General features: G+C 38.7%; 3 protein-coding genes across 3 annotated transcripts; 1 reads left to right on the top strand and 2 right to left on the bottom strand.

The window, feature by feature from the left end:
* Positions 1–41,103: 41,103 nt before the first annotated feature.
* On the bottom strand, positions 41,104–43,811 carry LOC110883540. Its single transcript, XM_022131264.1, has 3 exons — positions 42,561–43,811; positions 41,576–42,446; positions 41,104–41,132 (listed from the first exon to the last, which is right to left on the bottom strand). The coding sequence occupies exons 1-3, from the start codon at positions 43,809–43,811 to the stop codon at positions 41,104–41,106; spliced, it is 2,151 nt and encodes a 716-aa protein (XP_021986956.1).
* A 10,530-nt stretch (positions 43,812–54,341) lies between these two features.
* Positions 54,342–57,866, top strand: LOC110883539 (protein FAR1-RELATED SEQUENCE 5-like). The gene is made up of 6 exons (XM_022131263.1): positions 54,342–54,426; positions 55,005–55,106; positions 55,196–55,967; positions 56,075–56,336; positions 56,512–57,084; positions 57,177–57,866. Exons 1-6 carry the CDS (start codon positions 54,342–54,344, stop codon positions 57,864–57,866), a joined length of 2,484 nt encoding a protein of 827 aa, XP_021986955.1.
* Positions 57,867–58,971: 1,105 nt separating this feature from the next.
* LOC118482772 lies at positions 58,972–60,068 on the bottom strand. Its single transcript, XM_035978433.1, has 4 exons — positions 60,046–60,068; positions 59,771–59,951; positions 59,378–59,659; positions 58,972–59,307 (listed from the first exon to the last, which is right to left on the bottom strand). Exons 1-4 carry the CDS (start codon positions 60,048–60,050, stop codon positions 58,972–58,974), a joined length of 804 nt encoding a protein of 267 aa, XP_035834326.1. The 5' UTR covers positions 60,051–60,068.
* Between the last annotated feature and the right edge of the window lie 12,021 nt (positions 60,069–72,089).

The following is a 72,089-nucleotide window of genomic DNA, read 5'->3' as shown; positions in this document are numbered from 1 at the left end:
AGAAACATGAGTGAGAGAGGTTCGCGGAAGTGCAATGACAGAAGAGAGTAAGCACACATGTGTTTTCAAACAATAGTTGTTACGTTATCTAAGCATACCATGAGCAAAGTTCTATGTAACTATCAAGTAGGCAACAAAACATAAACCATATCACCTATAGTGTTGAGTCTTGCACGTGGAGCGAAGCGTCGTTGTGGATCGCTGAGCACTATACAAGTTATAGTCTGGTTTTAACAAAAACTTTTTTCCCTTATTAAAACCAAGTTCACTATAACCAATGGCTCTGATACCAATCTGTCACACCCCCAAAATCCACTCGCGGAGTAACACCGCTTGGAGGCGTTACTGACCAGGATCAAGCCACCAATCATATTAAACATTGCAAGTAATAGATAAAGTTCAACCCATCAATACAAAAGGTGTTCAAATTAAAACATAGTTAAGTGTTTAGCGGAAGCATAAATGTAAAACCCAACATAAGTATTAAGTTCGAAATGTCATAAGGTTTTTAACATGACATCCACTGTCCATATCCCACAACGACCGCGCCTCCCTATGCAAGCTCCATGAGTACCTAACGACCTGCAAGGCATGTAACAGAGAGTCAACAACAAAGTTGAGTGAGTTCACAGTTGATTGTTCAGTTAATGAGTTCGTTTCAGAAATCGTAAGTTCGTTTCATGACCATGCGTTACCCAGTATCCTTGTCTTTTTAAAATTTTACAATAATAAGTGGGGGCTTCCCATGTTGTATGTTACTAGACTAGTTGTATCTATAGGTGTCCTTCCCAATCTGAGGATAGTGATAAGTATGAGTTTACGTAGGTTTTACGTAAGTGCCCTTCCCTAACCGAGGACAGTAGTACGTAGCGAGTACGTAGGTTTAGCGCTGGTGTCCTTCCCAACCGAGGACAATAGTACGTAGGTTTTACGTAGGTTCTAACACTGGTGTCCTTCCCTCCCAACCTGAGGACAATGGTACGTAGGTTTTACGTAGGTTTAGAACTGGCGTCCTTCCCAATCCGAGGACGGTGGTAAGTAGTCTAGTAGTGATGAAAGTACGGGTAGTCATACAAATCTCATTCCCAACCCACCGGGAGTCCCATGCCTTGGTAAGAGTGTGAACTCACCTTGGTTTGCTCGGTATGCTAAACTATATGCTCACAAGAAATCAGTCAAGTCCTAAAGTTAAGCACGTATACACAATCAGTATATGTTTGCAAGGTTTCACATACGATCTATGTCACGAAATGTGCCTAAGAAATCATCATGCATCACATAAACAGTCAATCAAAATTCATGCAATACATGCTTCATATAATGTCTTTCACAGTTTGTTCTACCCTAGTTATTCATTAATATGCTTGACATGGTTAACAGTTTAATAAGGTTAGCATACTTAACAACGTTAGCCAACTTAACAGGATTATCTTGCTTAACAGGAAATAATAATTAACAATGTTAATCCACTAACAGAGTTAACAAGCAATAAGAGTTACATACTTAACGGAGCTACATAACTTAACTGAGTTAATAGAGTTAACAGAGTTAATTGACTAACGGAATTAATCAACTTAACTTAATAGAGTTAACAAACTAGTAACGTTATATACTTAACAGAAATAAGGTTAACAAAGTTAATAACTTAACCAAGTTAATAAACTAACGGAGTAAATAAACTAACAATGTTACTGAGTAACACTCATGAAATCACGTGACAAAATCACAGACTTTGGCGAAATCCCCCAACTGGCGAAATCCCTTTTTGGACGAAATCACTAGTTGGGCGAAATCCCTTTTGGACGAAATCACTAGTGACGAAATCCCTAGGGTTTTCGTTGAACATGAGGTGGTACGAAAACACAAAGGGTTTTTGTGACAACTCGTATTTCAGAACCTATCTCTGTGTTAACGAAATGTATGTGGATCCTATGTGATTATGTGAACTTGGTTGATTGATTGAATGTTTAATGAAATGATATTTGTTCTTACATGTGAATGTGTATGTACTTGTATTATGATCCGATCGCACAACAACAATAACCCGATCGCACAAGTCTAATCGGTTTACATAACTTGTACTTGAAGCCCAAAAGGGCAGCCCATGTATGGCCGGCCCACTCCTCTTATGCGCAAAAACACCCAATGGGTGGGGTTTGTTTCTCATAACTTGCAAACACAAGAAATCACATAAAACCCTATTCTCTCCTTCTCTCCTCTCGAAGCCGACGGCACATCTCCTCTCCACCGAACCTTTCTTGTTCGGACCCTTCTTCATTCTACCTTCTAACCGGTTAGTGTTTTGTTGTTGATTCCATGTGGAATGATGTTATGACCTATATGATCCTATGCAATGATTTGTGAATGCTACATGATTAGTTATGAAAGATGAGGCTTGATGTTCATGTAATCGGCTCATAGGTGTACCATAAGTTGATTAAATTAGAGTTGATGATTGTGTAGGAGTGATAACCGGTTGTGATATGTTAATCATCGAATGAATGGTAGGGATTGCTATGTTGGTATGCATGCTATTAATCAAGAACACGAATCTTGTTAATATGTTTAAGTGTTGTGATTATTGTTCGTGTGTTATTCATAATTAGGGTTCATGAGAATCGGTTGGAATATGCTTAGTTTGATCGATTGTATGCTAAAACGGAAACTGTTGGAATTGATTGGCATAAATCAAGGCTGTAAGTGATTAATTGTTGGCTAAATTGAATAATGGAAACAATATAACTGATTAGCATAACTTTCGGATAATAAAATGAACCGCACAAGCCCTCTCGGTTGCACAAAATCAGGTCACACAAGATCAGACCTGATCGCACAAGACCCATCGCACAACACGATCGCACAATATAGTCGCACAAGCTAGGTACAACCATTAAAGTGTGGAGTACTGTTTAGTTATGCATGATCGCACAACATATTGTGGATCGCACAAGCTGGTGCCGATCGCACAAGATGTTGGGCCACACACAAACTACTTGATCTGTTTCGCTGTTGGGCCTCAAAACCCAAATGCAATCGCACAAGTCTTGTTCGGTCGCACAAGCTGAACTGGATCGCAGAACTATTAACTGTTTGGGCCATATACATGTTGGACTACTATATTATTTGGGCCGGGTATCTTTGGGCTTCAACGGGTGAATCACACAAGACTGTTAGACTTGTGCGAGCCCATTCTTTTGAATCGCACAAGTCGGATATGTTATGTACTTGACTGTTATATGTTTGCCATGATCCATACGTGCTCGAAACCTGTTAGTTTATGTGTAAACATACGTGTATTTCTTGAACCTAGTCCTGACTTGTATGGTAACCATGTTAGGACGTGGTTGACCACTTATAACTCAAGTAACCTTTTCGTGTATCTGCCGAGCAAACCAAGGTGAGTTCACACTCTTACCAAGGCATAGGATTCCCGGGGTTGGGAATGGGATTGAATGATTACTTGTACTTTTATCGTTACTGAAATACGTACCACTGACCTCGTTAGGGAAAGGTCACTTATAGATACAGCTAGATTAGTAACACATGGGAAGCCCCCACTAATCTTCGCACACATGCTTGGAATGGCCGCGATACGAATACTAATCTTCGCAAACATGCCTGGAATGGCCGCAATACGGATACTAATCTTCGCAAACATGCCTGGAGGGTCGCGATACAAATACAACTAGTCTAGAATACATGGGAAACCCCCACTAATATTCGCAAACATGCCTGGAGGGCCGCGATACAAATAAATATGATACATGGTTTACAAAACAAACATGAGAATTACGAAACGAATACTATAACTAAAGCAACCAACTGTGAACTCGCTCAACTTTGTTGTTGACTCGTTGTTACATGCCTTGCAGGTCAATAGGTATTCTTGGAGCTTGCACTGGGAGGCGCAGTCGTTGTGGACATGGATCATGGATGCCATGTTAAACATTTATTACATTTCAAACTTATTACTTAAGTTGGGTTTTACATTTATCCTTCCGCTACACACTTGATTATGTTTTAGTTTTTGAACACCTTTCGTATTGATGAATGACTTTTACTTATTACTTATAATGTTCAATATGATTGGTGGCTTGATCCTGGTCATGTCACGCCTCCATGCGGTGATACTCCGCGTGTGGATTTTGGGGGTGTGACAGATTGGTATCAGAGCCATTGGTTATAGAGAACTTGGTTTTATAAGGGGAAAAAGTTTTTGTTAAAACCAGACTATAACCAGAACAGTGCTCAATGATCCACAACGACGCTTCGCTCCACGTGCAAGACTCAACACTATAGGTAATACTATTTATGTTTACATTGCCTACTTGCAAGATTACATAGAACTTTGCTCATGGTATGCTTAGATACACATAACGACTATTGCTTGAAAACACTTGTGTGCTTACTATCTTCTGTCATCGCACTTTTCGCGAACCTCTCTCACTTATGTTCCCTTTGATATGAAGATCATGAGTGGACGCGTTAACATGACTCAAGCCCAGTTGACGGCTCTGATTAACGAACATATTGCTGCGGCACTTGCAGCCTCACAAGCAGGAGGTATACCCTGCAGTCGCAAACTCACTCTAGGATCTTTAGATCCTACACTCCTAAACCAATTCTTGTGTTAAACCTTGTCTTGTTCTTATACGCAACAGGTCAACACGCTCAGCTACCTGCATGCACGTTCAAAACTTTCATGGACTGTCGTCCTAGCACTTTCAGCGGCACAGAAGGAGTAGTTGGACTCCTCCACTGGTTCGAGAAGCTCGAGTCAGTCTTCGAAATGTGTGAATGCCACTGGTACTCTCGAAGGCATCGCGCTGACTTGGTGGAATGCGCAAGTTCAGATGCTGGGGTTGGCGGCTGCTAATGCCACCCCATGGAACGATTTCAAGGAACTGATCAAGCGGGAATATTGTACTCGTGATGACATCCACAAGTTGGAAGTGGAGTTCTTTAACCTGAAGATGACAGGCTCAGAGATTGAGGCTTAAACGAAAAGGTCAAACGAGCTGGCCATCTTGTGTCCAACTATGGTGGACCCTCCTATCAAGCGTATTGATTTGTATCTCAAAGGGCTAGCACCAGAAATTCAAAGTCATGTGACATCGGCCAACCATGCTAATATCTAGGATATTACACGTCTTGCTCATCGCCTCACAGATCAGGCAGTGGAACAGAATAAGCTGCCTAAACGTATCGGTGCTGCTAATGCTACTACTTCCGCTAATCCCAGTGACAATAAGCGGAAATGGGAAGGGGATTCCAGCAAGGGTTCAGCTACCGCTCAGTCTCAAGTACAGCAGCGAAAGACTGATAACTACTAGAGCCCTGGTCAGCAATCTTCTGGTTGTCAAAGGCAGGGTGGATATCGAGGAAACCTTCCGAGGTGCAACACTTGCAACAAGCACCACAACGGCCAGTGCAACAAGGGACGTTGCCAAAGGTGTCTCAAGATGGGTCATGAAGCTAATGATTGCAGGAGCTCACGACCTGCGAATCAGAACCAACAACAACAACCACCAGCTCCACGAAACCAGCAGCAACAACAGCAGCGAGGCAACAGGGGATGCTATCAGTGTGGTGCTGAAGGCCACTTTAAGCGAGACTGCCCCCAGTTAAACCAGAACCAGAACAACAACAACAACAATAATCAGGGCAATGGGAACAACAACGGGGGAAATAACAATGATAACAACGGCGCTAGGGGTCGAGCATTTGTGTTGGGTCAGGGCGATGCAAGGAATGATCCTAACGTAGTGATGGGTAAGTTCCTTCTCGACGACTTTTATGTTACTGTATTATTTGATTCGGGTGCGGATACCAGTTATGTGTCTTTAAAGGTTAGTCAAATGCTTAAACGTACGCCAACTCCTTTAAACACCAAGCACGTTGTAGAGTTAGCTAATGGTAAGAGTTTAGAAGCCACGCATAAAGTCAAGGGTTGTAACATCGTTTTAGCTGGTCACACCTTTTCTATCGATCTTATCCCTATAGTTCTGGGTAGTTTCGACCTCGTTATTGGGATGGATTGGTTATCCCAACAGCAAGCAGAGATCTTATACAAGGAGAAGATTGTTCGTATCCCTCGTTCCGGTCAGGAACCTCTCGTGATTCAAGGCGACAAAAGTGGTGTTGTGGTAGGCATCATTTCCTTTCTTAAGGCCCAGAAGTGTTTGCAAAAGGGCCACACCGCTATTTTAGTGCTTGTTACTGACGTATCAACGAAAGAAAAGAGATTGGAGGACTTTCCAGTAGTACGCGACTTTCCTCAGGTGTTTCCTGAAGATTTACCTGGACTACCGCCTCATCGCCAAGTCGAATTCCAGATCGAGCTAGCTCCAGGAGCAGCACCAATAGCTCGTGCACCGTATCGCTTAGCTCCATCAGAATTGGAAGAACTATCCGAACAACTACAAGAGCTCTTGGATAAGGGCTTTATTCGTCCTAGCTCTTCGCCTTGGGGAGCTCCAGTGTTATTTGTGAAAAAGTAAGACGGAACCTTCAGGATGTGCATAGACTATCGCGAACTCAACAAGGTGACAGTGAAGAATGGCTATCCTCTTCCGCGTATTGATGACTTATTCGACCAGTTGCAAGGGTCGAGCTACTATTCAAAGATTGATCTAAGGTCAGGCTACCATCAACTGAGAGTCCGGGACGAGGACGTCTCCAAAGCAGCATTCAGAACTCGCTACGGCCACTACAAGTTTCTGGTCATGCCATTCGAATTAACAAACGCGCCTGCAGTTTTCATGGATCTTATGAATAGGGTGTGCAAGCCCTACTTAGACAAGTTTGTGATTGTATTTATCGACGATATTCTGATCTACTCCATGAGTCAGGAAGAACACGAGCAGCATTTGCGACTTATTTTGGAACTCCTTCGATCAGAACAGCTGTACGCCAAGTTTTCAAAATGCGACTTCTGGCTTCGTGAAGTCCACTTCCTAGGCCACGTGGTAAACAAGGATGGGATTCATGTGGATCCATCCAAGGTAGACTCGATTAAGAACTGGCCTGCACCGCGTACACCAACGGAAATTCGCCAATTCTTGGGTTTGGTAGGTTACTACAGAAGGTTCATCAAGGACTTCTCAAAGATTGCGCAACCTCTCACCTCGCTAACGTAGAAGGGCGTTACTTATCGATGGGGAAGTGCGCAGGAACTAGCATTTCAACACCTAAAAGATAGGCTCTGTAGCGCACCTATCCTTTCATTGCCAGAGGGCACAGACGATTTTGTGGTTTATTGCGACGCATCCATTCAGGGTCTTGGATGTGTGTTAATGCAGCGCGACAAGGTCATTGCTTATGCTTCGCGCCAACTCAAGGTTCATGAACGGAACTATACTACGCACGATTTAGAGCTGGGAGCTGTTGTTTTTGCGCTTAAGATATGGCGACACTACCTGTACGGTACCAAGTGCACCATCTACACCGATCGCAGGAGTCTCGAGCATATCTTCAAGCAAAAGGAATTAAACATGCGACAACGACGATGCGTCGAGTTACTGAATGATTACGAATGTGCTATCAAGTACCATCCGGGAAAGCCAACGTGGTGGCCGATGCCCTCAGTCGAAAAGATACTACACCTAGGCGTGTACGAGCGTTGCAACTCACTATTCAGTCTAGTCTTCCTCCCCAGATACGAGATGCTCAGGTAGAAGCATTGAAACCAGAAAACGTTAGGGCTGAAGCCCTACGCGGCTCCAGGCAACGGTTAGAACAAAGGGAAGACGGCGCCTACTATGTAACAGGACGCATTTGGGTCCCACTTTATGGCAACTTACGCAAGCTAGTAATGGATGAAGCACATAAGTCTCGCTACTCAGTACATCCGGGTTCGGATAAGATGTACCACGATATCAGAACTACGTATTGGTGGCTTTGCATGAAGGCTCACATCGCAACCTACGTCGGCAAGTGTTTGACTTGTGCGAGAGTCAAGGTTGAATACCAGAAACCATCAGGCCTACTTCAGCAACCAAGGATACCACAATGGAAATGGGAGGAAATTTCCATGGATTTTGTTACTGGCCTGCCTAGATCCCAGCGTGGAAACGATACTATTTGGGTGATCGTGGATCGACTCACAAAGTCTGCTCACTTCTTGGCTATCAAAGAAACAGACAAGTTCTCTACTTTAGCAGACATTTACTTGAAAGAAGTGGTTTCGAGGCACGGAGTGCCAACCTCCATTATTTCCGATCGTGATGCACGATTCACTTCAGAACTATGGTATGCGATGCACAAATCTTTTGGCTCACGATTAGACATGAGCACAGCTTATCACCCTCAGACAGATGGGTAGTCTGAGCGCACTATTCAAACTCTAGAAGACATGCTTCGGGCATGTGTTATCGATTTCGGCAACAGCTGGGAAAAACATCTCCCTTTAGTGGAGTTTTCGTATAATAACAGTTACCACACCAGCATTCAAGTCGCTCCATTTGAGGCATTGTACGGGCGTAAATGCCGATCACCTCTTTGTTGGGCAGAGGTGGGTGATAGTCAGATCACGGGTCCAGAAATGGTAGTAGACGCAACGGAAAGAATTACTCAGATACGGCAACGCATGGCGGCAGCTCGTGACCGTCAGAAAAGCTACGCTGATAAGCGCAGGAAACCGCTCGAGTTCCAGGTTGGGGATCGAGTGCTACTTAAAGTCTGACCATGGAAAGGTGTAGTTCGTTTTGGCAAACGAGGCAAGCTCAATCTGCGGTATGTCGGACCGTTCGAAATCATAGAAAGAATAGGCAAAGTGGCCTACAAACTGAACCTACCAGCAGAACTCGGCGGGGTTCACAACGTCTTTCACATGTCGAATCTGAAGAAGTGTCTGTCAGATGAGACCCTCATAGTTCCTTTGAAGGAGCTCACTATCGACGAACAATTGCGATTCGTCGAGGAACCTGTTGAAATCACGGACCGGGATGTTAAGGTCCTCAAGCACACCAGAATACCTCTTGTTCCAGTTCGTTGGAACTCCTGTCGTGGCCCAGAGTTCACCTGGGAACGAGAAGACCAAATAGAACTCAAGTATCCCCAGCTGTTCGAAAACAATGCAACCACTACTGAGGCTGAAGCTACTACAGAATTTTGGGACGAAATTCCAAATCAACGGGGGGATGATGTGACACCCCAGGAAAACCAGTAAACTGAACAACACAACTAGCTTCCTCAATAACCGCATGCTAAATTTCGGGATGGAATTTCTTTCAACTTGGGGATAATGTGACAACTCGTATTTCAGAACCTATCTCTGTGTTAACGAAACGTATGTGGATCCTATGTGATTATCTGAACTTGGTTGATTGATTGAATGTTTAACGAAATGATATGTGTTCTTACATGTGAATGTGTATGTACTTGTATTATGATCTGATCGCACAACAACAATAACCCGATCGCACAAGTCTAATCGGCTTACACAACTTGTACTCGAAGCCCAAAAGGGCAGCCCATGTATGGTCGGCCCACTCCTCTTATGCGCACAAACACCCAATGGGTGGGGTTTGTTTCTCATAACTTGCAAACACAAGAAATCACACAAAACCCTATTCTCTCCTTCTCTCCTCTTGAAGCCGACGGCACATCTCCTCTCCACCGAAGCTTTCTTGTTCGGACCCCTCTTCATTCTACCTTCTAACCGGTTAGTGTTTTGTTGTTGATTCCATGTGGAATGATGTTATGACTTATATGATTCTATGCAATGATTTGTGAATGCTACATGATTAGTTATGAAAGATGAGGCTTGATGTTCATGTAATCGGCTCATAAGTGTAGCATAAGTTGATTAAATTAGAGTTGATGATTGTGTAGGAGTGATAACCGGTTGTGATATGTTAATCATCGAATGAATGGTAGGGATTGCTATGTTGGTATGCATGCTATTAATCAAGAACACGAATCTTGTTAATATGTTTAAGTGTTGTGATTATTGTTCGTGTGTTATTCATAATTAGGGTTCATGAGAATCGGTTGGAATATGCTTAGTTTGATCGATTGTATGCTAAAACGGAAACTGTTGGAATTGATTGGCATAAATCAAGGGTGTAACTGATTAATTGTTGGCTAAATTGAATAATGGAAACAATATAACTGATTAGCATAACTTTCGGATAATAAAATGAACCGCACAAGCCCTCTCGGTCGCACAAGATCAGGTCACACAAGATCAGACCTGATCGCACAAGACCCATCGCACAACACGATCGCACAATATAGTCGCAAAAGCTAGGTACAACCATTAAAGCGTGGAGTACTGTTTAGTTATGCATGATCGCACAACATATTGTGGACCTCACAAGCTGGTGCCGATCGCACAAGATGTTGGGCCACACACTAACTACTTGATCTGTTTCGTTGTTGGGCCTCAAAACCCAAATGCAATCGCACAAGTCTTGTTCGGTCGCACAAGCTGAACTGGATCGCACAAGGTTATTAAACTATTAACTGTTTGGGCCATATACATGTTGGACTACTATATTATTTGGGCCGGGTATCTTTGGGCTTCAACGGGTGAATCACACAAGACTGTTAGACTTGTGTAAGCCCATTCTTTTGAATCGCACAAGTCGGATATGTTATGTACTTGATTGTCATGTGTTTGCCATGATCCATACGTTCTCGAAACCTGTTAGTTTATGTGTAAACATACGTGTATTTCTTGAACCTAGTCCTGACTTGTATGGTAACCATGTTAGGACATGGTTGACCACTTATAACTCAAGTAACCTTTTCGTGTATCTGCCGAGCAAACCAAGGTGAGTTCACACTCTTGCCAAGGCATGGGATTCCCGGGGTTGGGAATGGGATTGAATGATTACTTGTACTTTTATCGTTACTGAAATACGTACCACTGACCTCGTTAGGCAAAGGTCACTTATAGATACAGCTAGACTAGTAACACATGGGAAGCCCCCACTAATCCTCGCACACATGCCTGGAATGGCCGTGATATGAATACTAATCTTTGCAAACATGCCTGGAATGGCCGCGATACAGATACTAATCTTCGTAAACATGCCTGGAGGGCCGCGATACAAATACAACTAGTCTAGAATACATGGGAAACCCCCACTAATCTTCGCAAACATGCCTGGAGGGCCGCGATACAAATAAATATGATACATGGTTTACAAAACGAACATGAGAATTACGAAACGAATACTATAACTAAAGCAACCAACTGTGAACTTGCTCAACTTTGTTGTTGACTCGTTGTTACATGCCTTGCAGGTCAATAGGTATTCTTGGAGCTTGCACTGGGAGGCACAGTCATTATGGACATGGATCGTGGATGCCATGTTAAACATTTATGACATTTCAAACTTATTACTTAAGTTGGGTTTTACATTTATGCTTCCGCTACACACTTGATTATGTTTTAGTTTTTGAACACCTTTCGTATTGATGAATGACTTTTACTTATTACTTATAATGTTCAATATGATTGGTGGCTTGATCCTGGTCATGTCACGCCTCCCTGCGGTGATACTCCGCGTGTGGATTTTGGGGGTGTGACAGTTTTCATCTGACCCTTGTGTTTTCGTGGTGTCTGTGTTTTCGCTGGTCACAACATCATCATCAACAACAGCAGTTACAAATAACACAGTATAACAACTGTCAATAAAACCGGTAATTAGGATAATAATTATCCAATAAGAAAACCCTAATTAAGACACCCAAGTAATTTGGCATAAACCCTGAAATTTCCAGAATAATCGGAATCAGGATCAGGGCCCCTAAAACTCGAGGGGGGCAAACCCTAATTGATAATTATCTAGTTTAAGCCATTGCTAAAAGCTGATTGGTTGAAATTATTGAATCACCTAAGCTACAACCGAACTCAGCTAGGCTAGGAAAAATAGGTTGCACCTTTACGGACCGTAAGGGTTGGTCCTTACGGACCGTAAGCAAACCGGTCCCTTTACGGACCGTAAGGGTTGGGTCATACGGTCCGTAAGTGTGTCGAAATTCCAGCTATAAATAGCCGACCTTGGCACTTGAACTGTGGTGTTAAAACGACGTTCATAGCTTCTGTATACGTCGAGATCTCACTGTTATATCACAATCAAACACACACGATCACGAAACGCTGCCGCAATCAGGGTAATAACTCGATCGCTATTACGATTCAACGTCCGATCAATTATAAATATCCAACGATAATCCGGGTGCTGCTCAATTGAGCTTGTACTTTGATTATTCGTCGTGATTTCGACTTGAATATTAGAGTGCTGTTCGAATTCGGACTATGCTCTGTTATTCGTTGTGAATCCGATTGAATTATCGAGTATTGCACTGATTAATTGTTGTGAGGGTTTAATCTCGTGAATTGACGTAACTGTTGTATTAGTTACTAACCTGCCTGTGTGTGCATTGTGTTAAACTAGGTGTAATCAAGGCTAATCAGTAGGCATTATCTATTTGCTCGTTAATCTGCAATGTGAGTCATTCTACTTTTTAAATTGTTTTCTCACCGTTTGTGAGTAAGTATTACAATACCTCAAATTATTTTCAAGGTTATAATTACAGGGATTAAGTCTTTGTAATCACCAAATTACAGTTGGTATGTGGGGTATTGTGCGCATTACTAATTTTATCACTCTAGGTGAGTGAGTATCACTCTATGTGAGTGATTATTACTCTGTGTGAGTAAACCGTCACTATTAGGGCGACGGGACCCAATAGTGGTATGACCACAGTCACAGATCCGGTCGAGTGACAAATACCCATTCTTGATAATTGGTTGATAGAAACATTGTAATCGCTCTTAATACCGTAAAATTATAACTAACGGGTCGTTTTAGAAAATGGAATGATTCACTCAGTATTTCCCCGCTGACAAAACCTTTTTCAAACATGTTTCAGGTGATCTGTGAGATCCAGGAAAAGTGCAGTAAAGCACTATCAAGCTCAGGGAAGTGGCTCATTGTAAATAAATAAAACATGTTTTGGAAAAATAAAGATTTCTGTGTGAAATCAACTTATTGTAAATTTTGGGATTTATCCCTAAAACTTTGTGTAATATATTAAACAAGTATTTTCCGGTGAAAAGATCCTGTTAATCAAAGACTTCCGCTGTCGCATAAAATAAATACCACGAGTACCACGGGAACTGCCTCGCGGCCCCCGACTCCGTCCAGGGTGGGTCGGGGAGCCGTGACACACAGCAACCCTAATCTCATCTAACTGTTACGTGATCAATCATCTACGAAATCATTTAATCAAATCATTGATATGTAAACGTATAAATTGCCAATTCATGCAAGACCAAGATCATAGTCAATCAGCAGATCATTCATTTACAAACACACACGGTCAATCATATCATCCAATATACATGACAGTTTGTAGACAATACCTCCATATATAACGATCATCCAGTCTTGCGTTCGTAAAACAATCACAGTTATGATAATAAACAAATCGTTCATACAATAGATTTAAATCAAACAATCAGTTAAAGGTTAACACTAACCGCAACGAACGAGAGAATAACTTGATTGATCTTGAGGATCCGGGGGACGCAAGTTTGCCGTCAGGTTCAAAGGGTAGCGAGAGAGAATGTGAGAGGTGGTTAGGGTTTTGCCAATTATTGATTTCGTGCACGAGTTAAAACAATTCTTTATTCAGCCGCTACTGGGCCGAGGCCCATTCTTGTTTTCGTTGGCTAGCTCCTGGACGAAAACACTAAAGTGTTTTTGTCAGGTAGTGTTTTCGTGGGGGGTGTTTTCGGCAAGGACTCCAACATTTGTTTAATTATAAAACATAAATTAACACCACCACATTATAAACATACACAAATAATGCATACCAAGTATATATATAACACACTTTGCAATTAGGTACAAGATTAAATCAAATAGAGACCTTGAGAACTCGAGTTGTCACACTCTTCACTAGTTTGATGTTACAAATGCCTTTCTCCATGGAGACCTAACTGAAGAAGTCTACATGGAAGCACCTTCAGGTTTTTCAGGGGGTTTTAAAGAAGGGGAAGTTTGTCGGTTGAAAAAGTCCCTATATGGGCTAAAGCAGTCTCATCGGGCATGGTTTGGAAAGTTCACTTTGGCCATGAAAGAGTATGCGTATCACCAAAGTAACGTTGCTCATACTCTGTTCCTCAAGAGAAGAAACGGCCTTGTAACTTGCTTGATCATATACGTAGATGACATGATTATTACCGGAGATGATATAGAAGAAACAACACAGCTGAAAAAGAATCTGTTTTCAAAGTTTAAAATGAAAGACTTTGGAAATGTCAAGTATTTCCTCGGGATAGAAGTTCTAAGGTCTAAACGGTGGATTTTCATCTGCCAAAAGAAGTATGTCCTTGATCACCTGGCAGAAACTGGATTGATTGATTGTAAACTAGCAGATACCCCAATGGTGGTGAACCATAACCTTCACACGGAACTCAATGGAGAACTTGCAGACAAAGAAAGGTATTAATGGCTCATGGCCAAGTTAATTTATCTCTCTCACACTCGCCCTGATATAGCTTATGCTGTTGGAGTGGTGAGTCAGTTCGTGCATCAACCACAAGTTTCCTACACGGAAGCTGCTCAGAGAATTTTAAGATATCTCAAGGGAACCGCAGGCCATGAAGTGTTCTTCAAAACAAATGGACATTTAAATGTTGAGCTCTACACTGACGCAGACTGGTCAAGAGATATGGGAAACCGAAGGTCAATATCAGGGTACTTATCCTTGGTAGGTGGAAATCTCGTTACCTAGAGGAGTAAGAAATAGAAGGTGGTCGCTCTGTCGAGTGGAGAAGCGGAATTTAGAGGTATAGCTCGAGGGTTAAGAGAAGTTCTTTGGATCAGGAAGCTGCTAAAAGACATTGGTTTTTCCCAAAAGGCTCCCAGTAAAGTTATGTGTGACAATACAACTGCAATACAAATCCCAGAAAACCCAGTTCAACATGATCGAACAAAACACGTGGAGGTAGATCGACATTTCATCAAAGAGAAGTTGGAAGAAAGAATCATAGAACTCCCTTTCGTCAAAAGATCAACTCGCAGATATTCTCACAAAAATTGTCAACGAAAACGCCTTTAGTAGCTGTTTGAGCAAGTTAAGAATTGGTGATCTCACTACTCAACTTGAAGGGGAGTGTCAGAAAGTAAACAATATGTCATAGTGTAGGGGCTAAATGTATAAATGGTGTTCTATAGAAGCATCTTCTTCTGTAACCCTAATTTGAGTTCAATACATTTTTCAATACAATTCAAACCCCAATCACAGTGTTTATTCTCTATACCAGACAACAGGAACAATGCAATTACTATGGTGTATCTAGCAAACCAGTTACAATGATATCAATACAAGAAAACGGGGTAATAGCAAGGACAAATGTCGCTGCTAAGACCCTGATATGCGCTGCTATTGTTAATAGCGGCGACATGTCACCGCTAAAGGGTGGCCGGTAAAGCTTTGACAGTAAAGGTCCTGATGCCGCCGCTATTGATGTAAACCAATAGCGGCAACAATTGTTGCGCGGAATAAAGTTGTCGCTAATGGTGTTGATCAATAGCGGCGACACATGTCGCCGCTAAAACTCTTTTTTTTTAATATTTTTGCTGCATTTTCTATATTTCCATTATATACAAACCTGTCGATTTTCCAGTTTTACGCAACACAAACAAACTAAATAAACATAATACTTTACATACTAAAATCGCAAAACGTATCCGTACAATAACATCCTAAAATATCCGAAAAATAACATCCGAAAACTACAAGTTGATAATACTTAATAGTCATCATCATGATAAGGAATGAGTGGCTCCGGTTTAATGTGGGACACCGGGTTACAGATCGACCAATAGCGGCGACATATGACCTGTCGCCGCTATTGGTGTTGCCGTTATTGCTCAACTTTCTTGTATGTATAGAAACAAAATCATTCCATTTGGTTGGAGCTTTCTTGACTTGAACAGTCGTTTTAGTTTATGTGTAGTCCGTTGTAGAGTCCTGATCCACAATCTGCTTTGTAAGCCCAATGCATCCGGTCCATTCACAACATAATGTTTCATTGTTGTACTTAAAAGGTTATTATCTATATCTCTGATAAAAGAAACCATGGGGGACACATGCCACCCATTGGTTTAAGCCAAATCAGTAGACACCTAAGCAAGTATGTGGCATAGATCATAGGGAACATGTGGCATAGCTCTAAGGGCTCGATTGGTTTTGGCTTCTAACATACGCTTCTTGTATACTCTCTCTCATTCTCTCAAAAATCAAAATCATTCAAACCATTATCCGAAATCGTAATCGGCGATTCCGCTCCTGACCTTTTCAATCGATCCTGTGCGAAGAGGTATAATCAATCTTAAATAGTCAATAGTGATCATCGACGGTATTGATTCCCATATCTTCTTCTTTTATGATTGATTCTGTTTTAATCATTTGTTGTATTATGATTTCTTATACATTGACTGTTATTTGATGATCTATATAGTTATTTTTCATGATTTGAAGATCGATTAACTTATTCCTTTTTTTTCTTAGGGTTTTAAAAGCTGATATCATGTTGTTCGTTTATATGATTTTGATTTTCACCTTTGGATGATGAATAGAAAAGGGTATGGCCTGCAACTGAGATCGTACAAACACGATTACTGTGGTTTGATTACCCTTGTGTCCTTCCTTCTTTGTTTCTTATGTTCCCCCTTTTGCTATATTAGAGTTTTCGATAAGGCAATGATGAGTTCGAAGTTCTGATTAAATATTGTTGAATATGGCACCTTGGCTTAGCAGGGTTGAAGGATGGTAGATCTTCATCTGCAACCTCCCTTGCAGCCATGGTGCTTTCGTTTTTGTGTAAACTCTGAGCCTGACTGTAGCATCTTTCCGACGAGCGAAGGCAATTCCGATAGCCTTAGGTAACTCTACACACTTATAAATCTTCTCTTGCCCAATTAGTTAGTTATGAGGTATCCATTGTCTTGAAGAGTCTTGTGGATCTTGCTGGCAGTGAGCGTGCATCTCAAACGTATGCTGCAGGTGCCCGATTGACGGAAGGCAGCTATATAAATAGAAGCCTACTCACATTGGTTGGTCGGATGTTGGTGACCTTTTCATGTTTTCTAGGGTTTGTATGTCTTAATATGTTAAAATTGGTGTTTCAACTTTTGATTTGGTTAAGTCTTTTGTTAAAGGTAGTGTTTGTTGCTAAATTCAGTTGATATGTTAATGTAATTAGTGAACTTTTAGTGTTTTCTAGGGTTACTAAGGTTTAATATAACGAGTTCGTTCCTGTTCTTGGGTCCCACTGGTGTTGGGAAAACGGAGCTTGCTAAGGCTCTTGCAAGATGATGAAAAACTCATGATTTGGATTGAGATGTTTGAATACATGGAGGAACACTCTGTTGCCCGATTAATCGGTGCTCCACCTGGGTAAGTATATTTATTCCTTTGTAGTTAGTCGTTGTCTGCATTCATATGTTAGATGATAGCATTGATTAAAATGTGTGCATCTACTGATTCTTTTTCAGTTATGTTAGTCATGAAGAAGGTGGTCAACTTACTGAAGCCGCTGGGGAGAGAGGCACGATGGTCATTCGCAGCATCGTAGCAACAGTCGGAGACATGGCAGCCGCCGATTCACCACCTAGCTCTAGCACCAATGAATACACCTGCAACCATGGCCCTCGGTCTTTCAAAAAAGTGTATAGTTCAGCTCCTCGGGTATTAACCACATACTCACTCACACATGCATACATAGTTCAAACAACACTTAAATACCATGCTATCATGAATAAAGTAGCAAATACCCCAAAGGGAAATCAACTTGAAAGGTCAACGCAAAAATCCTTTTGGTTCTAGGAATATCGGTGAACATTTAATCCTTTTGGCACCCGCATCTAAAAAGGTTGCCCTACTTAATGATTAATAAGTCAGTTCAGCAGAAACGATGCATCGAACTAAGGTTGCCCCACTTAATGATGAACAACTCAGGTAAACAGAAACGATGCATCAAATCAAAAGAATTTGGTCGATTGGTTAATGGCCACCAACATAGTCGATTGGTTAACCGCCCAAACGCCCAAAACCGTCTAAAGGCTTCTTCTTGTTCTCATTGTTGCTCGCCTTGTGCATTGAGTTTGTATAACCACTCGGTACCTTACTACCATAGCTTCTCATAAAAACTTTTGTTCCGGTTGTATTCTTTGTATACTTATGAAAGTTTTGGTGCATGGATGTTCAGGGAATACTTAGAAAATGCGCATGTAATCATATTTGGGTATTACTGGAAATAACAGTAAAAAAAAAAATTTCTCTTTTTCTGACTTTTAGCAACGACATATGTCGCCTCTAAAAGTTAAATAATCATCGCTAAAAGTTGTTCATATTTAGCGACGACTTTTGGCATCTTTAGCGACAACAAATGTCGCCCATATTGCTCACCTTTCTTGTAGTGAAAGAGATGTAACATATCAACTTTCTCTCTTCTGACAATGCTGCTACATGTCAGAATCTGAAAAGGTGACGTAACACGTGTCAACTTGTGATCATTCATTGAGTTTCTTGAGTTTTCTCAACTCAAAGAGGTTTTTCCTCTATACTCCTCTATATATTTATAAAAAAATGTATAAAAAAATATAAAAAACAGATGTTCGTTACTATGGTGTAACTTTTTTTAAAAACAAATTACGTATAAAAAAGTTATTAATGTTTTAAAAAGACGAGGGAAAGTTGCATTTGGGCTTGTGAGTTCCTAAATTTAAGGCACACTAAATTTACTTTTATATCCTTAATCTAAGAAAACAATTAATTTAATTAAAACAAATATTACAATTTACCACTCATCTATCAATTACCCTGATCTAGTTGTCATGATCACTTCTTATACATTTTAAAAAAAAAACACATTTTGTGGAGGAACTCCACGTTCATCCAAGCTTCCCTTCAAATCACTCTTGTTCATTTGGGAATCCACTATATCAACATTATTAAAATTAGGGTTTTTTTCCATATTTCCCCTTAAAAAACTTTGAAATTGCATATATACCCGAGCCAAAAATTAAATTGCATATTTCCCATCTATTAACTAGTAAAATTGCAAATTTACCCATTTTGATTTAATTTATTAAAATTAAATTACAAAAAGACTATTTTACCCTTCATTTTACTAAACTTTAGAAAATTGCATATTTACCCTTTTTTACTAGTTTTTGTCTTTTTTCACTACTTGTTGGTGCACTTGTGTCTGTACTTTGTCTGTATTCGGTCTGTATGTAAACGATGTCCTTGTCAGTCCTGTAAGTTGACAAAGTCAACCGTCCTCCTGGTTTGACTTAGTCAACAGTTGAAAGATGTACTGTGTCGAAGGATAAGAGGTCGAAGGATAATGTGGATCCTTCGACCTCATCGAAAGATATGGTTCGAATCATAGACCTCGAAAGATTATCTTTCGAGGTCCTTGATGATCTTTCGAATACTTGGTCTTCGATAGATGATCCTTCGGACCATCTATCAGATCCTTCGATCAGGCATGCTAGGCTGGGTATATATATACCCATGCAGTGTTGAGTTTTAGACAGAGATGCACACAGACAGAACACACACATCCGAGAGATATTGTTGAGAGCATTCTGTCCAGAAAACACACACACACTCTGAGAGTTTACAAGTTAGGTTTGTAAACATTGTGCTTGTAACCGAAACCTTCATTTGCATTAATACAAGTTGTGTTAATCGGTGAACCCGTGTGTGCTTGTGTTCATACTTGTTTAATCCCGGTTTGCTTGCTAGCTTGGATTCCGCACTCGCTAGTGAGTTAGTATAACAAGGTTTGAGGTTCGTCATCCACCGGATAGGGACCTACAAGTGGTATCAGAGCTTGGCTCTTTACCTTGTTTAAAACCGGGTTTTTCAAGTTCTTTGGTGTGTTTGGACACTTGGTTTAGCACCCGTTTTTGGTAGTTTTCTGCATAAAAACGGCTTCTAAACCTTTCGGGAGTGTTCAGGGTCGGTTTGGGTAAACATAAAATTTGTTTTGTGAAACTTTGTATTTTCCGGCCATTTTTCCGATCATATCTCCGGTGACTGGTTGAGGATAAGGTTTGCTTATTTGGGTAAACTTTTTGAAAGTCAAAAAGTTGGTGAAGATCTGTGTACAGAACATACCTTTCTGCCGAAAGTACTTCACCAACCCATCACCTTTTTCACCAACCTATCACATCAACGTCAGTTGTGTCAGAATCTCTCGAAAGATATCTTTCGACATCGAAAGACCATCTTTCGATCAAGGAAGGCTCGAAAGATCATCATCCTTCGACCCATCCTTCGAAGTCTGAAACATATCTTTCGATAAAGGAATCTTTTCGAAAGTCAAGTGTCCGAAAGATAGGGATTTATCTCGAAAGATAAGGATCTTTCAAGTGTGAATCTTTCGAGATTTTGAATCTTTCGAAGCCAGTGCTCGAAAGTCAACAGTGATCCTTCGAACACTGTTGATCATTCGAACAAGTGTGATCTTTCGAAAGTCAGCTATACGAAAGATAAGGATATTCGAAAGATAAGGATCCTTCAAAAGGGGAATCCTTCGAGTTCTTGAATCTTTCGAAATCATTGTTATTGTTCGAGATTCAACAGTAATCTTTCGAGTACTGTTGATCCTTCGAACAAGAGTTGATCCTTCGATTGTAGTCAGGTTATTGTTAACAAGTTTCTGTGATTTCAGATCGTTCGGAACAGGATCCTTCGGCCGTGATATCTTTCGGATTACTTACTTAGCATTTATTTTGCTTATCAATCATGAATCCGAGTTGGTGGAATCCTGCTCCAGATAATGGTGAATATACAAGATCAAATGTCACTCCCTCATGGTGGGGTACTCCGGCTCCAGACGATGGAAAATACACGAATACAAGGTCATCTCCTTTATGGGCTGAATCGCCGGTATCAACTTCTTCTCAGGGAAATCAATGGGCTTTGGTATCGAATCAAACTCCGAGCATTCAAAGTATTCTACTAAGCGAAAGTGAAACAGGAAGTTTGAATCGACCTCCAAAGTTGATGCATTTGAATGAATATCCAGGATGGGTTGAGAGATTTAAAACATATGTTCTTGGTCAAAATACGGAACTGTGGATACGTTTCACCACAGATTTCGATCAAGCCATAGAGGTTGCTGCTTCAGATTCTGCTACGTTTGCTGATCTTCCAGAAGATAAAAAGAAAACTTATGATCTGGAGAAGAAGGCATACGCCATTCTCACTCAGGCGTTGAGCAAGGATATCTACCATCAGTTCGTCAGCTTCAAGACAACAAAGAAGTTGTGGGACGGATTGAAAAACAGAGGAGTGGGAAATGCAGCAACACGTCAAATGCGTCATGATCTTCTCAAGAAAGAATTTGAAGGTTTCACTTGTATGGATAAGGAGTCCTTGGGAGATATGACAAGCCGATTTTATCATCTGCTAACGGAATTGGATAATTATAGTGTAGTGACAACTCAAGCTGAAGTTGTGAAGAAGTTTGCTGATGCTTTGCCTCCTCAATGGAGTAGTTTCTTGGAAATCCTGAAGTACAACGGAGTGTTGAGAACCACTAATATCAACGAATTCGTTCAAATTTTGGAAAATAAGGATCAGGAGGAAACATTGAAGGCGAAGAGAGTTCCATTGCCACAGAATCCAGAAATGTACTGTGGAACTTCCAATTCTTCGTCTGCAAGAACCGGTCCACATGCTCCACTTCAGACAGCGTTTGTCACAAGCACAGATTGTTTTGGCAACCCAATACAAGTTCCTGTTAAGCCACCTCCCACCACAGACATGTATGGAAATCCAATCCAACCACCTCCACCTCCTCCTGCTCAACAACAACAACGTGCATGTTATGGAGGAACATCATCTGCTGGTCAACAATCTAAGTCAAGTACAGTACAGCTCGACACGTCAAGCTTCTCTAAAATCAGTGTAGAAGTAGCTAAGGAACACATGGAGCTGCTTAACACTGTAGTGAGCGCGTACTGTGGGTTGATAGAAGGTCAGATTGGCAACATTAATCTGACACAAGAAGATTACAGGCAGATTGATAAAGAAGAGATGGACTTGATGGACATCAAGTGGGCCTTTGCTAGTGCTGTGAGAAGAGCAAAGGATTGGATGGAAAGTACTGGCAGAACCAGCTTGGAAAGTAAGCGAGACACCAAGTATGGGTTCGATAAGCAAGCTGTAAAGTGCTTCAACTGTGGTGAACGGGGTCACTTTAAGCGGGAATGTACAAAGCCAGCCCAGCACGGGAATCAAAACCCCTTCAGAAACCAAGGCAATCGGCAGAACAGAAACAATGATCGTACCATGGTACCCGTCAACAACCAAACCAACCGAGCACTTGCAGTTCAGGTAGATGAAGGTTGTGACTGGTCAATCCAGTTGGGTGGTGATGCTCCTGATGGAACAGCATGTTTTGCTCAGATTGTGAAGGAGCTAGTTCACACCAGTGGTGGAGAATCTTCTGCCAGTGGTGGTGAATCGTCTGAAGATGAAGACTCTTCTGGGTACAGCAGAAGTGTTGATGAAGAATCATCCAATTCTGGTGATGATCATGTGGGTGAGACATCTAATGTTTCGGATGATGCTGACTTTGATGAGCTTTTGGAGGAAGCTGCAGCAGAAACTCAAAGAAGATCTATTTTGGTGGATCAAGCTGCTTATACTTCGTCTTCTCTCCATTCAGCCTTTATGGCTAATGTCGACGGTTCATCAAGTCAGGTACGTGTCGATGAACCCACTGCTGTTAATTGTGATGAATGTACTAGGTTGCATGCTAGATGTGCTGAAATGGAGAAAAGTATGTCTGAGTTGCAAGGCAAACATGATGCTTTACAAGCTAGTTTGTTTGACTTGCAAGACAAACATACTACTGTGAATGAGAATTTGAGTGACTTGCAAAGTAAGCATGACACTTTGCAAGAAAAATATGATGTGACCTTTCTCCACAATCAGAAATTGACTGTGGACCTCTCTAAATGCACAGAAGCCAACATGTTTTATGAAAACCATGAAAAAGAATTTAAGTCAGTAATTGAAACATTAAAGAAAGATAAAACTGAACTGACTAAAATGGTTTCAAGAAAACAAACTGATATTAATTTGTATATATCTCGCCTTGAGATTATGCAAAAGGAGATGGCTTGTGTGAAAACCGAAAGTGATGCAATCCAACTCAAGCTAGACAGTTATTTGAGCTCTAGCTATGTGTTAGATCACATCATTGATGTTCAGAAGGAAAAGAGGGATGTCACATGCATAGGGTACAAGAAGTGTCCACCACCAGTGAGACATAATTATGATGCCATGCCTGATGAAGAGGACAGGGTTTTCTTTGAACCTTCTGTGCCTCTAGATGTTAAGGAGTTTGCTGCAGGGCTCGGATACCAAAAGGAAGTATCCTCAGATTCAGATGTGTCAGCAGATACATTTGTGAGTGCTGAACAGAATCAAGATCCTCCAGTTGTGATTGAGGATGCTGATTCATCTGATGATGAATCTGATGATACTGTCCCAGCAAAGTCTGATGCGGTAGTCAAAAATGAGGACATACCTCTTGAGAATCACATTCTATGTGATCCCCCTGTGCAACCCGCTAAGACTGTTGCAACTGAGTCCTCATCTGCAGAAGAGCCGGAGTGTGTGAATTTGCTGTACACTCTAGTTGGTGATGATAAAATTTACTCAGACAAAGATTTTCCCATTAAGAATGTTAATCAATCCTTAATCTGCAAAGTCTTTGAGAATTCGACGAGTAAGTTCTTGGGAAAGGCAGGACCTAAAGTTACAGTTACACAGTGTCCTCCTATTCCAAAGACTGAAATTCGAAAACAATTTGGTAACAAGAAATTACCAACAGTGCCAACACAGCAAAATCACATCAAACCCAAAGGTAAAACACCGGCTCAAGCTAACAAGAAGCCGAACCAAAAGAAGAAGAAAAAGGTTAACTTTGTGAAATCGACGGGAACGGACAAAATTGAAAAGTTTGAAAATCAATCTAACTTAGACTTTGTCAAGAAAGCTATTGTCGAGAAAAGAAATGAACCAAGCAGTTCAAAACCTAGTACCTCGGGTTCACAAAGTTCAACATCATCGGCTAGACGATCACATGATTCTTCGGGGTTTGTTGAACGAAGATCATGTTTTGAATGTGGAACCATTGGACATATTATTCGTAATTGTCCATATCTTCATAAGCAAAAAGAAAAGGTTGATGATCCCCGTGGCAAAACTGACCGTAAGCCATCTGTTTCCACAAAACAAGATCCCCGACTTGTAAAAGAAAGGGAAAAGAGACAGAAACGCCAACAGGTCAAGAAGGTTGAAAAAGCAATTAAAACTGATGTGGTTCAAAAACAATCTGTTGCTGTAAAACCAGACAATTCTAAAACTTCAAACAATCAGGAAGTTAAAATTTTAAAGAAAGACACTGGTAAAACAAAACAGACATGGAAACCTAAATCGGTTACTGAATCAGGGGGACCATCACAATTCACCAACCATCAAAGACAAGAAGTTATTGTCATTGATGAAAATGGAAGACCCAAGACCACAATGGCTTGGGTCCCCATCTCCAACTAATTCGTTTGAGTTCATGTGCAGGGTGCTTCAGGAGGAACTATCAGTAGTCATTGGATTGTTGATAGTGGGGCATCCAGACACATGACAGGCGACATGAAGCTTCTCTACGACGTTAAATCTATTAGAGGAGGTTATGTTGCTTTTGCTGGAGATAAAGGTGGATATATAACGGGTGAAGGAATGATATCTAACGGGATTGTCAGCTTTGACAAGATCAATTTTGTGCAACAACTTGATCACAATCTTCTTAGTGTTTCTCAAATCTGTGACAAGAAATTTACAGTACACTTTGATGCTAATGGATGTTATGTGCTGAAACCCGGCTTCAAAATTCCAAAAGAATGGATTCTCTTGTCGGCTCCAAGGATAAATGATTTGTACGTCCTTGACATGAGCCAGGCTATTACTACGTCTGCACAAGCAACATGTTTCGTTTCTAAAGCCACAGAAAAAGACACTATCTCTTGGCACAGACGAATGGGTCACATTCACTTACGAAAAATGAATCATTTGGTTTCAAATGAATTGGTGAATGGTGTTCCTCTCAAAAATTTCCATCTTCAAGACGTCTGTGTTTCGTGCCAGAAAGGAAAGCAAACAAAGAAGAAGCACCCTACAAAGAAGATCAACACAGTGGCAGTTCCTCTTGAACGTTTGCACATGGATTTGTTCGGTCCTGTCAAGCACAAGAGTATTCGGGGTGATCAATACTGCCTCGTGGTTACTGATGATTATTCAAGATTTTCTTGGGTTGCGTTCATGGCACACAAGAGTGAAACCTTTGGTATTATCAAAAACTTAATCATTCAGATTGAGAATTTGTATAAGTTGAAGGTTAGGCGGATACGTAGCGACAATGGTACTGAATTTAAGAATCATTCCATGGCGGAGTTCTGTACTTCAAAGGGTATTCTTCATGAGTTTAGTGCAGCTTATACTCCTCAACAGAATGGTGTCGCTGAACGTAAGAACCGCACATTGATCGAGACTGCTAGGACAATGTTGGTAGAGTCACAGTTGCCCATTCCATTTTGGACTGAAGCTGTGGCCTATGCATGTTATACATTGAACCGAGTCCTTACAGTCAAAAGGCACAACAAGACCTGCTTTGAGCTTCTTCAAAAACGGAAACCAGATTTGTCTTATCTAGAACCGTTTGGAGCTCCATGCACGATCATCGATCCTAATGGAAAGTTTGGGGCAAGAGCAATTGATGGATACTTTCTTGGGTATGCCACCCCTAACTTACGAGTCTGGAATCTAGAGACTAAAAGGGTCGAGGAATGGTCTGAGGTCAGAGTACAACGGCACACTTTGCCAGTCAAAAATCCGGGTCAACCTTGGATGTTTGAGTATGATGACTTCTTCAATTCGATCAATGTTGAAGCCGTTGAAGAAAATGCTGCGGCTAGGATGTTTTTCGAGAGTGACAATGCAACAGTTTCACCGGTGGTTCGTCCAATTCTTGTTAATCAAGAACCATCTTCTTCGGTGAACAATAATACTCTCAACAATGAGGATTTTCATGATGCAAACGAATTGAACGAATCTTCAGAGGATGATGAATTTCTAGATGCAGATCAGGAAGCTCCTACAACAGCGGTTCATGGTACTTCAGAGGGTACTCCTCCAGTGGATGCCCATAGAACAGCTGAGGCTACTGCATCATCCTCTTCGTCAATTCCGGGCCTTGATTTGGTTGTTGATCTTAATCTTAACAACCTGGGTATAAATGTTCCAGTTCCAGATAATCCAGAAACAAGGATTCACAATACCCATCCTCAACAAAATATCATTGGAAATGTGCAGAGTGGCGTTCAAACAAGAAACATGTTGCGAAACAACAACAATGCAGGCTTGTATGCAGCTATTCGAGAATCCGGACAACAAAACGATTGGTCTTTCGCGTGTTATGTCTCACAGGAAGAACCAAGAACGTGGAAAGAAGCCTTGAAAGATAACGCTTGGGTTGAAGCAATGCAGGAAGAACTGCAACAATTCCAGAAGCTGGGTGTCTGGAAACTCGTAGAGAAACCTGCTGGATATAAGAAGATTGGTACCCGTTGGGTTTTCAAATGCAAAAAGGATGACCGCGGAGTTGTTATCTGAAACAAAGCTCGTTTAGTCGTTCAAGGTTTTCGTCAGATTGAAGGGATCGACTACAACGAAGTCTATGCACCAGTGGCACGTCTCGAAGCAATTCGAATCTTTCTAGCCTATGCATCCTTCAAAGGATTCAAGGTTTATCAGATGGACGTGAAAAGTGCATTCTTACATGGTGTGGTTGAAGAAGAGGTATATGTCGAACAGCCTCCAGGTTTTGAAGATCCTATCCATCCCGATCGGGTTTGGTTGCTCAACAAAGCTCTCTATGGTCTTCATCAAGCACCGCGAGCTTGGTATGCAACCTTATCTCACTATCTGCTGGAGAACGGTTTTCGTAGAGGTCTTATCGACTGTACTCTTTTCATCAAAGAACAAGATGGAGATCTTCTTCTGGTACAGGTATACGTTGATGACATTATTTTTGGTTCTACTAATGATGTCTTGTGTAGGGAATTCGAGCGCATTATGCAGGATAAATTCGAGATGAGTGCTATGGGGGAAATGACCTTCTTCTTGGGCCTACAAGTACAACAAACAGAGTCTGGGATATTCATCCATCAGACTAAATATGTTGGTGACATCTTGAGCCGGTTCCAGATGTCTGATGCAACGCCCATTGGTACCCCATTGCCAACTAATCACGGAATTACTCCAGACTTGAAGGGAGAAGCTGTTAGCCCTTCTATCTATCGCGCTATGATCGGATCTCTTATGTACCTCACAGCATCAAGGCCAGACATAATGTACCCAACGTGCCTGCTTGCCAGATATCAAGTTAACCCGAAGGCCTCACATCTTGCTGCTGTTAAAAGGATTTTTCGTTATTTGAAGGCGTACCCTGACACCGGTCTGTGGTACCCTAGGGATAATAACTTTGAATTGGTAGCTTTCAGTGATTCTGATTTTGGCGGATGCAAAATCGACGGCAAATCCACAACGGCTGGATGTCAGTTTTTAGGAAATCGCCTAGTCACATGGCAGTGCAAGAAGCAAACGTGTGTCGCTACATCAACATGCGAAGCTGAATACATTGCTGCCTCAAGTTGTTGCTCCCAAGTTCTTTGGATCCAACAACAGATGCGGGACTACGGTTTTGAATTCCTAACTACTCCTATTTACGTTGATAATTCTGCTGCTTTAGATATCACTAGAAATCCTGTGCAGCATTCAAAGACCAAACACATCGAAATCAAATATCACTTCATACGTGATTGCTTTGAGAAAAGGCTAATCGATGTTGTTAAGGTCCACACCGATGACCAACGTGCCGACTTATTTACCAAAGCATTTGACAAATCAAGATTTGACTTTTTATTATTGGTAAATGGCATTAAGGTCAAGTAAGAGTAAAACCAACATCGGAAAATCATTTTTATAAATACCTTTGTGTGTTTTAAATTTCTCTTAGTTTATTGATTTTAGGGGGAGTAAATCCAAAAATCTGAAAATCCAAAAACATCGAAAAATTTCAAAAACACAAAAACAATAGAAAAACAAAAATGAGTTTCCTGGCGAGAAAAAGAGAAAATGATAGTACATCAGTGGTCTATCCAAACCTCTTTAAACCTTAAATGAAAAACGATAAGCAGCTCTATATAAGATGTATCGGTAGGCTCACAATCATTTTAAAGTGTGCAGGGTGATATAAATCTTAATCGACTGAAGACCAGGTGGGAACCATTCATTGGCATATGGTCTTAGTACCGAAATTTCGTTTGATAGATTGCCGAGGTTCTGAGATATTCGGTCTTTATGCTGCTTATCATCTGGGTATCATGGTTGTATCTTTTACCGAAAAATAACGGGGACGCAAGTCTAGATCTTCCATGATACTATACATACGTGTACATATTACATACTGCATTCGACCTCAATAAGTGATAAACAATCACATGTCCAAATCAAATAAGTGATAAAATATCACATTTATCCGGGTGTCAAGTTCGTCTCTCTGCTGTACGGAAGTACTGACCTGTTCACGGACTTGCACCTGTGCCCTCATGCATACGAAAATCAAGTTCCTCATAAATAAGTGATTATATCACATAGGGCTTGTTTTCAAATCAAAATAAGTGAGTATCTCACAATTTATACGGTCAAACAGATGATAATCGGTATACTCACCGGTAAGATGAACTCTCGTGCATACCTTGATACGGGAATGTGTCGTGATGTGGATGAACACCGGTCGGTAAGTATAAATCATACATTAACGTATCCTCTAAACATGATTACATCTGATAAGATTGAGCTTAAGTGGACAACAATACCGATAATTGTTATAGGATGCTTATCTTAATGTTAACTAACTGAACAACAAGAGTGTTTTGGCATGACCGTACACTGATATGATTCTCTTACCCTCGAAATTCGCAAAAAGAATGTCTGTAAATATTTATGTACTGCTTAACTTTTATTATTTCTTTTAAACAGTTTCGTCGTTTGGTGCATATCAGCACGACATTAGCGGTGATGTCGTTTGATAACACTCAAAGGATTTTAAATTGTTGTCTTTTACTTTCAAAAATACCAAAAAGATTTTAGGTGTGTTTTAATATAAACTTTTTAAAAGCCAAAAAGATTTTATTTCTGCTTTATTTTCGATCGTACGATGTTGGAGCTCGAGTCTTCGTTACCTGAAACCTGAACGAAAACCGAATTGACTAAATCTTCATAAACGGTCAAAAATTTGCAGATTTTGAAAGTTAGAATTTAAAATTGATAAATTTATTAAACTTTCAAACTGTCGGACGGTGTTTGATTATGACATGGTCATTCGTGTGTCATTTGTTTATACTATATTCCAAGCAGTTGTTCTCATTACGCGTTTAGATTTCTTGCATGTGCAGATTCTAAAGGCTAGGAGAACATGGTCGATGACAAAGCCTTGGAATGAAGACACGACATGAAGGCACTCAAATGATGAAGATGATCGAGTAGCCGCTGACCATCATCAACACCACAAGGATCTCACTTCATAAAGATAAAGTCTTTTCAAGAGCATAGCTCAAGGGGGAGCTTATGTTAAGGGGGAGTTTGTCAATACACTTCCTACATGATACGGGTAGTTTGCTGATACACTCTCTGCTTTCATGACGTGAAGACTTTGAAGATCCTCCGACAATGAAGACTTGAAAGGACATTAGAGTTTTGGTAACTCGAAGACCAAAGACCGTCGAAGTTCGAGACGAGTCTACAACTATAGAAGATAAAGACAAAGCTACAGCCAAGGGGGAGTTTGTTGGTGCACTTGTGTCTGTACTTTGTCTGTATTCGGTCTGTATGTAAACGATGTCCTTGTCAGTCCTGTAAGTTGACAAAGTCAACCGTCCTCCTGGTTTGACTTAGTCAACAGTTGAAAGATGTACTGTGTCGAAGGATAAGAGGTCGAAGGATAATGTGGATCCTTCGACCTCATCGAAAGATATGGTTCGAATCATAGACGAAAGATTATCTTTCGAGGTCCTTGATGATCTTTCGAATACTTGGTCTTCGATAGATGATCCTTCGGACCATCTATCAGATCCTTCGATCAGGCATGCTAGGCTGGGTATATATATACCCATGCAGTGTTGAGTTTTAGACAGAGATGCACACAGACAGAACACACACATCCGAGAGATATTGTTGAGAGCATTCTGTCCAGAAAACACACACACACTCTGAGAGTTTACAAGTTAGGTTTGTAAACATTGTGCTTGTAACCGAAACCTTCATTTGCATTAATACAAGTTGTGTTAATCGGTGAACCCGTGTGTGCTTGTGTTCATACTTGTTTAATCCCGGTTTGCTTGCTAGCTTGGATTCCGCACTCGCTAGTGAGTTAGTATAACAAGGTTTGAGGTTCGTCATCCACCGGATAGGGACCTACACTACTTGCATTTTTTCATGAATTTGTTTTTTTTTTTCATTATTTTTCCTCACGAACTAGAGTAACAATCGTAAAAAATACAATTGACAATCATCTAAATAGAAAACAAAATGCCAAAACTTTAATCCATTATGGTAACCTCTTCAACTAAATCATCATTTGCTCTAATTCTTTCCTTTCTTGGTCCTCCGGGCAGATAATGATTTGTAACCTCTTCAACTAAATCATCAAAGTTGTATGTGTATGTATCAATGTATATACATTTTTGATAACCAAAACAATATCGTTTCCTAGACGAGTTCTTAGCTAATCGAAAGTAGACTCCATATTTTAATTTTATCTTATACTTGGACACTATTTGAAAAACATTTGGCTCAAGTGTCGGTGATTGAGCCATGTTCTCCCATGTTGGTGCATCTATATTATCATCTTCCATCTTGAATCAATCCAATCTAATAAAAAAAATCAAGAATTAAACAAAATAAGAATAAAAACAAAGTTACTCTGACTTTTTTCGTAACTGAAGTTTACAATGTTAGATAATAGTAACTGTTTTATTTGAGATTCCCACCGGTTACTTAGTTTACAGCAACAACGTCACAGTTGTATATGTTTCAAAGTTACATCATTTAATACTTTTTGTCCCTCCTTCAGTGAAATAGTATTATATGAATGGGAATCTCAAATAAAACAATGGGAGAATGAAGATTATAATATAGTATTATATGAATGGGAATCTCAATAGTATTATAATAATACTACAGATATGTGCCGGAAAATACATCACTCTAGGTTGTGTTTGGCTGAAGATTATATGAATGGGATATTGATGTTTTAAACTAAATATAGGTATAGGGGTCGTTCTGTAATTAGTAGTTAGTTAGTTTATGTTGTAATTAGATTAGTTAGAAAGTACGAGGACTAGACGCGACACTTTGGAAGATTGTAACCTACATCTAAATGGAGCGACATATCTCTGGTCGCACCCCTTCAGTTTGGCGGCAAACATCACAGGAACTAGAGACGTGATTTTTCAAGGAGACACACCTCTTCAAGATCAATCTCAACCACAAGTTCAAGAATCGCAACCGTTCGTGAAGAAATATGTCTCTACAATCGCATCTATTCGTATAGTATATATAGGGTTCATGTATATCAATTGTAATCATCACTTTTCATTCAATACAAGCAAGTTATTGTTCTTTGATTCTAAATTCTTTATATTCAAACCTGTGATTTGCATGTCCGATTACCAACAGTGGTATCAGAGCACCACGTTAATCGATCCTGGAAGCAAGAAAGAAAAATCTCAGTGCAAGATTACGACCAAGAAACGATAATCTGGGTTTGCCGATTGAATCAGAGAACCGGGCGACGGTGTTCGATTTCGTAAGTACGTTTTCTTTTTGACTTAATCAAACCACAAGAAAGGAATCAATTTTTCAAAATACGTCTTTTGGTTAGGTTTTATTCTTCTCAAAAATTGAAGTTTTGAATTCTTCATTTACATACTTCGAGATTAAAGGCAAAAAACATTCTGTTTGTTTTTCAATTTTCAAAGAACTTAAAAAAACCATAAGTCTTATGTTAGTATTGAAAGAAAGAAATTGGTTCCCATCATCATTTTAAGTTTTTAGAAAAAAATAAAGTTTTATATTTCAAAAAAGGGAAATCAAGTTTTTTGTACGTCGAAAAGGGATCATAATAGCATGTTTTTTTAAATAAAGCAAGTTAATTTCGAGTCATAAACGATACGTATAGAAAGAAATCGAACCCGTATCGGTTCTAGCAAGTCAAACCGATTCTTGGTTCAAATAGCAAGTTCTGGACCGTTTGGTTCAAAATAGCAAGTAGCAGGTTGAATCATCACAATTCAAAGCAAGTACAATGGGTCGATCAAAATTAAGTCCAATTAGCAAGTTGGTTGGATAGTTTTGATCTCACTCGCAATAGCAAGTTAGCAAGAATCTGATCAGCAAAGCAAGTGGGTCAGGGTACATAAAAAAAATCTGATTAGCAAGTCGCTCAGAAACGCAAGAGTCTGGTTAGCAAGTTGGCCAGACGCAAGTACTAAGTAAGAAATTTGATCTACACGGTCAAGAAAAGGATCATCCGATCACAAGCAAGATAGGCAAGAAAAGCAAGGCGAGAAAAAAAGGAGGCATGACAGAAAAAGAAGGAAGTGCATCAACGTCACTCCACGAGCAAGGGAATGTATCTCTTCAATGCCCAAAATTGAGAGAGTCGAATTACACCCAATGGGTAGTTATGAAGGGAACAATCTTGAAGGCATATAGTCTTTGGGAAACAGTTGTTTCAACGGAAGGGATTAACGAAAAGAAGGCGCACATAACGAAAGCAATTATCTTCCAAACGCTACCAGAAGATGTTTTGATGCAAGTTGCTCAATACGAAAAAGAAAAGGAAGCATGGGATGCAATCAAAGTTCGTTATCTTGGAGCAGATATGGTTCAGAAAGCACGTCTACAAACTTTGAGGAGCGAACTAGAAGTTTTAAAGATGGATGAGAACAAAACAGTAAGTAGTTTCGCAAGCAAGGTGAGTGGTATAAAAGCCAAATTTAAAACTCTCGATACCACTATCAAAGACAAGAAACTCGTAAGGAAATTACTCATCTCCGTTCCGAAGAAGTTCCTACCCATCGTGGCAAACAATATTCGGAAATAGACAAAATGCCATTTGAAGAAGCAGTGGGAAGAATAATAGCTTTTGAAGAACGTCTCAAAAGTCAAGACAAGCAAGAAGATAATAATCAAGGAGGACTCATGATGGCAAGTACAAATAATAAGTTTGAAAGTTTGCATCATGGAAAGGGCCGTGGTGTTCAAAACCATGGTAGAAGTCAAGGACAAGGATCTTTCAAAGGAGGAAGAGGACGTGGAGAAGATATAGGTCCAAGAAACCAAGACAAGAGCAAGTTCAGATGTTATGATTGTGGAAAACTTTGTCATTTTGCAAGAGATTGCACCAAGTGGAAGGAAAAGGAGAAAGACACGCAACAAGAAGCCAATCTCGCATTGAAAGAGGAACCAATGCTACTGCAAGTCAAGCAAGTTGAAGACCTTTGTTAAACTATATTTAGTTTACGCGGGAGTATTGATGTTTTAAACTAAATATAGGTATAGGGGTCGTTCTGTAATTAGTAGTTAGTTAGTTTATGTTGTAATTAGATTAGTTAGAAAGTACGAGGACTAGATGCGACACTTTGGAAGATTGTAATCTACATCTAAATGGAGAGACATATCTCTGGTCGCACCCCTTCAGTTTGGCGGCAAACATCACAGGAACTAGAGACGTAATTTTTCAAGGAGACACACCTCTTCAAGATCAATCACAACCACAAGTTCAAGAATCGCAACCGTTCGTGAAGAGATGTGTCTCTACAATCGCATCTATTCGTATAGTATATATAGGGTTCATGTATGTCAATTGTAATCATCACTTTTAATTCAATACAAGCAAGTTATTGTTCTTTGATTCTCAATTCTTTATATTCAAACCTGTCATTTGCATGTCCGATTACCAGCATGGGAATCTCAAATAAAACAATGGGAGAATCGCCGTAAAATAATAACTAACCTGAACAAACACCGGCCGGCCTGAAGAATCGCCGTAGAAGAAGAAGATCGCCGTAGAAGAAGAATATCGCCGGCCTGAAGATCGCTCACCTGAAGATCGCCTGTCGCCCTAGAAAGTGAAACGTCGTGTGTGAATTAGAATGATCTGATTTTTCTCTAAGCTTAATCTTTTAATTTTGAGAAGGGTAGTTTTGTCATTTTAATAGAGAAGGAGAAATATGCAATTTTTATTTAGACTTGGGTAAATATGCAATTAAGGGTGTTTTTAAAGGAAAATATGCAATTATTCCTTCAAATTATTTCATCACAGAGAAGCATTCAGTGTCCTTTTGGTCAACAGAATGGTTATATCAACACAAAAGATCACACCATGATTTGGTGACTATAACCATAATTATTACCGGAAACACGTGAATCATGTACGTTCTTCTTTAAAGTTGTTGCATGAATAAAGAAAAGAAATTCACAACAACCATTACTTTACAGCAAAACCTGTATGATTGTGACCTGATAAGGTGATGCATGATAACTTTGTGGATTTTTTTTATTTAATTTTATTATAGGTATTCCAATATTTAAACCTATCATCCATAAAACTTTATTTGCAATAGTGCGGTCTAAAAGTGGATTCGTGATTGGTTTTTGGAACTATAGAAGTTTTTACAGTTTTATTCAAGGCATTTAAAACTTTTTATTATTTAACACTGTATAAGAAACATTTTGCAAAGCACGTTTGAGATATAAGTATAAAGTATACGACTTATGATTTGCATGCATGAGTATATATATATTAAAGGTGACAATGAATGTTTAGAAGTAGTTAATTGATGATATTCAAATTAAAATCGTCATGTATATCCCAAAGAAGTTCGGGAATATATAGGTCAGTTTCCCACATGTGATAACGAATTCTTCATTTGTACCTAAATGGGACTTAATGGACCAATAATACCATCAGATTTTCCACATGTGAAACGCATTTGAGAGAAAACTGTCCGTAAACAATGGCATTGCTTACATTAGTGATCAGTTAGAAGGCCCTGGTAGCGATCTTCCGTGAAACAAACACTTGTTTTGAAGGTGAGGTGTGTGTGTGCCCGTGAACTATCAGTAAAATGCCTCTATTTTGTAGTAAAGACAATAAAAAGACGCCTAAGAATAGTACAAATAACTAAGTATAAATCACAAAATACAACCTTGCATAAAAATCAAAACAATTAACCACTACAAAACAACAATATACACATCAATCACTTCCTTGTTGTTGATTCTTGCTGCCACAATAATTCCTCACCAAACATGTTGGTCCCATCACTTTGATATTGTGGATAGGTACACTCTAATGTAAAGTATATGACTGAGGCACCATCAGCCAAACAAAGAAAAATGTACATTCAACCTTTGTGCAGGTGGCTTATTGGTTCCTCACCAAACATGTTGGTCCCATCACTTTGATCTTAATTATTCTCTTTAGATATTTTAGTGTAACTGGAATAAATTTGGTGAACAAAGTGAATTGTAATACACATCAAGCAAGTTAGGAGGTGCGGGAGTATACACTTATTTGAGTTTGTTCTAAGTGTTTGGGCGGAGCCCCTAATCAATAGTGTGGTTCCAAGCGGGGAAACGCCCCGCAGAGCTCCTGGATGGGGTCGATCCCTATTTCGAAATCAATCTTTGGTCATTCAGTCTCTCGTTCACGAATTCACTTTCAATTACATACAAAGTTCTTGTTCTCAATATCTAAAGTGACTACACGCCTCTTAGATCATCCGTTGAAAGTTCTTTTTCTCCATCAAAATCCGAGCACACTCCATAAACCTATGTAATCAGGGGCGGATCTAGCCACTATTATCGGGTTCTCAGAATCCCACATATATTGGAACCGAATGGAAAATTTTCTGAATCTGTCACTCCTATGTCTATGAACAATGTAAGCTAAAGAGAATAATTAATCCTACCCTTAAAGTTGCACAAATGTCCAAAAGAACCTTGCTACCGTACACTAATTTCCACCAAAACCTACATGACTGTGACTAAGACAAGGATAAGCATTATAATTTTATGTCATTACGCTGTATACATGACTGTGACTAAGACAAGGATAAGCATTATGATATTATGTCATTACGCTGTATACAAACATAACTTTGGTTGCAATTATTAACATTACGTGTCTTTCGCTCATCATGCTCACTATAAGTGGGATGAACTTATTTCTTTTAATTATAAGGATAAAAAGCTACTACTTGAAGTTTTGAAATATAATCTACTTGAGAATTATTAAAAAGATGAATATATATATATTGACTCTACTTTTTTTTTCTTTCTGCAAATAATGTATTCATGTTAGATATATATGGATACATATATGTCCGGCATTATATATATATAAATATAGATAAGCTAGATATGGTTATTATTATTATTAAGTTATATTATAGGGCAGTTACAATATATATATATCCCTATGTATGTACGTATATATATATCTCTGTATTATCAGATTTGCAATTATCAATTCATTTATGAACATTATCGTCTAAGAAATCTGCAGAAACACATTCAATTATTCAAACAATCTCCAACAAAGTGGTATCAGAGCCACAACATCCGATCCAAGAAACAAACATCCATTTACGTTAACAGATACACTTCATTATCGAATTCAAGATCATGAATCAAAAGCAAGGAATTCAAACACAGATCCCCAAACTGACTGGACAAAATTATTACCACTGGCACATTCAAATGAAGGTATTGCTTGAATCACAGGAATTGTGGACGGTTGTCGATGAAGGATATCAAGAACTGGGACCAATCCGTCTGAAGAAAGATCCGCTGCATATCGAGAATCAATTAAAAAAGATAACCGGGCACTGCACATCATATTTCAGTCTGTAATCGACACAGTTTTTGAAAGAATTTCGCAGGCAAGTTCAGCGAAGGAAGCATGGGTTATTCTTCATAAATCATACAAGGGAGAAACACGCGTAAAAACTAAAAACTGTAAGACTTCAATCCCTCCGATGTGAATTTGATTCTTTAAATATGAAAGATGGAGAATCTGTTGAGGAATACTTCAACAGAACGATCCATATAGTGAATCAATTGCGGATGAATGAAGAAAAATTAGATGAACAGAGGGTTGTAGAAAAGATTTTACGTAGTTTAACTAGGAATTATGAATCGGTCGTTATAACGATCGAAGAAACAAAGAATCTGGCAGAAGTATCCACCGAAGAATTAATGGGGATACTTCAGTCACATGAATTAAGACTAAAAAGGTATGAAGATAATCCTGTTGAACATGCGTTTCAAGTAACGAATGGAAACCAAGACCGATCTAGGCAGTCGTTCAAGATTGAATCAGCAGGAAGGGGACGAAACAAATATAAGGGCAAGAATTTCAATATGAATTCAATAAGATGCTTTAATTGTCATAAACTTGGGCATACAGCCAAGTTTTGCCAACAGAAGGATGAACGTGAGAAAATGGATAACGCATTAATTCATACAGAAGATGAAGCCGATGAACAAAATGACACTATGTTCATGATATTCAACATGGAAGAGACAGTCAGAAGTGACTGTTGGTATCTTGACAGTGGCTGCAGTAACCACATGAGTGTTAACCGAGAATTCTTCTCTCACCTTGATGAATCATTAAAAAAGGAGGTGAGAACAGGAGACGATAAACGGTTGGAAGTATTAGGCAGCGGAGATGTCTCTATTACTATTAGAGGAAGAGAAAGGAAGATACCAGATGTATTTTATGTAAAGGGTTTGAAACATAACCTGTTAATCGTAGGTCAACTCATAAGGAAAGGATATGAAGTTACGTTCAAAGGAGATAGATGCGTTATCAAAGATTCGAATAATGAATTTCTTGGTATTGTTAAGATGACCAACAATAAGATGTTTCTGTTACATCTCGAAAGAGATCTGCAATATGCCATGAATATGACTATCTACGATTCCTCATATCTATGGCACAGACGCTATGGGCATGTGAACATGGATACTCTGATTGAGATGAAAAACAAGGAATTAGTATTTGGACTACCAAAGATGAAGAAGGATGATAGTGTATGTGAAGGATGCATATCTGGAAAACATGCCAGGAAACCATTTCAAAAGAAAATGGTCTGGCAAGCAACTGAACCACTACAATTAGTTCATTCTGACATATGTGGTCCAATGAGAACAGAATCCATCGGTGGATGCAGATACTTTATCACATTCATCGATGATTACACTCGAAAAACATGGGTATACTTTCTCAAATTTAAATCCGAGGCACTATATCACTTCAAGAATTTTAAAGTCTTGAATGAGAAGCAGTCGGATCATGTAATCAAAACTTTAAGAACGGGTCGCGGAGGAGAATATTGCAGCAAATCGTTTCAGGAGTATCTGAGACTCAATGGAATTTGACATCAACTTACTAACAGCTATACTCCTCAACAAAACGGAGTAGCCGAACGAAAGAATAGGACTTTAATGGAACTAAGTAGAAGCATGATGAATATTAAGCAATTACCTAACTGTTACTGGGCAGAAGCTGTAGCATGCTCTACTTACATTCTGAATCGAACAATTACGCAGACCAGACCAAACATTACTCCTTTTGAAGCCTGGAATGGACAGAAACCAAATGTAGAACATCTGAAAGTGTTTGGTTGTCTAGCTTATGCTCTTGTACCCAAACAACACAGAGACAAATTATCCAACAAAACAATAAAAACAATATTTGTTGGATATAGTGAAGCTAGCAAGGGTTACAAACTATATAACCCTCAAACTAACAAGATTATTATCAGTGTGATGTGATCTTTGATGAAAATAAAAGATGGGTTTTCGAAGGTGAAGGATCAAACGCGCCATTTGTTATCACTGATGGAGAGGAGATACCAACTCAACATGATGGAGAGAAAAACAAGAACCAAGAACAGGAAATTGATAACCCCACAGCAGATAACATAAATGGAGAACAAAATCAAGAAGCAACCAATAATGATCAACAAGTTTTTAGTGACTCAGGGACAGGACAGATGAAGCACAACAACAAAATACTGATCAAGATCAACAAAACAATGGTGACACTTCATCTACAGATTCAGAAAATGAAGTCATTAAAACTAAAAGCATCAGGAATGTATATCGCAATACCAGAAAACTCACGAATGCAGAAGTGTTACAGAAATATAACCAAAATCAAGTGGTGAATTTTGTTCACTATGCAAGTACAGATCCGACGAGTTATGAAGAAGCAAGTAAAGATACAAAATGGATAGAAGCAATGGACAGGGAAATGGATTCTATTAATAAAAATCACACTTGGGTACTGGTGGATCCACCAAAACATCAGAAGCCAGATTATAGTAAAAGGATACAGGCAGAAATATGGTATAGATTATCAAGAGGTATTTGCACCCGTAATAAGGTTTGAAACAGTTCGAATAGTGTTAGCTCTAGCTGCACATTATGGATGGTATCTTCATCAAATGGATGTTAAGACAGCTTTTCTGAATGGAAAACTGAATGAACAAGTCTACATAGAACAACCTCAAGGCTACATTAAACAAGGAGAAGAACGAAAGGTATGTCATCTCCAACGAGCTCTCTATGGTCTCAAACAAGCACCAAGAGCATGGTACAGTCGCATAGACTCATACTTCTTACAACATGAATTTAAGAAAAGTGCATATGAGCATACGTTGTATATAAAAAGACACTAACAAAGGGAAATTAGTGATATGCTTATATGTCGATGATTTAATCATTGCATGTAGTTCTATGTACTTAATTACGGGAGTTCAAAGAGTCAATGAATAAGGAGTTCGAAATGACTGATATGGGAAGATTACATTATTTCTTGGGTATGGAAGTACTTTATGAAAATGGAAATATCATACTGTCCCAAAGGAAGTATATGAGAAATCTGTTACACAAATATAAAATGAAACAATGCAATACTGTATCCACACCTATGGAATATGGATTGAGATTATCAAAGGATGACCCAGAAGAGTTTGTAGACGAAGGTGTGTATCGAAGCCTAGTAGGAAGTTTAATGTATCTTACCAATACGAGACCAGACATCATGTTTGCGGTCAGCAAAGTTAGTAGATTTATGGAAAATCCAAGGAGGAATCACTGGGAAGCAGCTAAACGAATACTTAGATACATCAAAGGAACACAAAACCAAGGAATTACATACTCAAAAGGAGGAAAGAAAGTTCTTGTAGGTTTCAGTGATAGTGACTATGCAGGAGATATGGATGATAGCAAGAGCACCTCCGGATATATATTTCATTTAGGTTCAGGTCCCATCTCATGGCAGTCAAAGAAACAAAAGGTAGTAGCTTTATCGTCAACGGAAGCAGAATACATGGCATTATCGCTGGCAGGTTGTCAAGCTTTATGGATTAAGGGAATTTTAGATGACCTACAAGAAAATAATGATTCCTCAATTCCTTTATACTGTGACAATAAGTCCACAATATGTTTGGCTAGGGATCCTGTTTATCATGGAAAGAGCAAACATATAAGGGTTAAGTATCATTTTATCAGAGATCTTATCAAGAAAAGAGAATTAAATGTCATCTTTTGTGCAACGAAGGATCAGATAGCTGATATTATGACCAAAGCATTCCAACCAAAGGACTTCATTCGACTTAAGGAGCTTCTTCGCATGTCACCTGAAGTAATCTAGCTTACGGGAGGGTGTTAGATATATATGGATACATATATGTCCGGCATTATATATATATATATAAATATAGATAAGCTAGATATGGTTATTATTATTATTAAGTTATATTATAGGGCAGTTACAATATATATCCCTATGTATGTACGTATATATATATATATCTTTGTATTATCAGATTTGCAATTATCAATTCATTTATGAACATTATCGTCTAAGAAATCTGCAGAAACACATTCAATTATTCAAACAATCTCCAACAATTCATTGGTGAACACATATTGTAGTCATCAACGAATTGAATGACTTTAGTGATCTTAGTGCGAACTCACCTATATACAAAGCAAGCATTCAATACAAAACCAATTTAAGCAATAACCTTGAGAAATGTATAATGCATAGTACTTACTGCTTAAAAGATATAATAGAAGTTGGAAAAAAAGAGTAGAAATTACTATGAGAACCAAGGACTTGATTAACATACATTTAGATGCTATGAGAGGAAACCAGACGATGAAAACATATAAACATGAACTTAACATTGAAATTTAAGGAATTAATGATTCCTTAAATAAGCACGCCATTTATGGATAAATGGCAAGTCACTTGGATTCATGCCTGAAATACCATGACGTTGAAGTGTTTCGATTATTTTTGTAGACTCACCCAGAAGTCGGGCTGCGTCTTTGACACTGGCCTCCCTTATCTCTATTGCACTAGTGTGGCATTTCATCTCAATGACTTGAGGTAAGTTTGTGAGACAAGCAGTGATTATGTCAGTGATCATTGATGATAAGTTACCAAATAGTTCCTTTTGGCTATCCTCATCATCAATGTTGGCACTGTTGGTACTCAATATCGTTTTGGTTATACGATACATTGAGTTGGCACACATAGACCTGCCTTTGGAATCATCTTTCCTACTTGCGACCTCCGAGTAAACTATGTTTTCAGATGTATCCCTGAACCATTCAACAATCTGTCTAGTGGTTTTCACTTGAGAAGAGGGGTCTTGCAACTTGTGTCCTAACCATTTGTGGTCGATGTCAACTTCTTTCCACAAAGTTTTTGCAGCCTCTTGAACGCTTACAAAGTCATTGGTAGCGTTCAGGTTTTCTTCAACAAGTTTGACGTATCGCAGACCTTCCTCCACACCTTTCAACAAGTTATCAACGTCCACCTTTTTTATTTTAGGAAGCAAAATCGCGATGGTAGTTAGGGTTACCACCGGTAAGCTCCAACAATTTTGATGTTCTACTTTTAGTAGTAAAAATGGAACATGTTGCATGTCATACTCATCTGTGTTGTCAAACTCCGCAACTCCCAGGAAACCTCTGGCAGGGTTTTGTTCAATTAGCCTCATGAGATTATCGTTGGCGTGGCTCTTTTCACCATTTTGGATCAATCGGTTCACAGATTTTGAAAGGCCCTCCAATGTTCTCTTTGCAAGCTCCATCTCATCTTCAAGTTGCAAAACATATGGACGAAGATCTTCGTTTCGTTCCAAGAAGTTGGTCTTTTCTTCCAATGAACTAAACTGTTTGAATGATGAACTAAAGCAATATTTATGTAATAACCACTTCAAACAACGAAAACAATACAAGACACATATAATGAATACAAATGGTATCAAGGCTAGTATCTTGCATACCACAACAAATCCCCCCTGGAATTCTATACAAATGTAGAGAATTAGCTTTTTCGAAGTCTCGATGATGACGCTGAGACTGTGGTTACGAAATGGGAGCTTTAAACTAGCACGTTTCCAGTCATATAACTTCGATGTCCAGTAGCTCTTTAGTTTAAAAACCTTAAAATCGTTTGAAACTATTTTGAGGGACACTTTAAAGCTTAAGGCTGCAAAACATCGAGAAAGTGGTGCAATTGTACCAATCACGACTCCAATAAACTGTACTATCACAATTGCTATCATGGATCGACCATAATCTGAATCACAGTCCTCTTCCATAATAGCATCAATACTCCAGAACATAGTAAGAGTATGTAAGATGGTGACAAAAACACATATTACCCCAGAAGCAGATGTGGTACGAAAGCAAGCTGTTATGAATTGGGGGCTGCCACTTCCTGCCATGATCCAGTGGTTCTTCACATGTTTTTGCAGCTGCTCAACTGTTAACAATTCTCCTGATGACTGTTTGATTTCTTTCAAAGCTCGATCGTGACCTTGTTGGTATTTTGATTCTATAATCTTTTTGGATTTTAGAATCGCTAAACATGAACATACATGTACTAGCAACAACCAAAGTAACAAAGTCACATAAATGGAGGCTAGTATGATATTACGATCTTTGTTAATTTTAACCTCATATAAGGGGGAAATAACGTTGATAATAGGGGCAACTTCTTTATAGGACACAACTCCTGTTTGTATTTGAATGCAAATATTCACAACCATTGTGATCACAAGAAGACACAAAGCTGTGATGTTCGACCAGAGTGCATTGTTGTCCATGGTTGATAAACAAGGCAATAAATTAGCCATCATGGTGCACATGAAGGCCATGCTTCCGAGCTTTGCCACTTGGTCCACATCACCAGGCATGGAACCACTTAGATCCACCGGTAACTTCATTGCAACGGATATTACAGTGAGAAAGGCAGAATTGATTCTAAAATACTTGCACGGGAACCATAGCTTCCCCCTACGCATGCCATGTAATAAATCAGCCACCATAGTAAGGATGCAAACAAGAGATGCACACGCGATATACAACCCAATCCAAACCATAGGTTCGCTGTACTTTTTTTCTCTTTCTGATCGGTATATAGGTTGCGCGTATTTTAGCAATGTACTAGTAACATAGCCAGGAATTCTGCAGTCACCGGTACTGAGTTCATCTAGAAGTCGGAGATACTGAGTTGTTGGGCTGTGCTCCATAACTCCAGGGAATTGAAAGACACGACTGATGAAATGATTTTATATGATGGATATAAATTGAAGTTGGGTTAGTTTAGGAAGATGGATGGATCGTTGTTGAATATAAAGATAGAAACATTAAAGGATTTACACATGAATCATGCTCTTCCTTAAAGTTGATGGACCTGAAACTTTATTTGCAATAATTCTCCCGCTCTTAAAGTTGATGGACCTGAAACTTTATTTGCAATAATTCTCCCGATCATAGTGCTATTTATCTAAAAGTGAATTTCATTTTATTTTATTTCAATTATAAAAGATTTTATTCAATAATGCATTTGAAATATATTTCAAATGCATTATTCCCTTATTTATGCATTCTGGTAATAAAACTGAAAAGATATTCACAAAGTCTTATGTGGAAATTTAACCCATTTACTTTTGCATGGGTTGATTTGGGTTGTGTTGAATCTCGAACGGGTCAGATTAGAATAATTAGCTAAAAGGGTGATGATTCAAATGGGTTGAGAGTCATCCAAAATCTATTTTAATTCATCATGTGCAATGATTTATGTTAGTATTGTACAGTGGCGGATCCAGGGGGTTCCCGGGAACCCCCTCGATTTGGAAAAAAATGAAGAAATTTAGTGTATCTTCTTATAACACCTCAAATTTAGTGAAATTTAGCGGATCCAGGGGGATCTATGTTTCAAAATTTTGGGATAAACCAGAAAACTTTCTGCATCTTCTTATAACACCTCAAATTAGAGTGTGTTACATAATTTGAACCAGGCAGTACATTGAGTAATTTATATTGTTATGCACTTGAGCAATCAACATTATTCTTGAATCCATTTTTTGGTTTCTTACTTAGTTGATATTCATTTTTAACTTGTTAAGTTGAGGACGGTACTAATTTCGCTTGTTGCTTGTGCAGAGTCCAACAAGATTGATCCAAAGTGGAGGGACTCCATGGCGAAGGAGCCACCTTCTTATGTTCAGCCTTCAGATCCTAGAAGTACCATAGAGGTTAATCTAATCTTTTTTTTTTTTTTTTTTTTTTTTTTTTTTTGCAAATCTCTATGATCTGCACTTTTCAATTCAATACTCACTTTAAATGGTTTTCATATTGTAAATGATCATCTCTCTAATTGATTTTTGCAACTTCTATATATGAGTAAGTTCATTTATCATGAATAGTTGCGTTGATCTTTTTAACGCAGAGGGAAGCATTGAATATTAAAATATGAAGAGAGAGAATTCTCAATGAAAATTAATTAGTTATTTTTTACAGGTAGCTACAGTCCTGGATCAAGTCGAGGAAACGCTCTCTCACGACAATAGTTCAGATCACGGGCCGAAGACCAGCTCCAAAAGCCAGTACAATCTTGTCTTCTTCTCCATTGCCAGCTGGCAGTCATGCAGCCACCCCTGTTGTTGCTGTTGCTTCAATCCTTACAGGTAATGTGCTTTTTGTAGGTCCGGTTTCGGGACCGAAACCGTGATTTTCATGATAATGTTCAAAGATGGAAGAGATAAGAGAGGATAAACATAACAAACTTTGTATTAATCCGGTAGTAAACATTACAAGTCGGCCCGGTTACATGACAACCGAACTAATACCAAAGAAGTATACATCCGGGGAGAAACCAAGTGGTGATTTCTCCCGGTGAGGTCTCAGACCTCCATTCTCTCTCTAGCACACACTTGTGCTCTCACTCTTGTGTTGCAAATGACAAAGTGTTGGTATTTATACCAAAACAAACACTGCAGGTCGAAGGATCAGACTGACTGGTCGAAACATCATCCTTCGATCAGACAGTCTTCGAAAGATACTCACATACCTCGAATGATATCCTTCGATATCCTTCGAGGTCCATCCTTCGATGGGTATCTTTCGAGCTCATCGAAGGATATTCATAATCCTTCGATGCCTTATCCTTCGACACCAATGACAACACAGCAACTTTGTCTAGCAACACACACACACAGTCAAACCAACAACCCTCTCGTTTGACCACTTCAAACGAGCGGGTCTATACACGTTTGTTTGACCGTTTCACTAACTATTACAAATTCAGCATAAAATAAAACTATTCTATTCGACAAGCATCGGACACAAAATCTGCATCAACAAATTCCCCCTTGTCCGTTGCTGTCGAATGCTGAAAATGCAACTGCAATCATCAATCTTCAGTCAAGTAATCATCTTCTCTGTGTTGACGAATTCCCCCTTGACCGATGATCCAGGTAAGTAGTATCCTGATGCTCATTGTATAAGATTTCCCCCTCAAAGTACGCGTATCCGTGTTGAGTGTTGTGCAATTTCCTCAAAAGGATCAATTGACCGATCTTCCGCTGATCTTCCAATACTCCAACCGGCATATGATAAAGGTTCCATTCTTAAACAGCTGCATCAAGTCTTGATCTTCAAGCGTCTGTGCAAAACATTCCACGCATAACCGTTTGTAACACCTGAAAATCACAACCTCTACCACCTGTGATTGCGTTTAGAATTTTACCGAAGAAATTCAACATTTGAAAATTTTTATCCCCCCATTTCTTTGGTAAGATCTCTAAACCTTAACAGATTCTTTCCACTTCAAAGAAACTGTCGTCAAATGTTCACCAATTCCCTCCACTGAGCGGAACTGTCATCAATCTTCATTGAATGTTCTCGGTTCCGAAAATTCACGAACATGACTTTCTTCTTTGCATAGACTAGTTGAATAAGAACGTCCCCTGGTACCCCGTAGGATCTGACTTGTATCCCCCCAAAGACCAAAGTCTTTGTGAACTCGTTAGGACCGGTATAGACGTTCCAGGTTCATACGTACGTCTTCAAATGCGAGAATATGACAATAAACAAAGTCCTTTCGAACATTTCCGAATAACCGGTAACAATCATAAATACTGATGCGCGGAAGCGAACATATCGTGTTGTTTTTGGCCCATAATAGTCGCGTTACCATATTTGTCATTGCATCGGTAACCGTGACTACCCCACATTTTCAAACATCAAGTCTTCATCATCTCTTGTGTTCATCATGCTGCATCACCCCGCGTGTTCCCAAATCCCGTACGAATTTTGATGTTGAAACTTTGAAGCCCGGTATGAATAATCCTTGCGAACACCCGACCCGACTCCAAGTGAATTAAATGATTAACCCCAACACACTGTCTGAGTTCATAAAATTCCACAACATCTGGATCCTTCGAAACATCTGCATCAAACGAAAGATAAACACCAAGACAGCTTCGAAAGATGATCTTTCGAAGTCTTTCGAGCACATGTCACATATCTTTCGAGCATCTTTCGAGCACATGTCACAGATCTTTCGAACACCTTTCGAAGTTGGACATGGCTGATCCTTCGTACACCTCAGACTTGATCCTTCGAAGTCTTTTTGATCCTTCGACGAACCTTTTGATCCTTCGAAGAACTGATGATCTTTCGAGCACTCCTGTTCATCTTTCGAATCTCCTTGATCGAAGGATGATCTTTCGAGGTCGAAAGTTATCCTTCGATGGTCCTGACACAAGGACAGAAAGTACGACAGGTGTCAGAAAAGTTGATGTGGTAGGTGACCAACTTTCGCAAATTTCGAAGCATGAAAATTTGAAATTTGAATTTTGTTTGATCCTTCGAAATCTGGTCAATCTTTCGATGGACAACCAACATCTTTCGAGACTTGAAGCTGTCAAGAACATCATGAACACGGAGGACTGTTCATCTGCAGATCCGACGAAAACACTTGTACACGTTGTTTTGATGAAGAAAACTTGAGTATTTTAGAGAAAAACATAAAACCCAACACCCGGTTTAGCACAGATCTGGATATCCGGGTCCAGATCTGGGTTTTTCTCATTGTCACCTTTTTACATCTTGAACAAAAACCCACAAAAATCACAGATCTAGAGCACATGTGACTTAGTAAACGGTTAGTTTTACTAAATCGGGCACCATGGCTCTGATACCAATTGTAGGTCCGGTTTCGGGACCGAAACCGTGATTTTCATGATAATGTTCAAAGATGGAAGAGATAAGAGAGGATAAACATAACAAACTTTGTATTAATCCGGTAGTAAACATTACAAGTCGGCCCGGTTACATGACAACCGAACTAATACCAAAGAAGTATACATCCGGGGAGAAACCAAGTGGTGATTTCTCCCGGTGAGGTCTCAGACCTCCATTCTCTCTCTAGCACACACTTGTGCTCTCACTCTTGTGTTGCAAATGACAAAGTGTTGGTATTTATACCAAAACAAACACTGCAGGTCGAAGGATCAGACTGACTGGTCGAAACATCATCCTTCGATCAGACAGTCTTCGAAAGATACTCACATACCTCGAATGATATCCTTCGATATCCTTCGAGGTCCATCCTTCGATGGGTATCTTTCGAGCTCATCGAAGGATATTCATAATCCTTCGATGCCTTATCCTTCGACACCAATGACAACACAGCAACTTTGTCTAGCAACACACACACACAGTCAAACCAACAACCCTCTCGTTTGACCACTTCAAACGAGCGGGTCTATACACGTTTGTTTGACCGTTTCACTAACTATTACAAATTCAGCATAAAATAAAACTATTCTATTCGACAAGCATCGGACACAAAATCTGCATCAACACTTTTAAAGATAGAAAACAATTTGATACTGATATGTTATCTTGGATACTAATTTTAAGTTGTTAAAACTCTACATGCTATATTAAAGAATTGCACAGAAGCTGTAACGGATTCGCGCGTGCTGGATTTTGGAGGAGCAACGATTAGCATTCATTAGTGAATAATGGCGATTTTGTAATTTAAATGTGCTTCGAATTTATATAATTTGTTTTTGTTAAATTTATGTTCCGAATCATATTTATCATTATGCATTGTATTTTTTTTGTTTTTTTTTTTATTTTTTAAACGTATCCGTAGGAAACATGTAGGAAAAAGAATAAACAGGTTTCGTCACATTCCGTTGGAATGTGTACGAAACAAAGATAAACTAGTAGGAAATGTGTGGGAAAAAACAATACATTCTGTTAGAATTGTGTAGTAAAAAAAAACTAATTTTGTAGAAATTGTGTAGGAATCAAGAACACATTTCGTTAGAACTGTGTAGGAAAAAAATATTTCCGTAGGAACTACGTAGGAAAAACGAATACATTCCGTTGGAATTGTGTAGGAATGAAAAAAATCCGTAGGTATTGTGTAAGAAAATTTAAATATATAAAATATATATAATAAAAATAAACATAATTTATTTAAACACAAAATTTTAAAAAAAAGTAATGTTTCGTGGGAAATGCGTTGGAAAATTAAGAAAATTAATTCCGTGAGAAATGTGTAGGAGAATTCTAACAAAACATTTGTGTAGGAAATGAGTGGGAGAATCTGTAGGAAATGCGTCAGAAAAAAATTACCCACGAGCAAAATTCCTACAACCCATTTTCGTGGGAAATCCGTGGGTAAACGCAGTTACCCACGGATTTCCTACGGAAATTGACGTGGGAATAGCAGCAGTTTTCTAGTAGTGATAGTGAATATCACCAAAATAACAAAGTTCACTAACCTTTTTAACAAAATTATGAATGGTAAAATGAATTGTACGAAGACACTCACAATTTTCAACTTATTTTCTTCTAACACTTCAAATTTTCTAAACCCTAAGTCATATATCATGTCACTAAATAAGTGTCACATCAAATGCGACGTTAGCAAAAATTATGCCATGTCAGCAAAAAAAGGTGTCATGATAGATGCCACGTTAGCAAAAAATGTTACATCAGTAAAAAAGTAACTCAGTTAGGATTTAATTAGTTTGGGAGTACTTGAGTAAAATAAATTGAAAGCTGAGAGTGACGTGGTACAATTCGTAAGTTGGGAATGTTATCGGCCGGTCAAATGGTAAAAGTTGAGGTTATTTAAATCCAATATTCATTTTCTAAAATAAACATTGACTTTTAGCCCACTCATATTTAAAATCAATCAACCAGAAACGTATCGTAAGCTCCGCAACTAAGAAGGCAAAAGCTTAGCATACACAAAACTTTGAAAAACACAATGGATACATCTTCCATCTTGTTAATTTGTTTTCTGCATTTACAACCATGTTGTTGAAGATTAGACCTAATATATTGAATAGCCCGTTTATACACAATCGGTACATTGCTGCAACCCAATCCAGATTCAACTAGCTTGGGAAAATTGCGACTAGTTGGCGATTAATTGGTAGTCGCCCAACAACCGATTAAATTTGAGCTAATAAGTCCATCAGTTGCTAGTCAGTCCTAATCGGTCCAAGCCGGTCAAGTCGGCTCCAAATCGACCCTGCTCTCTTATCTCCATTGTGCGAAATTGAATACCATTAAAGAACCAATTAATTATGTAGGTGAATTTGGGGCTAGGGTTTGTATTTTTCTGTTGCGTCAAACGAATGGAGGAGAAACAATCGCGTATGATGTATACGACGGAAATTAGGTTTTATTAAGTTTTGGTACTTAAACATTTAACCCCCTCCATTTTCACTTGTTTACATTTGGTCCTTAAACTTGTAAATATATACATAAAAGTAATATTGTTGTTATATATATATATATATATATATATATATATATATATATATATGGGAAGGTTATCTTGAGAACGCTAAATATTGCGAGAACCGTGAGAACGAATGAGAAAACCAATCAAAACCAATTTTTTAATACAAACCTCATTATAATTAAGATACAACATTAAAAAAAAGTATTTACAACATCAAACAATTCATTTATTCTCTCAAAATCACTCTAATTGGATTTTTTACACATATGTAAATTTGTTAAATACAACAAATTTACACATGTGTAAATGAGAAAACTTACACATGTGTAAATTTTCAATATTTACGAATACATGTAAATTTAAACGTGTTAATTAAATTTCTAACATTGTATTCGAATAATAAGTTTAAAAAGAAATTTTGAATTTGAAATGTTTTTGACCAAGTTTTTGCGGTTTTTTCATTCTTTCTCACGGTTCTCGCGATAATTAGCGTTCTCATTTAAACCCTCCCGTGTGTGTATATATATATATATGTGTGTGTGTGTGTGTGTGTGTAAAGTTATACATAAAAGCCCGATAAGATCAATCCCGACTAATCGATAGTCGGTACCCCACCAGCCGACTAGCGCCTAGTGAGTATCCACCTTTTCGAAGTGCCATGAAAACACTAAAACCATGACAGATAAACCTCCATTCTTGAGATAACTTTGTTTTCTTGATTTCATTATTTGCTAAAAAGTCACTTTCGTACCCCCAGTGTCTTGATTCCAACAAGAATATCTTCTTTCTTCATTAGAATTTTATCACCGTGTCAGTCTTGTAATTGAAACTTGGTTCTTACGGTTTCTTTGGTAATGATAACGGGTTTGTTGTGAACCATGGCTGACGTGTGTGCGGGTGTATATAAATTTTAGATATATTTTAAGCTTTTTTTACTCGCGCATCAAGTTTTAAATTTATAAAACATAATATAATACTATCACTCTACACACGTTAGAGCAAATGCACCCATCGCAGACGTAGTATAGCGATGGCAAGATACCGATGTCGTCTAAGGACACAAGAGCTTTTAGTACCGGCTGATCGTTAACGTCAAATCTAACCAAATTTTAATAAAAAGTTCTGAAAGTTATAAAAAGATAAACTAAAAAGTTAAAAATAAAATATAAGGAAAAACAAATAGATAATAAGGAATCACTTGGTTCCAACTCCTCTTTTATGTATCCTTTAATGATTTCCGCACTTTAGGCATTTTAAGAGTATATCTTTAAGTTATAGTAGTAGGCCCCCTTCCAAGCGGCGTTACCCTCAACCTATTGGTCTGAGTCAGCAGGGATACAGTCCCGCAAGGTCGGATTATTGAAACATAATTAAGTAAGTTATTAATGTGAAAAGTGGTAGGCCCCCTTCCAGGCAGCGTTACCCTCAACCTATTGGTCTGAGTCAGCAAGGATACAGTCTCGCAAGGTTGGTTTAAATTTTTAATAGTAGTTTATAGATAAAGGATTCAAGCGGTTCTTACTTCTCCTGAGGCAGAATGTACCACCCACTCATGAAGTCTTACTAGGCTTGAACCACGTTCTCCCATGATCTATACACTGAACGAGACATAGAATTATCCACCCACCATTCTAACCCCCTTCTAGGAAGTTAATGTGCTTTATATAGACCGTAAAGACACGAATGAGTGAATCAACAAAACATGAAGAATGGTTAAATAAATTCGCCTTCAATATAGAAAACTAGTTATTAAAGTCATTAACGCATACCCAAATAAAAAGGAGCCAAAGGTTGGAAATCAAAAAGTAATACATAAAAAATTTGTTTTCACCAAGTGATGTAAGAGTTTATCCAAGCATGGCCTTTGTTTGGCAAGAACTCTTACGATCGATCTTGGATCCCGAGACTACTACACACTCTAAATGATGGAAGATGGATGATGGTGGTGGATGTTGGTGTTGTAGTGGTGGTAGAATTGTGGCAAGTGTGAGAGAAGTGGTTTACCAAGGGATGGATTGGAATGGAATCAAGCACCCTTATTCATAGCTGAAGTCAGACAGTTCACACGGCCCCGTGCCCGCCTGGCACGGCCCCGTGGCCATCCTTTTCTCTCTTCTTCATTAATTGCAGTGTAAGGTCTTGTACTAACACGGCCCTGTGTGTCAACGGCACAGCCCGTGGCCATTGTACTTGTTGTACTATCTCAGATTCTGTGAATCTTAGAGTTGACCACGCCCCGTGTTGCCTTAGCACGGCCCCGTGTTGATGTGTCTGATTTATCTTTTACTGTTGTCTTTTCTTCTGCAGAGAATCTTGATTGGGCACGGCCCCGTGCCAGGGCTTCTGTTCTTTTTATTTTGTTGGTTTGGATGTGGATAAGGGCTTGGCGAGTCGTGTCAATCCTCACCCTATATATATATATATATAGGAGCTAGGAGTTGGCTACAAAGTCTAAATTTTCTAAAAAGTATAAAAATTAATAAAACACCAAAATGTCAACCATAAAATACACCAAAAATCAACAAATAACAAAATGAATATTACTAAAAACATGATATATGTGGGTTGTTTTTTGATGATAAGGCTCTGGTTATCGAATGACAAACATATTGTGTTTTATGTTAATTAGCATGTTGTGTTTTATATTCATAGTTCTACGATTGTGTGTTTGAAGTTGTTATGGACTGTTATGGTTTGAATATGATTTTTGTGTAGTCTTCATTTTGTTATTTATGGATTTTAGGTATGTTTTATGGCTGAAATTATAGTGTTATATTCATAGGTATGCTTTTTATATTTTGTAAGAAATTTGAACTTTGTAGCCTAACTCCACCCTATATATATAGAGAGAGAGTGGGAAAAATGTGTCAAAATAAGATTTTGTGGTGTATTAATAAGGTGACCCTTATTTAAATAAAGATTTAGCCAACTTTTTTGCAGACGGCTAAGATTCTTTTATTTTTTGGAAAGGTAAATTATCTACATCGATTTATCGCACCTCCCTATTGGAGGCACGGTCTCACTCATGCTAGACGGTCGTTCATTACAACAGGGCTCACGCTGGCACAGAGAGTGACACGACGCTCAACTGAATAAAACCCCTAAAGACTGGCAAGCTGGTTGAGTGCCCCTACCTAAAGTACAATGAATGATACTCAAACCCGAGCTTCAAGGTAAAATCACGATGCCTCAACTATATTACCATGATATCATTAGCTATAGACGACTAGTGTAACCTTTTTTCGTATCAGAAGCAAATTTTTATTTTGGTAAAAGGATAGATCAGCTATATTATTTTGGTGATCTTCCATTTAAAATATATGTATCAATATTAAATGTTTGAGAAAACTAACAACTTAATTTGATTTTCTTTTTGTTATACATCTTAAGTTATATAATAAACTGCAGACAATGTTCTTTTGCTTTAATAATTAGACCATCCATATTATATTTATAAGATAGAGTAAATTATAGATTATGTTCTAAAGTTATATAATAAACTGCAGATAATGTTCTTTTGCTTTAATAAGTACACTATGTTTCCTTTAATTGAAACTTTTGAACATTTGTGTCATTTTCATTAACTTTTCTTTTTGATCATGTTTATATTATAGATTTTTCTTTAAAATTTAATTAATTAATTAATGATCTTATGTATTAATTTATATATATATATATATATATATATATATATATATATAGGTTTAGGTTCTTTTGTGAACCCTTTTTAAGTAATGAACAAAACGAACAAATCTTGGCCCTAGATCTTCTAAATCTAATATAAGGATAGGATCGTCTTTTAACATATTTAATTTTATATATAATTTTCTTTTTTAAATTATTCATGGCAGTTATAGATAAAACCACCCACGATTCAACTTGATGGCCAATTTCAAAATTGTATCGATCATAATCTGCGCCAACTCTTCCTGTTCGTTCTTCATCACCATCATTCAATTCGTATTCGTTCTTCAAAATATCAACAGGCAATTCAGCAATCATGACACATTCTACCGATCAGAATATTATTTCTGCGAATTTGCTAATTCATGAGACCGCTCAACGACCGGGAGAACAACATCATGGTATATTATTAAGAAATACGTGTATTCAAGTTTGATTCAAGTGTCGGATAATAGATTACATAGCTGTGTATTTGTTTGGTTTAGTGTCTATAAACCCTAAGATTTATAGTTTTCCACAGATACGAACATACGAACGATCATATTGATGCCCGAGCCAATTTGTTAGTTCCTCGGAGTAATGATCAAGCAGCAGATCGTCATGAAGGTATAATATTGAAACAACTGTTTATACAATTCTGTAGCAAATGTCGTTGTAATTTTAATACATGACTGTATAGTATATTGATTCGTTTAACTAACATTTAAGTTTTATTATTTTCGATAGAGGGTACCCGTATGTCAGAGACGATCGATCAGCCCAACGTTGCTGACAAGTTGTTAATACCTCAGAGCGAGCGCTGAACCAGAACCAGATAATCATCAAGGTATAAGTTTTAAACATTTGTTTATACAAGTTAGTATATGTGTGTCGCTGAATTGAAGTTGCGTATTTGTAGTATTCATATTTTTTTGTTGTGTATTTTTTTTTAACAATACTTATGAATTTAAACTTTTGACTGAGGGTTCTGTTATTACAGATGCAAACGAGCAGCCCGACGGACCAGCTGATTTGGTAACTCATCTGAGCAACCAACGAGCAGTACCAAATCATGTGTCGGTAGCATCCATTGAGCAACAAGGTATTATTCTAGGACAGAACAATTCATAAGAAATCTGTGGTGTATGCTACTTGTTTTTGCTGACGTTTATTCGTTGTTTGAAATTTTAGAGTCTATTGCTAGCAATGTATATCAAAGTCCTAATGGCACAAAGTATTGGACACCAAATGTTCCTCCTGATTTAAAACCGTATGAAGGAGCCAGATTCCGAACTATCGATGAAGCAGTTGGTATGTATGAGCGTTATGCAGAGAGGGCTGGTTTTTCGACCCGTTTGGGTACGTCAAAGAGAGATAAAGCTAAAGGAGTATTCAAACTCCGGTACATTTTGTGTTCTAGAGCTAATAAGCCCAAGGACCAGGAAGCGGGTAATACTAGTTCTCCGAAACGATGCCGTAGTATAAAAGCTACAGATTGTAAGGCATGTGTTAAAATTAGGCGAGTAAAAAGATCTACGGATTATGTGGTTTACAAATTCATTGAACAACACAACCACGGTCTAACAGCACCTGAGAACTTAGATTTATCACGCAAGAAAAGGAAGCTAGACTTTGCGGCTAAACAGTTTATCGCTGATTGTCGCAATGCTAACATTGGTCCGACGAAAGCACACAATATATACGTTGTTTTAAAGGGAGGTCACCAAAATGTTCGTGGAACGACTACCGAGTTTAAGAACTTTGGAAGAGATATCCGGGAATTCATCGGCGACAGAGATGCACAAATGGTCGTTGACAAATTCAATGAACGTGTGGAAAACAAGCAAAATTACACGTTTAAAACACATATTGTTGAAAAGGAACTTCAGTTGCTGTTTTGGTGTGATGGAGTTTCAAAAACAAATTATCACGCTTTTGGCGATGTAGTGGCATTTGATGCAACGTATCACACAAACATGTAATGATTTTAAAATATTTTTTTTGCATTTAGTATCTGGCTTTTTTCTACGTCTTTAATGTAAACGCTATATTTATGAATCTTTTTTTTAGGTACGATATGATATTTGTCCCCTTTACCGGGGTTGATCATCATAAGAAGTGTACAATATTCGGGGCCGGATTGATTCACAACGAAACCATCGAGTCATACTCATGGCTTTTGCAAAAGTTTTTAGAAGCGCACGATGGAAAACAACTTCTTATCATATTAACCGATCAAGATTGCGCCATGAAGCAAGCCGTGAACAATGTTTTTGATAAGTCTGTACACAGACTATGTATGTGGCACATCACCCAGAAAATTCCAGCTAAGGTATGGAAAATGGATTTTAAATACGTGTATGGGTATAGGTTATGTATGTGTCATGTATATGTTTAAAAAATAGCTGACTTTTCTGATATACCCACATGTACAGTTATGTATGTTGTTTGACGGGTGTATTTATTACGATCCTAATGCAATGACTTATCATATATCCTATGTGTAGATAAAGGGCAGTGATGAAACGAATGCTGAGTTAAAGAAACGGATCCACAAACTAGTGTGGAATGTTTACATAGAACCCCACAGGTTTGAAAAGAGATGGAATTTACTCATGACCGAGTATGGTTTGGAAGATCATGCTTGGATGAATGAAATGTACGCTATAAGGGAACAGTGGATTCCATGTTATTTTCGTGATATACCTATGTGTTGCCTTATGAAGACCACTTCTCGATGCGAAAGTGCTAATCATATGTTTAAAGCAAATTCTAGTCCCCATAATACGTTGGTGCAGTTCATGCTTTGCTATGATACATCGGTGGACAAGATACGTAACAAACAACGTAAACTGTCTTATGAGACAGATACAACCAATCCCGAGCGATACAAAACATCGTTTCCGATAGAACGTCATGCCAATGAAGTATATACACGCACGTTATTTTGGGAAGTTCAAAAGGAGATCGACAAGTCTAACAGTTTGTGTTATGTTGCCGAAAGAGGAATGGTTGATGGAGTTAATACGTATCTTGTTGCTCATCAAGATCACACCAAAGAAATTGTGAATGAGTTTAAGGTTAGTTACACTTTTAGTGTCTACAGTTCTTACAATCTTCACAACTTTGATTTTATTGAACAAATTTTAATTGTCTTTTGTTAATAATGTAGGTAACTTTCAACAAAAGTGATCTTACAGTTTCATGTGTATGCATGGGTTTTACCCGGGTTGGGTATCTTTGTCGACACGTGTTTTGCGTATTCATGCATCACAACATTTTTCAGATTCCAGCCAAATACATACATCCGAGATGGTGTAGAGATGCTATCCCAGCTAGTGTACACTTACTGGAGAATAGGTTATGTGACGACCAAAGTAGGAGTGGTGTGTTGTGGCGCGGGATTTGTGATAACGTGAACATGTGTAGAGACAGGGTGCGTGGCAATATTGAGAAATTACAAGAGTTAAGTGACCAGATTCAAGCTATTAAAGATAAGCTTTTTAGCGAGATACCGTACGATCATTCAATCAATAAAAAGGATGTTGTGATAGAGGATGTTATTGCGCATAAACAACCAGCTGAACTTTCTTGCACGGCCCCGCGGAAAATACGCAACAAAGGATGTGGAAAGCATAAACGAACAGTTGGTCCCGGTGAGAAAGCAATCAAGATCAGTAAAAAAAAGAGAAGGAAATGCAATTTCTGCGGAAAACTCGTAAGGGGCCATGATAAGAGGAACTGCCCGCTAAAAAAGGGGAAGCCGGCTAAGGATGACTCGTCAACCGACAAAGAAGATGAGATATACGAAGATGAAGAAACCGAAGAATCTGGCTATGAGGATTCTGGTAGTGACGAATAGTTTCATTAAACCGTATCAACATTCGCCTTTTTTTCTCTAAACATTTCGGCTGGTTATTGTATTAGATTATATGTTTAAGCAGTTTGTCTGCTGATGTACCGAAGTCTGGGTGTTTTTTTTTTTACTTTTTTATGCAGTTACTATTGTGTTTTTTATGCAATTTCTGTGAAAAACGCGTAAGGGGCAATAATCTTTTTGCAAAATAAGTGAAGATGAATAATCCATACGATCTATGGTATGACCCCGTTCAGTTACCGGCTTGTTTGCAGAACTAGATTTGGTTGACGTTCGACTATCCGACCCACCGAAAAAGGATGACATCCCCGCAGCTTGTGTTTCCAACCTCACCAGTTGGCTGGACCCTAGCTTGTTTATGCTGATCTGTGGCGACTACATTGCCTTGTTGGCCTATAAATGAGCGTGACTTGATACTTCTTTCAGAGTCTTGGGCTTTGTCGGTCTGAGATACTCGGAGGAGCAGGAATACACTACATTTTCCAGTCAGTATTCGTAAAGCATTTTGGAGGAGGTTGATCCATGTGAGGACTTGACTGATGATGACCTTCGAACCGCTATACATAATGCAACTGGTCCTACATCCGCGTTATTTGTGCCAGACGTTCCTTTTGAGGTTCTGATTAGAAGCAAAATTGCCCGTTTGTTTATTGGTTATCACGAGGTAATCAAGATGAGTCATCGATGTATGGTACATGAGCTACAACGGTTTTGCCGTTTCTTAGAAAGTGTATCGTTGATATGGAGATGGACTATATAATCAGCTCGTATCCGAATTTTATTGGTGGAAGTAAGGCTCTCGAAATTGCAATGAAGTAAGTGAAGTCTTCTAAGGTTGCAACAGTTCAAAAGCATATTCCCCTGTAATACATGTATCTTGTCCACCAATGTATCATAGCACGGTATAAGTAACACTAGGATAATAATACAGTTCACTAATATAGAAAGGTGGTTGTTACAATTACGTTAAACATTATCCCATAGATGAAATTTCGACATAACTTGATTACCACCCGCAAAAGTAAACATATTGTTTCAACATGAGCAAAATTAAACTACAAAAAACAAATTCCAGTAGCAGACTTTTTATCTATTTATCCCTGTTAATGCCGGCATATTGGTAGGCTTCTTTTAGAATACGTTCGCGATGTATGTTCGCCTCCGAAGTTATTAGCTTCACTGCATACTTCTTCCTAAGTTGTGCGATCTTCTTCTTTGCTTTCGCCATTTCGGTTGGGAACCCAACGTGCCAGCGATCCTCAGTGATCCCCATCCAGGTTTCCATGTGTCGCATTGCGTATATTCCGCAGTCTTCATAGTTTCCTGTCGTCGCCCAACTTATCTCCAAACGAACAGGCTGACGAGCTGCAATATCATGACAACGTGGATGACGAACATGTTTCAGGTATTTGACGACCACATCTTTCTGCAAACAACACAACTTGGTTAAGTCAACCTGCAGTACACTTGTGTATTAACTACCGACAGCCACTTACCACTTTCATCGGAGTTGACTTTAAGAAGAAATCGTTACCGTCAAATGTTTTCACTGGACTTTCAGAAGGATCCATATTGTCTATAACTGTAATTGCCAGATTTTTCAGGTCAAAGCAAACTAAATAATAATGTCCACGGTCAAGAATTGGGAAAATAAGGTTCCCGTATTCTTTCAGGTCCATTAACTCCTCCTTTTCCTCCAACACAACCCTCAAGGCACTAGTAAACATATCTAAGCGTTTGTTGTCATCATAACTTGATTTGGTCAGCATTTCCTCAGTCTAGTGTTAGAACCAAACAGGAAAAAATAATATTAAACTAATGTATCCGATATTCTAATTATGTAGAGAACGCTATTCAAAGATATGAGTAGTGTTATAAAATATTCTTACAAAAAGGGTGGTATGACAAAGCAGCCTTGGCATTGTAAACTCTCGTCTTTTGACTTCGTCATGATTAAGCATAGATGCCCAACAGTTAATGATGCCAGTGCTCAGCCAAACATGTGGTAGTAGATCCAATATATGAAAGTGCATCAGATGTGTTCCATAGGCAGTGCAGAATATATCATTCCTGTACACATCCGTGTTCCAAACAAAAAATTAGAATACACATATTCATATACGTTAAGTGCACCAACCTTTGTACATTTGAGTTAAGCACTTACGCCATAGTTCTTCGGACCTCATTTTCTTCCTGTCTATCCCGGTCAGATTTAGCTTTACTTCTTTTTTCCTTTATCAATTCAGCCAAAGGTCTGCGTGACCCATAAAGAAAGGAAACAACGTGAACATAATTATGTAGTATCCAACGGTTTAATATCTAATTCTCTAATTCAAAACTGATGCCTTATAATAGATGACGTATTAAATACATACCTTTCATCCTCTTTATCTTCGTCCTTTTTCCTATCTTCCCTTGGCTTTGCCACCCTTCGTGTTGGATATAAAAACTACAGCCAAGGGGGAGTTTGTTGGTGCACTTGTGTCTGTACTTTGTCTCTAAGTTCCGATGGTTTTATGATTGTTTCAATTTTGGTCGCTGATTTTGCTATATTTATATGTTATATGATCTCTCAATTTGTTTGTGACTGTCACTAGATATATTTGTATAACTTATTTTTTTATGTCTGATGATCTTGAAAAGCCAATAAAGGCATTGATACTTATTTGCTTTTAGTAAAGTCTAAGGATGTGTAACATGCTAACTCAATATGAAAAAAAGTTCAACAAGCAGTTTTAATAAACTATAAATATTTAACTGATATTATTAATACACATTCACTATACAAATACTTCAAATCTTTTTAAATAATATTAATACACATTCAAAATAGAGATACTTCAAATCTACAAAATCTCCCCTCTTCGTTGCGTACTAATAAAATATTTACAAGAGAAGACCAAAAGAGACAAGAAAATTAGAACCAAAACTAACTTCACTACAGAAAAAAGGCAAATTGATAATGGCTCTTGATTCCTGTTGTTCTCCGCTTTAAAATTCGAAAAATAGGCTTAGATATTCTCAAAGTAACAACCTCGAAGATATGAAGATACATGTGAGATGAGGTCGAAGTTCTTTACTACCACCTATTTTGTTGTTACTTTTCTATAACCAGGTTTTCTTAAAATTTCATAGATTATACGACGTATTAAGATACACAAAATTAGCAATTAAAATTATAAAACATTTGGACTTTTGCGGTTTATATAATAAACTTTGTTATAAAATATAATAAGTATATAATGAGAAAAGTAAATACCTTAATAAACAAATGAAAATAGATAAATTGTATGAAAAATATTATAGAAGTTGTATATATATATAGGGTAGGGATCAAGAGTGAACCATGTTTAAATTATGAACAAAAATGAACAGATCCTGACCGTTGGATGATGAGATCTTGATTATAGTATTTAAATGGTTTTTTAATTAATAAAAAACATATAATATACCACTTCATAACCGTATAGGGCATAAATGTAAAATGCATTCTCTGAAATCACATTGATTCCCGCGAAACTTTGTAATGATTAAATGTAGAAATTTGAATCCCGTAATAATAGCCTACACAGTTATAGATCGTGTATAGCTTCATCCTATCAAAACCACCTTTCAACTCATAAACGCTTCCATCAAAGAACGAACAACCGTCTTCAACCTCTCTCCTTTATTGGCGATTTCTGCAACTGGGAAAACTCAAGAAGCATCATCAAAGCAAGGTATAATTACATATATTGTAGTAATCGTTCAAAGATTTTGAATGTTCCGTCTTTATACACACTAATCTTCACAACTCAAAACCTAGGGTTCAGTTCGATCTGCGTAATCAGTCGGCTCGAACTGTTTCTCTAGCGATTTTTTAATGTACATGTGTTATTTGGTTATATGTTTAAGCCGATTACATATTTGTGTCGAGTGATTATGAGTTATCCTCCCTAGTGATCCTAAATACCTTTAATTTATAAGCTAGGGCTTAGTTTCCTTAGATTGGTGAGTAAATGTAACCGATTAGGTGTGCAGGTATTAAAACTTTAGCCTATACCATCCAGATATGTTGAATAGCAAGTGTATATACGTTATTGTTCTTCTTGCTAATTGGGGATTACGAAATCTGTTTAGTTTTTACCACATTGGGATGGTTTGTTGTCTTTTTCACAAACAAGTAGTTGTGTATTTTGTCACTTTACATAGTATACAGTAGAAATTGGTGTGTATTTGGGTCAGAACAGTAGAGTCTTCTACTTCTGTTTCATAGTTTTGTGAGAAAATCAATTGAAACGAGGTTGGTTTTAATTGGTGTTAAATGTCTGCTTATGTATTCTAGTTATACACATGTGTATGGGATAGTAGTACACATGTGTATACAAGTTGTTGAAACTCAAGGATTACATAGGAAATGTGGCTGGGATTGGATACTGAATCAGATATACCAATACACATGTGTATACAAGTTGTTGCATCTCAAGGATTACATAGAATATGTGGTTGGCATTGGATACTGAATCAGATATACCAATACACATGTGTACGGGGTGTAAATACCCATGTGTTTTGGTATTAACCTGTCTAATAGATACATATACGTAGGAAATGGGATAGAATTTGAATCCTGTTTTTTTCCCCTTAGCATAGAATTAAATACTTATTCTGATAATAGTCTCTGTTTAATCGTCTTTGGTTCTAATTCTTTGTCATTTGATTGTTTTCCATGGTTTCTTTTAGGTGATTTAAAAAGATCAATATGAGGACTAGTAAGTGCATGTATCAGTTACCAATGAAATAAAAATATTTAAACGAGAAAGTCTTGCTTTAAAAGATGTTGATATAAACATGTAGGGCGGAAAAGCCAACGTATAGCTGGTAAATGGAAATCAAGATTTGTAAACAAAGCAGAAGACCCAATAATATGTTCTGATGATGAAGAAAGTAAAGTTATTGTACTTTTAATATGTTTTTTGTTTGGTTAGGTAGTAGTAAAAAGGTGAACGTTTGTACGACACAATCTTCAGCAACTAACTGGCTTTTGTTTTGATCAGCTGACAAGATGAAGAAAGGTGACATCCAGAAGATTGACCACGAAAAGGCAACACATGCGTTGTCGGATGATCCTTTTGAAACAGGTAGTAAAAAGAGACACAACACTAAAAGTTGTTTTGGTTTTTAATTTCTGGTTTACTGATATATATTGTTGAATAACTGTTATTTTTGTTTGACAGCGGAGAGGATAGAAGAAAAAAAGCAGTTTATATTAGAGAGAGCTGAGTACTTTCGGCGACTAAAAGAAAAATGGCGTAAAGAAGAGTGTAAGAGTAGCTAACATGCTTTGAGTGTGTAAGATGTAAGAGTTACACTTAATTATGTTGTTTTGGTCACATGTAGCAGGCCATAAGAATAAAGAGTGGGAACGTGCCAACGCATCAGTTGATGTAGAGCTCAACAAGAGTTATGACGATGGTAATTCAACAACAAAGAATCAGAAATGTGAGACGAGCAACGAAGGTAAGTCAGTTAGAATAGGGTTGTGTAAAAATGATACATGTTTTAGATAGCTACAGTTTTTAAAACCTGTTGTTTGGAATGTGTACTTACAATGTTTGGTGAATTACATGAACAGTTGGTAAGCCTAGAGAACAACCGGAAGATAGACCTGTACAGAACACGAAGTTACCAAATGAAGAGGACAATCAACCGTTGATACGGACAGGAAGTCGAGCAAAAAGAGTGAAAAAAAATAAGGTTAAGGCAATTCGGGTACCGTTCATGGAGAAATCAGAAGGTAGGCATTCAAAAGATAGTTGATTAGTAAACTACAAATTGATTTTAATTTCATGAATTTTTACTTAGGTGACAATAACGAAGAGACTCAAAACAAAGGTAAAAACACATGTGTATAATGAGTTTTAAGTTTTTAGTTGTGACTATCAGAAAAGGAACGGTGTAATATAATCTGTAGTTTGAATCCATTGGGTATTTTTTGGTTTATCTTAGGGAAATGTGCTGGTGATGGTGATACAACGAATAAAAGGTCAGAAGCTTCTGATGCAGGGGAAATGAGAGGTATGTACACGTTTTCGTTGAGATAATTGAATATGTAAGGTATGTGTACTAGTTTAGCAAACCCTTACGTTTTGTTATTTTTTTAATAACAGTGGAAACTGAATCGCGTTCAGCTCTGCACAAAAAATCTGGTCGGTTAGGAAAACGAAAGAGGAGTAACAAGGATGGCAGAAAAGGAGGTAATTCAGTGTTGGAAAAAAAAATTACTTTTAATAATCACACTTGGCTTTTCAAGATCATCAGACATAAAAAAATAAGTTATACAAATATATCTAGTGACAGTCACAAACAAATTGAGAGATCATATAACATATAAATATAGCAAAATCAGCGACCAAAATTGAAACAATCATAAAACCATCGGAACATACAGACAAAGTACAGACACAAGTGCACCAACAAACTCCCCCTTGGCTGTAGCTTTGTCTCGATCTTTGTGTCTTCAAGTAGAGACACTCCACAGAGAACACACACACACTTAGAGAGTTTGCAAAACAGATTTGTAAACATTGAGCTTGTAACCGAACCTTTCATACGTATTAATACAATTTGGTGTTAATCGGTGAATATTGTGTGTCGTGTGTTTGTGCTTGTTTCATCTCGGTTTGCACTCTAGCTTGGATTCCGCACTTGCTAGTGTGTTAACACAACAAGGTTAAGGTTTAACCTTATCCTCCGAGGGACCTACAAGTGGTATCAGAGCTTTGGCTCTTTTCCTTGTTAAAAACCGAGTTTATACAAGACTTTGGAGTGTTTGGACACATGGTTTAGCACCCGTTTTTAGTGTTTTTCTCGCATTTCTTGACGTAAAAACGTGTTCTAAACTAACCGGGTGTGTTAAAGAACGGGTTGGGTAACTTAAAACTTGTTTTTAAGAAACTTGGTGATTTCCGGCCAAATTCCGGCTTACTTCGGTGACCGGTTTCTGGATAAGATTCTTCCATTTTTGGTAATATTTTATTAGTCAAATCTGTTTTGGTAGAAAAGGTATGGTCTGAACATACCTTTCTGCCGGAAGTTGCTACCAACCAATCACCTTTTCACCAACCTGTCGCCTTTTTGTCAACTGTGTCAGTAGAGATCGAAGGATATCCTTCGAAGTCGAAAGATCATCTTTCGATCAAAGGAGGTTCGACAGATAATCATCCTTCGAACATCCTTTGAAGTCTGTGACTTATCTTTCGATCCAAGGAATATTTTCGAAGGATATATTGTTCGATCTACAGTTCATATTCGAAAGATAAGGATCCTTCGCATTGGAGAATCTTTCGAAATCATTGTTCGAAATTCAACAGTGATCTTTCGAACACTGTTGATCCTTCGAACAAGTATTGATCTTTCGATCCTAGTCTGTTTGAGTTTAACAAGTTTGTGTTTTTCAGGTCTTTCGATCAGAGATCCTTCGGCTGGTTGTTATCTTTCGAGATATTAACATAGAATTCATTTGTCTTATCAAACATGAACCCAAGTTGGTGGGGAACTCCAGCTCCAGACAGTGGAAAATACACAAGTACAGGTTCAACTCCCTCATGGTGGGGTACACCGGCTCCAGATAGTGGAAAGTACACAAATACAAGTCTATCTCCCTCATGGGCCGAATCTCCGGTGTCGACATCTTCGCAAGCAAATGCCATATCGACAGGTCAATGGGCATTAGTATCAAATCAAACTCCGAGCATTCAAAGTATCTTATTGAGCGAAAGCGAAACTGGAAGTTTGAATCGACCTCCTAAGTTGATGCACTTAAACGAGTATCCGGGTTGGGTTGATAGATTTCGTACATACGTTCTTGGTCAAAATACCGAACTGTGGATACGTTTCACTACAGATTTCGATCAAGCTATAGAGATTGCTGCTTCAGATACTGCTACGTTTGCCGATCTTCCTGAAGATCAAAAGAAAACGTATGATCTGGAAAAGAAAGCATACGCCATTCTCACTCAGGCATTAAGCAAAGATATCTACCACCAGTTTGTCAGTTTCAAGACAACGAAGAAGTTGTGGGACGGGTTGAAAACCAGAGGAGTAGGGAATGAAGCAACACGTCAATTGCGTCATGATCTTCTCAAGAAAGAATTTGACTGTTTCACGTGCATGGATAAGGAGTCTTTGGGAGATATGACAAGCCGGTTTTATCACTTGCTTACAGAGCTGAACAATTTTGGAGTAGCGACAACTACAGCAGAGGTGGTGAAGAAGTTTGCTGATGCATTGCCTCCCAAATGGAATAGTTTCTTGGAAATCTTGAAGTATAACCGAGTTTTGAGAACTACAAACATCAACGACTTCGTGCAGCTATTAGAAAACAAGGATCAGGAGGAAACATTAAAGGCAAAAAGAGTTCCAGTGCCACAAAATCCAGAAATGTACTATGGAACTTCCAGTTCTTCGTCTGCAAGAACCGGTCCACATGCTCCACTTCAAACGGCGTTTGTCACAAGCACAGATATGTATGGCAATCCAGTACAAGTTCCTGTTAAGCCAGCTCCCACCACAGACATGTATGGAAATCCAATACAACCACCTCCTCCTCCTCCTGCTCAACAACAAGCGTGTTATGGAGGGACATCATCTGCTGGTCAGCAATCAAAACCAAATATAGTACAGCTCGACACTTCAAGTTTCTCTAAGGTCAGTGTAGAAATAGCAAGGGAACACATGGAGCTGCTTAACACTGTAGTGAGCGCGTACTGTGGGTTAGTGGAAGGTCAGATTGGCAACATTAATCTGACACAAGAAGACTATCGGCAGATTGATAAGGAAGAGATGGACTTGATGGATATCAAGTGGGCCTTTGCTAGTGCTGTAAGAAGGGCAAAGGATTTCATGGAAAGTACTGGCAGAACCAGCTTGGAAAGCAAGAAAGACACCAAGTATGGGTTCGATAAACAGGCAGTAAAGTGCTTCAATTGTGGTGAACGGGGTCACTTTAAAAGGGAATGTACAAAGCCAGCACAGCATGGGAATCAGAATCCCTTCAGAAACCAAGGCAACCAGCAGAACCAGAACAGGAACAATGAGCGTACATTAATACCTGTCAACAACCAGAGCCAAGCTGGAACATCAAATGCCAACCGGGCACTTGTAGTTGAAGTGGATGAAGGTTGTGACTGGTCAATCCAGTTGAGTGGTGATGCTCCAGATGGAACAGCATGTTTTGCTGAAGTGGTTAAGGATTTAGTTCACACCAGTGGTGGAGAATCTTCCGCCAATGGTGGTGAATCTTCTGACGATGAAGACTCTTCGGGATATACCAGGAGTTCAGATGAAGAATCCTCAAGTTCAGGCGATGATCATGTGGGTGAGACATCAAATGCATCAATCGATGCAGATATTGATGAACTTTTGGAGGAAGCTGCAGCAGGAACTCAAAGAAGATCTATCCTGGTGGATCAAGCTGCTTATTCTTCGTCTTCTCTCCATTCAGCCTTTATGGCTAATGTCGACAGTTCATCAAGTCAGGTATGTGTCGATGAACCCACTGCTATTAATTGTGATAATTGTGATAGTTTGCATGTTAAATGTACTGATTTAGAGGCAAACATGTCTGAGTTGCAAGGCAAACATGATGCTTTACAAGCTAGTTTGTTTGACTTGCAAGACAAACATGTTTCTTTGAATGCCAAGTGGTGTGAATTGCAAAGCAAACACGAGGCTTTGCAAGAGAAGTATGATGTGACATTCATCCACAATCAAAAGTTGACCGTGGATCTTTCAAAATGCACTGAAGCCAATATGTTTTATGAAAACCATGAAAAGGAGTTTAAATCGGTAATTGAAAAGTTAAAGAAAGATAAAACCGAGTTAACTAAAATGGTTTCCAGAAAACAAACTGACATTAATTTGTATATATCTCGCCTTGAGATTATGCAAAAAGAGATGGCTTGTGTGAAAACCGAAAGTGAGGCGATCCAACTTAAGCTAGACAGTTATTTGAGCTCTAGCTATGTGTTGGATCACATCATTGACGTTCAGAAAGAGAAACGGGATGTCACATGCATAGGCTACAAGAAATGTCCACCACCAGTGAGACACAATTATGATGCAATGCCTGAGGAGGAGGATAGAGTGTTCTTTGAACCATCTGTTCCTCTAGATGTAAAGGAGTTTGCAACAGGACTTGGATACAAGAAAGAAGTATCCTCAGATTCAGATGTGTCAGCAGATACATGTGTGTCTTCTGTTGAACTGGATCAGGATCCTCCAGTTATCATTGAGGATGCTGATTCTTCTGATGATGAATCCGATGATACTATACCAGCAAAGTCTGATGCGGAAATCAAAGAAGAGCACATACCTCTTGAGAATCACATTCTATGTGATCCTCCTGCAAAAACCGCTAAGACTGTTGCGATCGAGTCCTCTTCTGAAAAAGAGTCGGAGAGTGTGAGTTTGCTGTACACTCTGGTTGGTGATGATAAGATTTATTCAGACAAAGATTTTCCGATTAAGAATGTTAATCAATCTTTAATAAGTAAAGTCTTTGAAAATTCGACAAGTAAGTTTTTAGGAAAGACAGGACCACGTGTTACAGTTACACAGTGTCCTCCTATTCCAAAGGCCGAAATTCGAAAACAATATGGAAATAAGAAACTACCAACAGTGCAAAAACAGCAAAATCACACCAAGCCAAAAGGAAAATCACCGGCTCAAACACAAAAGAAGCCGAATCAAAAGAAGAACAAAAATGTAAACTTTGTGAAATCGACGGGAACGGACAAAATCGAAACGTTTGAAAACAAATCTAACTTAGATTTTGTTAAGAAAGCAACTGTACAGAAAAGAAATGAACCAAGTAGTTCAAAACCTACTACCTCGGGATCACAAAGTTCATCATCATCGGCAAGACGATCACATGATACTTCGGGGTTTGTTGAACGAAGATCATGTTTTGAGTGTGGAACAATTGGACATATAATTCGAAATTGTCCATATCTTCATAAACAAAAAGGAAAAGTTGATGTTCCCCATGACCAAACTGACCGCAGGCAAACTGTTTTGGTAAAACAAGATCCCCGACTTGTAAAAGAAAGGGAAATGAAACAGAAACGCCAACAGGTCAAGAAAATTGAAAAGGCGATTAAAACCGATGTGGTTAACAAAACATCTGTTTTTGTGAAACCAGAAAATTCAAAAACTTCAGACAACCATGAAGTTAAAATTTTAAAGAATAACACTGGTAAAACAAAACAGACCTGGAAACCAAAAACGGTTACTGAATCAGGGGGACCATCACAATTTACCAATCATTAAAGACAAGAAGTTATTGTTATTGATGAAAATGGAAGACCCAAGACCACAATGGCTTGGGTCCCCATCTCCAACTAATCAATTAAGTTCATGGTGCAGGGTGTTCCAGGAGGAACTATCAGTAGTCATTGGATTGTTGATAGTGGGGCATCCAGGCACATGACAGGTGACATGAAGCTTCTCTACGACGTCAAATCTATTAGAGGAGGTTATGTTGCTTTTGCTGGAGATAAGGGTGGTTATATTACGGGTGAAGGAATGATATCCAACGGGATTGTCAGCTTTGACAAGATCAACTTTGTGCAACAACTTGATCACAATCTTCTTAGTGTTTCTCAAATTTGTGACAAGCAATTCTCAGTACACTTTGATGCTAATGGATGTTATGTGCTGAAACCCGGCTTCAAAATTCCAAAAGAATGGATTCTCTTGTCAGCTCCAAGGATAAATGATTTGTACATCCTTGATATGAGCCAAGCTATTACTACGTCTGCACAAGCAACTTGTTTCGTTTCAAAAGCCACAGAAAAGGACTCTATCTCTTGGCACAGACGAATGGGTCACATTCACTTACGTAAAATGAATCATTTGGTTTCAAATGAATTGGTGAATGGTGTTCCTCTTAAAAACTTCCATCTTCAAGACATCTGTGTTTCATGCCAGAAAGGAAAGCAAACAAAGAAGAAACACCCTACTAAGAAGATCAACACGGTGGCAGTTCCTCTTGAACGTTTGCACATGGATTTGTTCGGTCCTGTCAAGCACAAGAGTATTCGGAATGATCAATACTGTCTCGTGATTACTGATGACTATTCAAGATTTTCTTGGGTGGCTTTCATGGCACACAAAAGTGAAACCTTTGGTATTATCAAAAACTTGATCATTCAGATTGAGAATTTGTATAAGTTGAAGGTTAGGCGGATACGTAGCGACAATGGTACTGAATTTAAAAATCATGCCATGGCGGAGTTTTGCACTTCAAAGGGTATTCTTCATGAGTTTAGTGCAGCTTATACTCCTCAACAGAATGGCGTCGCTGAACGTAAGAACCGCACATTGATCGAGACTGCTAGGACAATGTTGGTAGAGTCGCAGTTGCCCATTCCATTCTGGACTGAAGCTGTGGCCTCTGCATGTTACACATTGAACCGAGTCCTTACAGTCAAAAGGCACAATAAGACCTGCTTTGAGCTTCTTCAAAAACGGAAACCAGATTTGTCTTATCTTGAACAGTTTGGAGCTCCATGTACAATCATCGATCCTAATGGAAAGTTTGGGGCAAAAGCAATTGACGGATACTTTCTTGGGTATGCCACCCCTAACTTACGAGTCTGGAATCTAGAGACTAAAAGGGTCGAGGAATGGTCTGAGGTCAGAGTACAAAGGCACACTTTGCCAGTCAAATGTCCTGGTCAGCCTTGGATGTTTGAGTACGATGACTTTTTCAATTCGATCAATGTTGAAGCCGTTGAAGAAAGTGTTGCGGCAAGGATGTTTTTCGAGAGTGACAATGCAACAGTTTCACCGGTGGTGCGTCCAATTCTTGTAAATCAAGAACCATCTTCGGTGAACAATAATACTCTCGACAATGAGGATTTTCATGATGCAACCGAATTGAACGAATCTTCAGAGGATGATGAATTTCTAGATGCAGATCAAGAAGCTCCAACAACAGCAGTACATGGTACTTCAGAGGGTACTCCTCCAGTGGATACCCATAGAACAGCAGAAGCAACTGCATCATCCTCTTCGTCAATTCCGGGCATTGATTTAGTTGTCGATCTCAATTTCAACAATCTGGGTATAAATATTCCAGTTCCAGATAATCCAGAAACAAGAATTCATAATACCCATCCTCAACAAAACATCATTGGAAATGTGCAAAGTGGCATTCAAACAAGAAACATGTTGCGAAACAACAACAATGCAGGCCTGTATGCAGCTATTCGAGAATCCGGGCAACAAAACGATTGGTCTTTCGCGTGTTATGTTTCACAGGAAGAGCCAAGAACTTGGAAAGAAGCCATGAAAGATAACTCTTGGGTTGAAGCAATGCAGGAAGAGCTGCAACAGTTCCAGAAGCTTGGTGTCTGGAAACTCGTAGAGAAACCTGCTGGCTACAAGAAGATTGGTACCCGTTGGGTTTTCAAATGCAAAAAGGATGACCGCGGAGTTGTTATGCGGAACAAAGCACGTTTAGTCGTTCAAGGTTTTCGTCAGATAGAAGGAATCGACTACAACGAAGTCTATGCACCTGTTGCACGTCTGGAAGCAATTCGGATCTTTCTGGCTTATGCCTCATTCAAAGGATTCAAAGTTTACCAGATGGACGTCAAAAGTGCATTCTTACATGGTGTGGTTGAAGAAGAGGTGTACGTCGAACAGCCTCCACGTTTTGAAGATCCTATCCATCCCGATCGGGTTTGGTTGCTCAACAAAGCTCTCTATGGTCTACATCAAGCACCACGAGCTTGGTATGCAACCTTATCTAACTATCTGCTGGAGAACGGTTTTCGAAGAGGTCTTATTGACTGTACTCTTTTCATCAAAGAACAAGATGGAGATCTTCTTCTGGTACAGGTATACGTTGATGATATTATTTTTGGTTCTACTAATGATGTCTTGTGTAGGAATTTCGAGCGCATTATGCAGGATAAATTCGAGATGAGTGCTATGGGGGAAACGACTTTCTTTTTGGGCCTACAAGTGCAACAAACTGAGTCTGGGATATTCATCCAACAGACTAAATATGTTGGTGACATCTTGAGCCGGTTCCAGATGTCTGATGCAACGCCCATTGGTACCCCATTGCCACAAAATCACGGAATTACTCCAGATTTGAAGGGTGAAGTGGTTAGCCCCTCATATTACCGCGCAATGATCGGATCTCTTATGTACCTC

This window comes from Helianthus annuus, chromosome 10 (genome assembly GCF_002127325.2).
Source record: "Helianthus annuus cultivar XRQ/B chromosome 10, HanXRQr2.0-SUNRISE, whole genome shotgun sequence".
NCBI classification, from domain to species: Eukaryota; Viridiplantae; Streptophyta; class Magnoliopsida; order Asterales; family Asteraceae; genus Helianthus; species Helianthus annuus.
This window is presented reverse-complemented; position numbering and strand designations above follow the sequence as displayed.

Coding starts and splice junctions, on each gene's coding strand:
- LOC110883540 (XM_022131264.1), bottom strand. CDS start 43,811: ATGGAGCACAGCCCAACAACTCAGTATCTCCGACTTCTAGATGAACTC. Junction 42,447..42,560: donor TCCAGGGGGGATTTGTTGTG/GTATGCAAGATA, acceptor TCATTCAAACAG/TTTAGTTCATTGGAAGAAAA. Junction 41,133..41,575: donor AGACGCAGCCCGACTTCTGG/GTGAGTCTACAA, acceptor GTGTTTCTGCAG/ATTTCTTAGACGATAATGTT.
- LOC110883539 (XM_022131263.1), top strand. CDS start 54,342: ATGACACATTCTACCGATCAGAATATTATTTCTGCGAATTTGCTAATT. Junction 54,427..55,004: donor ACCGGGAGAACAACATCATG/GTATATTATTAA, acceptor CTGTTATTACAG/ATGCAAACGAGCAGCCCGAC. Junction 56,337..56,511: donor CCCAGAAAATTCCAGCTAAG/GTATGGAAAATG, acceptor TCCTATGTGTAG/ATAAAGGGCAGTGATGAAAC.
- LOC118482772 (XM_035978433.1), bottom strand. Junction 59,660..59,770: donor TTTGTCATACCACCCTTTTT/GTAAGAATATTT, acceptor TTCTAACACTAG/ACTGAGGAAATGCTGACCAA. Junction 59,308..59,377: donor AGTCAACTCCGATGAAAGTG/GTAAGTGGCTGT, acceptor TGTTGTTTGCAG/AAAGATGTGGTCGTCAAATA.